At 40.8% G+C, this 72,089-nt stretch overlaps 2 protein-coding genes across 2 annotated transcripts in view; one reads left to right on the top strand and one right to left on the bottom strand.

Moving 5' to 3' along the window:
* Nucleotides 1-11,821: 11,821 nt before the first annotated feature.
* CYTH4 (cytohesin 4) lies at nucleotides 11,822-52,623 on the bottom strand. The gene is made up of 13 exons (XM_074271618.1): nucleotides 52,454-52,623; nucleotides 40,192-40,274; nucleotides 37,911-37,975; nucleotides 37,419-37,485; nucleotides 32,537-32,655; nucleotides 31,588-31,668; nucleotides 30,282-30,394; nucleotides 29,360-29,508; nucleotides 21,327-21,438; nucleotides 18,209-18,285; nucleotides 16,362-16,433; nucleotides 13,938-14,092; nucleotides 11,822-13,028 (listed from the first exon to the last, which is right to left on the bottom strand). The coding sequence occupies exons 1-13, from the start codon at nucleotides 52,470-52,472 to the stop codon at nucleotides 12,956-12,958; spliced, it is 1,185 nt and encodes a 394-aa protein (XP_074127719.1). The 5' UTR covers nucleotides 52,473-52,623; the 3' UTR covers nucleotides 11,822-12,955.
* Nucleotides 52,624-70,193: 17,570 nt separating this feature from the next.
* The window catches only part of RAC2 (Rac family small GTPase 2), a 35,891-nt gene continuing 33,995 nt past the window's right edge, over nucleotides 70,194-72,089 (top strand). The window contains exon 1 of the mRNA XM_074271617.1: nucleotides 70,194-70,359. Coding sequence (XP_074127718.1) covers nucleotides 70,325-70,359 — 35 coding nt within the window. The 5' untranslated portion in view covers nucleotides 70,194-70,324. The remainder of the gene's footprint in view (nucleotides 70,360-72,089) is intronic.

Below are 72,089 nucleotides of genomic sequence, written 5' to 3'. Positions count from 1 at the left end.
AGAACTCTTAGTGTCCCATTCTCTGGCCCATCCTTGTTCTGTCTCCTTTTGCATGTTATCTCTCCCTTTAAGTAGTAAGCCTTTAGAGGGCAGGGGCTGCCTTTCTTGCTATCTATCTATCTATCTATCTATCTATCTATCTATCTATCTATCTATCTATTCATTTATTCATTCATTTGTTTATTTATCTATCTATTCATTCATTTTATTTACTTATTTATTCATCTGTTTATTTAACTATCCATTCATTTATTCATTCATTTGTTTGTTTATTTATTTATTGTATCTCTAGTGCTTAACTTAGTGCCAGGCACTTAGTAGGTGCTTAATAAACATTTGTTGGTTTAGATTGGATTTCAAATAAAGGAGTTTTCATTTGATCTTAGAAGCATTGAAAAGTCTCTGGAGTATGGGAGGGTAGGGTGAGACAAGACATGATCAGATGTGTGCTTCAGGAAATTTGAAAATTCTGATTTAGGGAAATTCAGTTAAATTGGAGTTGGTGGTGCAGAATACAAAATGATCATTCCTGTGAAGCAGGTGAAGCAGACTGCTAATAGAGTGGAGGTGGGGGACTGAAAAGAAGAGGGCACGTATTTACGTGATGCAAAAGATTATGAGACAAGTACTGAACTGAAGAGAGGGACAGATAGAGACAGAGGCAGACACACAAAAACTGAGACAAGCAGAGAAACAGAAACAGACAGAAAGACACACACACACACACACACACACACACACACACACACACACACACACACACACACACACACCTGGAGATAGCAAAAGGATTTGGATAGCTTGTCCAAAATTCTACACATTGCTTTTAAAACTGTCTAGTTTGTCTAGGCTTCTTCTCAACATTTCTTCTGTTCTCTTATGCATTACAAAAAGGTTACAATTGACTAATCCTTTCTGGAAGAGTGATTTATCATGGAGATGGGGATGGGAGGTACAAGGACTTGAATATGTCTTTTAGTAGAGGGTTGAAATACCTTTCCCATCCACCATGGAATACAAGCACTTCCTCTAAAGGATCATCTTGATTGCACCTACTTCAGACTTAAAGAATATGTGATTTTGTTGGCCTGGAGTTTTTCCCTAATTTCCACAAATTGCAGTGCATTATCCATCCCTCTCTTCCCACCCTTATGAAGAAGTCTGAATGACTCATTGGGGTCCAAAAAATTTCAAACATGAAACTTTTCCATGACAAGACATGAAATCTATCAATGTAAGAAGAAGTCCACTAATTATTTATTAAGTGTCTCTCATATATAAGAGAACATCACTCATTAATGTTAATTGATTCCCCACCCCAAAGGTAACCATGCATTAAAAAATATTGCATTAGCAGTTACTGTGTTAGAAACAAAGTTTATGCTTTCTCAATAAGAGGCAGAGTGGTTTCAAAAAAAGAGCAAACCTTCATCCACAGTCTTCAGCACTTTGAGCAGAACTGAGCAATGATCCTGAGATAGCTCATTCCAGCCTAGGAGGCACCTCATGTGTTCAAAAGGTTCTGGATCCCTCAACTGGTGCCATATATGTCTTCCTGCTGCCTTTACAAGACTTTTTGGAGTTAATGACTACTGCTGAGAGGATGAGCTAGCACCATTCCTTGGCTTTCCAGGAGAGGGGGACTTTGAGGGAGCTGCTTGTACAGACCAGAGAGAAGATGAAGGTCAAATGGGGTGTTTCCTCTTTTGATGTTTTAAGTATCAACTTCTTAGAAGAGAATAATAGGTATTATGAATTATTGCTTCATGCTTAAATCTTGGTCAATGAGTCTTTTTGTGTTTTTTGTTTGTTTGTTTTTATTTTTTTTTATTTTTTTGTGTGTGTGAGGAGGAAATAAATAGCTGCCTTATGATCTGATTTATGTTGTGCAATGAACACCCTGGAAAAACAGCAATGAATTTGGGGTCCAAAGACCTGGTTTCTAATCATATCTCTGCCATACCTTTGTAATCAAGATAGTCATTTTATTCTGCAGGCTTCAATTTCCTCATTTGTAACAATAGAGATTATGGATCTCTAAAGTCTTTTCCCATTTGGAATCTACAATTTTGTGATGCCCAAAGATAAGAGATCTCATAGTGGGAACCATAGTTCCATGGACCAGGAGATTTTGTGTGTGTGTGTGTGTGTGTGTGTGTGTGTGTGTGTGTGTGTATGTGTGTGTGTGTGTGTGTTTGCTGAGGAAATTGGGATTAAGTGACTTGCCTAGGGTCATACAGCTAGGGAGTATTAAGTGTCTGAGATTACATTAGATTAGAGTAGTGAGTCCTCCAGACTTCAGTACTGGTGCTCTATCCACTGCACCACCTAGTTGTCCCAAGGAGCTCTTTTCCATAAATAATGTAGTAGCCTATAAATAATGATTTGGAGCTAGGGAGAATGGAAACAAGAAGCCTTTTAGGTAATTCTGGTAATTCTGAGGAATACTCTAGGAGGGTTTTTTAAAAATTCACTTTCCCAGTGGTGAGGGGGGATTTTCATGGTGGAATGATAGAATGGATAGAGTCATGGATTCAGAGTCAATATTTGGATTTGAACCTTGACTTTGTGATTTATAAACTGTATAATCCTTGGCAAGTCACTTCGTTTATTTGGGCATCAGTTTCTTCATTCATAAAAGAGAAGAGATCAAAGTCAATGATCTCTAAGGTTCCTTCCCATTTTCTGTAGGATAACTCTTGGTCATTGGAGGAGGGAGAAGAAAACATGATCTCTTGGTCCTCTCCCAAGTATGAAACTCATGTCCTATCCCATGTTCAGTTTCTTAGAAGTAAGTGGGCAAGAGTGAATGTTAAAAACTACCTTTGCATTTATTTTTGAAAATAAAAAGCTATTATTATGAAAAAGAGAGAAGTAAGTGGGAAGTTAAGGGGTCTCCATCATGGGCCTTTCTTCCATTTCTAGGAGAGAAATTTTCAGGCTCAATTTAGAAAACTGAGAGCAAAGTAGCCCATCCATTTTCCTCATGTAGATTTCCTTAGTCATCCCTGAGCCAAACCAGATGCATTTAGCTCCTTTACTTTCTCCTAATAAATCAATTTCTCTAAGCCCTTCCTCTTTCCTTTGATTTTTTCCCTACAGTGAATCATCAATCTTGGGGACAGTGGGCGTAGATCCTCCCTGTGACCTTAGGCTTGAGTCATGCAGGACTCAAGCCAGAGAGGTGAGAGATTCAGCCATTTCTGTTCTTCCAATCCTCTTGGCTGAGATCACCTAACTTCCCCCATTCTACCTTTTTCTACTCCCACATGTTTCGGAGAACTATGTTTCAAAATATTCCTAGCTGGACAACTTTGTGAAGTAATCTGTGATTACTCCCATCTCTTGATGCACTCAGGCTTTGTCAGGGTAGAATTTTTCTTCTGCTTCCAGTAACATTTACTGCCAAACTCATCCCTTCTTTTCCATGTCCTGTCTTCCAGTGATCCTGGAAAGGGTGATATCCACTCAAAGAAATGAACCTCTAATGATGGGTTTTTCAGATCAGAGCACGATTAGTGAGCTTTTCCATGACAAGACATGAAATCTATCAATGTAAGAAGAAGTCCACTAATTATTTATTAAGTGTCTCTCATATATAAGAGAACATCACTCATTAATGTTAATTGATTCCCCCCCAAAGGTAACCATGCACGAAAAAATATTACATTAGCAGTTACTGTGTTAGGAACAAAGTTTATGCTTTCTCAATAAGAGGCAGAGTGGTGTGGTAAGATTTCTCCGCATTTGAAATCATAGGACCTTATTGGCCCTTTGGAGGACCAGCCCTCTATAGTCTAACCTGAAGCAGAAATACCTCTACAATGTCACTTAGAAGGGGTTTTCCAGCTTTTGCTTTAAGACCTCCAAGGGGGAAGCTGCCACCTGCTGAGACAGCATACCCCACTTTGGTATAGCCCTTGTTCGCAGGAAATTTTTTTTCATATTGATTTAAACTAGGACTCCTTGCAATTCTTCCTCCCTACCCCCTCCTAATTCTTTCCTCTAGGCAAGCAGAATAAGTCTAATCCCTTTTCCACATGACAGATTGTAGTGGGCCATCTGATTTGCTTCTTTGGGAATTGGATGAATTATTTTATAGCTAGGTTGGTGCTGGATTTGGTTATAATGTATTAATGACCAGATTGCAAAACAGCAATGACCAAGGTCTGTGGGGATATGTAGTTCAGCACTAGAAAGTCAGAGAATCAAAAGAAATAGAACATGGGGGCCCAGCCTGGAGTAGAAAAGAAATTGGAAATGGAGATGGGACATCAAATATCTATGGCTTTAATATTTAGGAGAATTATAGTACTCTAGAGCCAGAATAAATAGTGTCAGATCGAAGAGTGAGAGATTTAGGGAAAGAAGTCTCTATATCTATTTCAAACTCTGTTTTACAAAGGAGTATTCGGTGTCTCAGAGATGGAGAATGCCATGGATGGAGATGACATCCTATAGATCACACAGCTAGTAAATGTCAAGTAGGATCTGAACCCAGGTCTCTAGGAAACCATGTCCAGCACTGTCCACTACATTAACTGGAAGGGATTTTAGAAGATAGACTATTTGAGCTGGAAGGGACAACAGAATGAACAGAGAATGTTAGAATTGGGCAAGACTTTAGAAATGCAATGTTAGAACTTATTGAAAACCTTAAAAATAATTTAGTCCAACTCCCTGATTTTACAGTTGGGAAGATTCAACCTCAAGAGGTTAAGTGACTTTCCTGAAGAGCTACTAAGTGTTGGAACTTTGACTCTCAGGTTTTCACTCTCTAGGAGCCATGCTCCTTCCATTATGCCAAACTGTCTCCCAAAACATTGTTTGCAGGGTATTGCAGCCCCAGGAGATCTCTGGGGAGATAGTAAAAGTCCAGCCAGCAATCAACAATAAGCAAAAACTTTAATTAAAAAAAAGAACTTGTTGGGATTGCTGAATTTCTATTAATCATCTTTGATAAATCCTAAAGAACAAAAGAAAATGAGCACAGGCAACAAAAAGCCAGTGAGTTTAATTTCCATCACTAGCCTTTGGATACTAAAAGAACTTGTTGGAGGATGATTTCAGAGAAGTCTGGAGAGACTTCTCTGAACTGAAGCTCAGTGAAATGAGCAGGACCAAGAGATCATTATACATGGCAGCAACAAGATTATCCAATGATCAAGTCTGATGGAAGTGGCTCTTCAACAATGAGATCATTCTAACCCAGTTTATGAAGAGAGCCATCTATACCCAGAAAGAGGACTAAGGGAACTGAGTGTGGTTCACAACATAACATTTTCCTCTTTTTGTTGTGTTTTTTTTCCTTGCATTTTATTTTGCTTCTCTCACTTTTTTTTCTTGTGAGGCACAATAAATGTATAAGGATGTATACATATATTGGATTGAACATATTTCTACCATGTTTAACATATATTGGACTACTTGCCATCTAGGGGAGGGCATGGGAGAAGTAAGAGGGAAATTGGAACACAGGGTTTTGCAGGGGTTAATGTTGAGGAATTGCCCACTATTTTGAAAAATAAAAAGCTTTAATTAAAAAAAAAACAAAAACTTGTTGGGATTGCTGAGTTTCTATTAGTAATCTTTGATAAATCCTAAAGAACAGGGCAGCTAGGTGGCGCAGTGTATAGAGCACCAGCCTTGAATTCAGGAGGACCCGAGTTCAAGTCTGGTTTCAGACACTTAACACTTCCTAGCTGTGTGACCCTGGGCAAGTCACTTAACCCAGCCTCAGGGGGGGGAAAATAAATCCTAAAGAACAAAAGAAGGAGAGCAAAGGCAACAAAAGGCCAGTGAGTTTAATTTCCCTCACTAGCAAATTTCTTGAATAGATTAGGAAAGTCTATGAGTACTTAGAAAAAGCAAATGGTTATTGGCAATTGTCAACATGAAGTCATTATGATGAGTTGCTAATCAAAAAAACTTTTATTAAATTCCTTTCAGGACAATTAGGTGGCACAGAGAGCTTCACCTAGATTCATCTTCCTGAGTTCAAATATGGCCTCAGACACCTACCAGCTCTGTGACCCTGGGTGAGTTACTTTAAAATCCTGTTTGCCTCAATTTCTTCAATCTGTAAAATGATTTGGAGAAGGAAATGGCAAATCACAGCAATACGTTTGGGGTTTCATGACCCCAAATGGAGTCATGAAAAGTCAGACATGAGTGAAATGATTACACAATAAGAGAAAGAGGGAGACAGTGAGTGTGAGAATAGACTGGTGCAAAGGCCTAGATAGACCACCCTTACTTAATATAGACACAGCATTGGATTTTGGGAAGAATTTGACAAAGTCTTCCATACTGTCCTCATGGCCAAGTTGGAAAGATGGGCATGTGATGAAACGACAGTTATGTTACAACTAGAATGATCTCACAGTCAAAACTTTATTGTTCAGATGAGGAAAATGAGGTTTATGAAATCAAGTTGGAAGACATTCTCTTAAAGATCATCTAATCCCACCCTTTCATTTTACAGATGAGAGAATTGAAACTTGAAGAGGTAAAGTGACTTTCTCAGGATCATATAAATAGTAAGTGATAAAGCCAATATTTGAATCAAAAATCTCTGATTTTAAATTTCAACCCTCTTTCTATATTATTACTACATCCATAGGAGACATAATAGTATGGCAGAAAGAGCACTGTTACTGTAAGGTAGTGGTCTTCAAACTTTTAAAATAGGGGGCCAGTTCACTGTCCCTCAGACTGTTGGAGCCAGACTATAGTAAAAACAAAAGCTCACACTCTGTCTCCGCCCCTTAGCCCATTTGCCATAACCGGGGCAGCCGCATAAATGTCCTCAGCAGGCGCATCTGGCCCTCGGGCTGTAGTTTGAGAACCCCTGAGTAGGGAATACCTACTATGTACTATGCTAAGTACTTTGCAATTATTATCTCATTTGAAATTTGCAATAATTCTGGAAGGTGTGTTATTATCCCCATTTTACAGATGAGGAAACTGGGAGATCCTCCATGTTCTGTTCTAGCTCCAGAGCTATAATTCCATGATCCTACATCATGTAACTTCTTGGGGATTAAATTTCCTCATTTGTAAAATAAGGGAATTGGACCAGATAACCTCTATGGTTCCTTTCCAGCTCTAACTGCATGATGCTATGATCTTAAATCACTCAATATCTCAGGGATAAATTATAAAGTGAGAGGATCTCACAGTCTCTTCTGGCTCAATTTCTATGATCCTAATAATAATAACAAGCTAAAAATGCATGTATTTCTTTAATGTTTGCAAAATATTTTGCCTATATTGTCTCATGTGACCTTCACAACAGCTCTCTTAGGTAGATGGTTGTTGTTATATTTATTATTATCCCACTTTACAGATTAAGAAACTGAGATTGAAAAGGGTTAAATGACTTGCCCAGAGATACCAACTAGTAAACGTCTGATCAGGTCTAGTGCCCTATGCATTGCCTGTCAGATGGAGGACCACTAGTAAATATTTAAAATTGGATTTGAATCCAGGTCTTCTTAATTCCCAACTTCCTTCCATTCTGCCTCTCAGGTCCTCAGTTTCCTCATCTGTAAAAAGAAGGCCTAGACTGAATGATTTTTGGGAGCATCTCTCCCAGTTCTAAATTTTGTGAAATTATACCTTGAAGTGAAAGTCTCTAATATGCAACCTCTCCCTGGACCTGTCCGTGGTCCTGATCTGTTCAATGTCTTTTTTAGACACTTGCATGCAGACCTAGTTATCAAATTTGCAGCTGACACAAAGCAGAGAGATGAGCTGACATGTTGGATGATAGGACCAGGATGCAGAAAGGTCTGGACAAGCTGTAAAGATGGGTCAAGTCTAACAAGATCTAATTCAATAGGGAGAAACATAAAATCCTGCACTTTTGTGACTCCATTAAACTACGATGGAATTGGGAAAGGGGAGTGGAAGTGGGCTGGGCATCCCTTTATGTGCCAAATAGCTGAGGGATTTAATGGACTTCAGGATCATTGCTAATGTGATCCCCAACTAAATGAAGAGAATAGGGAAGTCACACTCCTGCCATCTTCTGCCCAAGCTGACCATGGCTAGATGACTGTGGTACATTTTGGGAACTGCATTATAGCTAGAGCTTTGACAGAGTAGAAAGAGCTGAGAGGAGGGCAACAGGGGACCAAGGGATAAAGGCAAAGGGGCCAAGCCCTTTAAGAACCATTTGAAGGAACTGGGGATGTTTATGATCAAAAAAAGAAGACAGAGAACTATCTTCAAGAGCTATAAGGGCTGTTACATAGAAGGCTGGGAAGGGAATAAGCTTTTATATAGCATATACTATATGCCAGACACTTTACAACTATTTCATTTCATCCTCATGATAACTTTGTAAGGTGGATGCTGTTATTAATGTCATTTTCAGTTGAAGAACCTGAAATAAACCAGAAGGTAAGTGATTTTCTAGGAAGTGTCTGAGGCTAGTTTTGAACTCAGGTTTTCCTGACTTCAGGTCCAGCACTTGTGCCAGTTAGCTGCCTCTAGAAGAAGGATCAGGATTATTCAGCTGAGCCTTAGGAACAATAGGCAGGAGTTAGAATGAGGAAGGTTTCAGTTTGAGGATTATGAAACTGCCTTTGGGTTTTAGACTAGCCTGGGTTCAAAGTGTCTCTGCCTCTTTCTATGTGACTTTGGGAGGGCTAAGGAAAATAATCTCCCCTAATCTTAGAGCTGTCCCAGCAATAAATAAGATAGTGAGCTCCCTGGCACTAATAGAGTACAACTGAAGTCTGCATCCCTATCCCAAACCCCAACTCCCATAATAGCTTTTATAGAGCCTATTCCTCTTGGTGGATAGTTGGGCTAGATGGCCTCCAAGAGTTCCTCCAACTCCAAGATTTGTAACATTCTGAGTCTAGAGGTGGCGGGGACCTTCACAGACATTTTGGTTCAATGCCTCATTTCATCACTCCCCTGGAGACTGAAGGCCAGGATTTACCAAAAGTTCCACAGGACTAAATAACAGGACCAGGATTGGAATTTGGGTCTTCCCATCTCATAGCTAGGTCTTTCCACCATACTACCCTACCTTTCTGGCATCTGTGATGTGCTTATGTTTTTCTTAGGTATTTTTTGACTACTTTCCACATGGGCAGATTCTATCTCATCCATTATACCTGGACTTTCAACAGCAAAGACTTAGTTAGTGAGAGTCCCCCTCTGGTGCCTAGGATGCAGCAAGAATCTTCTGTGCTTGGGCAACTCAGATTCTTATATTTGCTTGTATTTGGAGCCCCCTGCAGGCCAGAGAGAGAAATGTAGAGAAACAGGCAAGAAGAGGTGGGGGGACGCTGTGAGAGAGAGAGGAAAGGTAGTAGTGGGAGGTCAGAGGGAGCCCTGAGTAAGAGAGGGAGGCACAGGAGCAGAGAGAATGAAGGGGAGGATGGAAGCTCCTAAGCTCCCTGGCTCTAGCTCCCCCCCTACTCTCAGCTTATCTCACCTCTCCCTGGAGCACCTGGGGCATTGGGACCACATCTCCCCTTTTCAGGGGAGCTAGGTCAGATGGGAGTGACTCCAGAGCTGCATCCTGTAGGCAAAGTCAGCTCTGAGTCTTCAGAAGACCACCCCCTCTAGGATCCCCTTTCCCCTCTGGACACCAGTTTCTTTTATGGAAAATCCATAAACAGGATGTCTCCTGGTTCATAGCCTATGGTGGGCACAGGAAGATAGAGCACAGACCTGGAAAGGCTTTCACTCTCCAGACAAATAGTAGCAGTGTCTTCACTTTTGCTTTGGCACAGACCACCCTCTGAAACTCTCTGAAGGGCTACTGCCCAGTAGATATCATGGACACGGGGCAGAGCCCCCAAAGGTCCATGTTAGCAGGTTGGAGGTTGGCTTTGCCCCAATAGAGAAGGGAAGAAGTGCACACTAACACAGGCAGGCTTAGAGTCAGGAAGTTCTGGGTTCAAATCTAGCCTCTGACATATATTGGCTCAGTGATTTTAGGCAAGTCACTTAAACCTCTTGAATTTGAATGAATTTGAATAGGAGGGGGCAGCTAGATGGCACAGTGGATAGAACACCAGCCTTGAATTCAGGAGGACCCGAGTTCAAATCTGGTCTCAGACACTTAAGTCCTAGCTGTGTGACCCTGGGCAAGTCACTTAACCCCAGCCTCAGGGGGAAAAAAAAGAATTTGAATAGGAGTCTGGGGGAAGGAGTTTCCTCACCTGGTGTTCACTGATCTAATTCATCTACTTGCCTTTCTCTGCACTCAGTGCATAAAACAGTTGCATGAGGACTTTTCCAATTTGGGAGCCCATGGAAGGGTTTTGGAGGAGATGACATTTGAGTTGGATTTTAGGAGTTAAAGCTATAATGAAGATACAGTGACTGGGGCGTTTTCTTAGGGTTTTAAATTTAGATGGTGTTGATGACACTTGCTGGAATGTATTCCTTCCATGACCCATTTTGATCCTCACAATTTCCTCTACTCCAGGAAATCATCACCAGTATCTCTACTTTCTCCCCATGGAATAGCATGCTAACTTTGCTCTTCAACCAGCCTTCATTCTACTGGGACAAAAATTCCAAACTACAGTTCTAAAATTCAAGAGGGAAGGTGTGCAAGAGAGGCTTCCCAGGGCTAGGGGACAGTCTTAGCAAAGGTATGATGGTGGGAAATAAATTATAGTAGGCATAGCAGGATTTTTTCCCTCGTTGACGGTGTGACCTTACTTGAGTCATTGCTCCAAAATGGATGTCAGGTTCATTATTTGTAAAATGGAAGAGAATATTTGCCCTGCTCACTTCACAGTAGATCAATAGAGATAATATATGAAAAAATAATTGATAAATAATACATATTCTTCCTTATATGATTACTATTATAAGTGACAATAATAATCCCTTTCTCCCCCTAAGTCTTCAATCTTCCAGAGAGTCCCTGCTGTCTTTCTCCTGCTTGCTTTACCCAGCCTGGCTGGCCTAGGGAGTCCTCTAATAGAAGGAGGTCCCAGTTTCCTTTCCTTGGAAGTCTCTCCCAGGAACTGACTCCTTAAGATCCCGGGGAAGGGAGTAAACATTTCTTTGATTAGCTTTTTAGGATCTTTATTCTCTCAATCTTTTTCTTATGCTTAGGAAGACTTCTCTAGTCCCTGTTCCTCTGTGGAATTCCCATTCTACCTTTCTGCCATCTCTTCTAGAAGCCTTCACCATCACCTTCCTGTCTTGACCTCCCCTCTCTCAGGTCCATAATGGTTTTTTCCACCTTGAACCTCACATAGCACCTCTTAAAGATATTTATAGGATATTTAAAGCTGAAAGGGACCAGAGACCATCTAGTATAACTCTTCAATTTACTTAGGGAGAAACTGAGGCTTGAAAATTTGAGAAAAATCACACTGGTAGTAAAGCATCAGTCTTCTATGTACTTATATAGGTGTCTGATACATGTACATATTATCTCTCTCATTAGAAGGTGAATTCTAGAATATGAGAGAAGGGAGGTTTTGTCTTTGTGTCCTGTGATTTATACAGTATTCCCTAATAATAAGAAAGCATCGTGAGGGAAAGAAGAGTTCCATTTCCATCTTTGCATTCACAGCCTCTAGAGTGGTATCTCGCACATAGTAGGTACTTACCAAAATGCTTGTTGATTGATTTGCACCTGAGGACTTTGACTAAATCCATTACTTCTCTCACTGGACAATGCTGCCTTTTAAACTTGTTGGATTATTGATATGACATCTCATGGAATACTTATTTCTCCTTCTGCACGTCTCCACCTCTTACTGGACTCTAGAACCTATGAGGATAAGCCCATGTCTTATCCAAGCTCAATATGTTCTCCCGACAACTAGTTCACAGCTTTACATAAGTTAGCTTTTTAATCTATGTTAGTTGAACTGAGATTTCTGTACCAATTTACAGTTTCCAGTTTCCAAAGTGCTTTCCTCATCTACCTCTGTGAGGCAGAGGGTCGAGTGTGATTTGTCCTTAAAAAAAAAATCCCCATTCTGCAAACTATGCTTTGTCTTCAGTTTTTGCTGGCTGTGTCCAGATGGAGGCTGGCAGTCCACTTCGAACGTCAACTTTTGGGGAGGGGATGTCCTATTCTTTTTCCTTTTCTTACATCTCAGATACACAGGATGGAACATCAGAATGTCTGTTCCCATTTCTTGACCTTGACTGCAAGGCCCCTCAAAGGCAGAGGAGCCGGATGTGTATCTCAAGTCTTTCTGTGGGCCCTTCAGATGGGGAGGGGAAAATCAGGGTGGAGCTGCTGATCATGGTGGGGGCTGAGCCCTGACTATATGCAGAAACGTGGTCATAGGCATATATAAGATTATAGTCCTTAAACTAAAAAGGGACCTCGGGAATTATTTGATCCATTTCCCTCATATATTCAGGGAGATCAATTAATTTGTCCAATATCACGTGGACAGAAAATATCAGAAATGGCATTAAAGGTGGAGCTCTTCCAAAAGGACTCCCTATCCAATGAAATGCACCTCTCTGATTGCTCTGTCCCAGTTGCTATATATTTTGTTCTCAAAACCTCATGGATATTCCTAAGTGCTCCTAAGAACCCGGTTTGGGGCTTACCCTGCTTACCCAGTTCTAGTCTGTTATTTGCCATAGATCCCCAAAGAGAAGATAGACTAGAGAAGGGGGATTGGGATACAGATTTATCAACCTCTTCAGGCCAATGAGTGTCCAGTAGATTCTATCATGGCCTTGTTGGTCCAAGAAGATCCAAGGCTAAGGAAGGGAAGACTGACTCCCACTACACTGTGGCTTTTTCCCCTTGATTTCCCACTTATCTTTCCATTTCTGCTTCTACTCTTTTCATCCTCAGTGGAGCCTATGGGAAGGTGGGATGGGCGAGGCTGAGGTAGGAGAGGGTCCTACACAGGATGAGGGTGAGGTTGTTATTTCTGTTGTAATCACAGGTCACTTCAACCCTCAAAGAACAAACTGGCAACCCAATGGTTGCTCATTGTTTGCTGGCGATTTTCTTCTTTTTAGCAGAGAGTAGGTCATAGAATGGAACACTGGTGATGCTGGCCCTGGAAAGTGAAAGAAAGACAAGAAAAGAGCCTTCAGAGCTGGGAGTGGAAGAAGATGTTTTATCAGAAAGACCCAAGATCAGCAAAGTCAGAACATCCCAGGTCTCAGGATGGAAGAGCCCTGAGGTGCCACTGGCCCAATAGCCTCCTTTTTATCAAGAATAAAATGAGGCACGGAGAATTTATGTGATTTGCCTAAGGTTACAAATGGCAGGATGGGCTTTAAAACCAGGTTGACTAATTCCAAATTCAGTGCTCCTTGCATTTTATATTGTTGTTGTCCACTTATAACAGTCATGTCCCAACTCTTCATGACCCCATTTGGGTTTTTTTTTTTTTTGGTAAAACATTGGAATAGTTTTGCCATTTCCTTCTCCACATCATTTTATAGATGAGTAAACTGAGGCAAACTTCCCCAGAGTCACACAGCTAGTAAGGGTCTGAGGCCAAATCTAAACTCAGGAAGATGGGTCTCCCTGGCTCCAGGCTTGGCCCTCTATCCACTGAGCCACATAGCTACCCATTATACCATACTGGGTTCTTAACTTAGGGATTTTTTTTCTGAGACAATTGGGGTTTAAGTGACTTGTCCAGGGTCACACAGGTAGGAAGTATTAAGTATCTGAGGCCGGATTTGAACTCAGGTTCTCCTGACTTCAGGGCCAGTGCTCTCTCTACTGTACCATCTAGCTGTCCCTAAATTGGGATTTTGAGAAAGAAGAAAAATTGTCATGTTTGATGGTAGGTGAGTGTCCAGAATTGCCCAGTCTGGTCTTCTCCTAACTCTGAGGAACCTCTATGAAGATTGGGCAAGTGGAGAGAGGTCAAACTCTGAAGAACCAAATAGGGAGAAACCTGCTCCAGCACCACTCCTCCCACAACCTCAACCCTTCTCTCCTCTGCCCTTACCGTATGGCCTTAATCCACTCATCCCTTTCTTCAGGGCTCGAGGCAGAGATCTTGTAGGACTGGTGCTTCCCTTCTACAACCTTCCCATCCCCGTCTGTCTTGCATGCTTTGATCTTCTGGCCTTTACAGTTGGGGTTATAGAGCTCCAGGCAAAACTGAAAGGAAGAGAGGGGAAAGGGTGAGTTCAAAAGGAGCTGGGTGGAGAGCTCCCTAACACTGGACATCTTTAAGAAGCTGGATGGTCAAATGATGGGACCAGTCCCAGATGAAGTCAATTCAACAAGCATTTATTAGCTTATTATTATTATTAGGTAGAATGACCTAGAGAGGCTTTTTTTTCCTATACCTCCCTTGGTTTACAAAGAAGGAAACAGAAATTCATCAACCTGAAGTAGCTGATTGAGGTTACATGGATAAATAAATACCAGAAGCAGAATTTGAATCCTGGCCCTCGGATGTCTAGAAGCAATCATTTCCCTACTTTTCCATGGTGTCTCCTTGGATTTACCATTTACCAGACTCTGGTAGAATAGATAGATAGAAGTCAAATATTTCCCGCTCTCAAAAAGTTAAATCTACTGGGAGGGGGGAAGGTTTAGGGGATAATATGCATATATGTATGTGCATATATATATATATATATATATTTTATATGTATATATATAATGTGTGTACATACATATATATGGTGGTTATATGCACAAATATATATAAATGTATATAGTAAATATGTATATAGTGTATATAATATATATACCTATATATATGTATATAGTATATAGTGAATATATTATATATTGTGTATATATAGTGATTATATATAGTGTGTTTATATATATAGTGAATATGAAAGAATATGTGGTGAATATATTATATATACTATGCATATATAGTGAAAATATAGAAATATATACTGAAAATATGGAAATATAGTGAATACATTATATATTATGTATATATAGTGAATACATAGGAATATACAATAAATACAAACATATAATGTATATATAATGAGTATAAATGAACATACAGTGAATATGTTCTATATGTATACATGATTAATATATCATATGTAATATGTATATATTGTGAATATAAGCAAATATAAATTATATATTCACTTCTCTATCGTTCTTGAACCTCCCCATCACCAGGATATTGTGTTCAAAAGTATACAAAGGGAGATACAAAGTAATTTCCCATAAAGAGGGAGAGCTGCAATGACTAGGGAGTAGGGATCAAGATAAGTCTCACAAAAGACGTGTCATCTGAGCTGTCCTTGAAGGGAGCCAGGGAGTCTCAGCTTTCCGAGCCAGAAGACGGGGTATACAAAGGCATGAAACATGGAGATGGAAGCAATAGTCTACTCTGACTACCACTGTTCTGGCTGTCCCCCTGGCATTGGGAGCCAGCATCTCACCATGATATTATCCAATCAGGTTGCTGAGAATGGTTCTGAATGCTGATGCCATTTTATCTGAGGCCGGGGGCTCTTAAGCTCTTCAGTGTCATATTCCCTGTGGGCAGTCAGTCTGATGAAGCCTATGCCCCCTTCTCAGAATCACATTTTTTAATGAATAAAATAAAATATAGATGACTATAAAGGAAACCAATTCTATTGAAATAAAATTATCTTTTTAAAAAAAAATTCATAGACTTCAGGTTAAGATCCTCTGGGCTATATGACCTTTAAGTTCAAGATATTCCAGCAAGATTCTAAGAGGAAGTGGAGGCTTTAGGTTTAAATAACTTTTTCAGAATATTTGGCAATAAAGCTTATTAGGGATGGAGGTAGGAAGAACCAGAAAGCTTTGTTTTAAATGTTTAATATTATAATGTTCATAGGTATGTGGTAAAGAATCATTGGGGAGGGGAAGGAGAAAGAAAAACAAAGAAAGAAACAGAGAGACAGACAGAAACAGAGACAAAGAGACAGAGAAAGATAGCGAGCGAGAGAGACAGACAGAGAGACAGAAACAGATAGAGACAGAGATAGAGAAAGATACACACAGAGACAGAGACAGAGAAACAGAAACAGATAGAGATAGAGAAAGATACAGAGACAAAGAGAGACAGAAACAAAGAGAGACATAGAGAAAGATACACACAGAGACAGAGACAGAGAGAGAAAGACACAGAGAGACAGAGAGGAAGGGAGGGAGGGAGAAGGAAGAAGGAAGGGAGAGGAAGGGAGAGAGGGAGGAAGGAAAGAGAGGGAATAATTACAGAGAAATGAGAAAGAGAGGGTAGCAAGGTCTTGGAGGAAGCTGGAGGCAAGATTTTGAAAATCAAATTAAAAAAACAGCCAAAAAATAAAGATGAAATGAAAAAATGAGTTTGGGAAAATTTTAGAAAACTAGAAAGGGATTTATTAAATAATTCTTCTAAAAAACTTGCTTCCTTTTTCAGCATCTCCAAACCTACCGGTTTTTTGGGGTCATCCACCTTTTGGACACAGAGATTCTCCAATGGGATGATGCCTCGGGGCTCCTTATCCTGGAAAAGAAAGCAAGAATATTCTTGCTCAGGCTGTTGGTACCACTAATACTAGTAGACAGGAAGTTTGATCTTGTCCTTGGTCATGGTGGAATCTTTTGCAAGAACAGAAGAAACTAGGTGAGAGAATTAGTGGGCTGAAAAGATAGGAAAGGTTCTTCCCCTCCCCCAACATTCCCTCCTTTTTCCTTTTGCCTTAGATGGACAGTTGGAGGATCATAAACTGAGAGATAGAAGTCTACTGTAGAGACCATCAAACCCAACCCCCTTATTTTATAAATGAATAAACTGAGGCAGACAGAAGTGAAGGGATTTGTCCAAATTCATTCCCACAGTTAGTAAGTATGAGAGGTAGGATTTGAATGCAGGTTTTCTGGATTCCAAATCCAGTTCCTTATTCATGCTACTTCTTGGATATGCAGTAATGTAATCAACTGTACTATGGTTATTGGAAAGGTGTGCCATTCAATTGCTTTATGGTTCCTATCCTTGGAACTCATCACACAAAAAATTCCCCTTCCTTGGTCATCACTCCCTATTATGTATCATTTTTCCCAATTAGAAAGTAAGCCTTTTGAGGAAAGAGAATGTTTAGCCTTTATTTTGATGTCCCCAGCACCTGGCAAATAAAAGGCACCTAATAAATGCTTTTATTGATTAACATGTAGAGATATTGTCCCATAATTGCATCAACATTCTGGAGGCAAGGGATTATCTAATTTTTTAAATTGCATCTTCTGGACCTGACGCAGTGTCTGGAATATGTAGCTGCTAATAAATATAGTTTTAAAATTAACTACTTGAATAATTAATTCCCTAAAGTTGTGCAGAAGAATATGAAAGGGATATTAGTTAAACTCTTTAGCCTTTCAGTTGAGAGGCACAGTGGAGGAGGGGATAGAATGCTGACTCTGAGACTGGCTAGTCTTACAGTCAGTCCCACCTCTGACATTTTACTGGCTGTGTGACCTTAAGCTAGTCACTTCTCTGATCCTCAGTTTGCTTATCTATAGAAGATGAATTAATGTTGTAAATACTGTAATACTAATGTAGCCAGCACCTACTTAGCAGAATTAAGAGATGATATAGTTAAGATTCTTTGGAAATCTAAAATTTCAGTTAATTTACATCCTCCCCAGCCACCCAACTGAGTTATTTCCTGGGTTCAATAGTGAGTCAGCTTAAAGACAGATAGAAACTCTAGTGCCCATCCCATTGCCTATCTCCTCCATCTCCTGGTGGCTCCTCCCATCCATCTGACTATGTCTCCATTTCCTTTGTGAGATTCTCATCTTTGTCGTGCTCATTCTCTATGGGTACCCTTCAAGGTTCTGCCTTCCCCCTTTTATTCTTTGTTATTCATTGATTTCATCTGCACCCAGGGATTCATTTATTATCATCTTATACAGATGAGTCCCTGATCTCTGTATCCGGCTCTCTTCTGAACCCCTAATTACTTTTCTTTCCATTTCAAACCATCCTCTACCCAGCTGCCAAGGTGATTTTTTAAAAAAAGAATTAAGCCTGACCTAATTTCCATGATTTCCTCCTTTCCCAATGAACTCTTCCAAGATCAAGTAGAATGTCCTTGATCTGGCGTTTAAAGTTTTTCACACCTATGCCCCTTCCTGCCTTTACTTCCCTCTGTGGATCCTGGGGATCAGCTATACATCTGCCTCTGACTGGCACCAGGATGAAATCGCCAGATGCCATCATGGTTGAGGGAAAAGGCTCTGGCTGAAAGCCTTGACTTAACCAATAGGTGAAGACCCTACCGTGGTGAACTCAAAGTAGTAGAGGCAGTTATCGGTCAGGATGAACCAACGGCGTTTCCAGGTCTTTACTCTGCCACCTGGAGAGAAGACAAAAGTCAGATGAGATGGTTGGCAGTCATAAAAGCTCCTGCTACTCCTGGGGGGAAAAAGGAACTGGCTTTGGAGAACCTTCTCCTCTGCCAAAAGGCCAAGCCCTAGACTTTTGGAACTTCTCTGGACTTCAGCCCCTAATGGCTTCCCACAACCTGCCAGCACTTCCCCAGAGTCCTTATTCAGCCCCACTCTGAGGGACCCAGGCTTCGGGCTGAATCTTACTGCACCCAGTTCTTCCCCAGGGAAGGGAGGTGAGAGAGCCTAGGGAGACAGAGGAGAGCAAAAAGGAGACTATGACCACCCCAGCCTGACACAGGATGCTTCTATAGGCTCTCTCTTCCTCCTGCTCATCCCCTTCCTTTTCTTCTCAGAGAGTTCCTCTCTCCCCTTTTCTTCTCTTTCTCCTCTCCATTCATTTGTTCTTTTCTATCACCTCCTCCTTTCTGATCTGTCTAACCTTTCCTTTTATTCTTGGATTGTCCTCTCCCTAAATTTCCTCTCCTCAGCTTTCCTTCTTCCCTCCCCACTTTCTCTTTTCACTTTCACTTTCTCTCTCTCTCTCTCTCTCTCTCTCTCTCTCTCTCTCTCTCTCTCATCCCTTTTCTTCCCTTTAACTCATTTCTTCCTCTCCTCTTTCTTCTCCCCTTTTTTCTTCTACTTACTCTCCCTCTTTTGTATCTTTATCTTTTTCTTTTCTATTCCTCCTTCTCCTTCCTTTTCCTCTCTTCCCCTCATCTTTTTTCTCTATTCTCTCTTTCTTCTCCTCCCCTTTCCCCTTTAATCTTTCTTTTCTCTGTCTTTCTTGCTGTTTCTCTTCTCTTTCTTTGTCTCTTTCTTTTCTCTCTCCTCTCTTCCCTCTCATTCTGCCCCTCTCTGTGTATCTCTCTCTCCCCTGTCTTCTTCCCCTCTCTGTTTTTTATCTCTTCCTTTCCCTCCCTTTTCATTACTTTCTCCCTTTCCTTTTCTTTCTTCTCCCCTTTTTTCCTTATACTTACCCTCCTTCTCTTGCATCTTTTTCTTTTCTATTTCTCCTCCTTCCTTTTTATCTCTTCTCATCTTTTTCTCTCTTCTCTGTTTTCTATTCCTTCTTCTTCCCTTTCCCCTTTATTCTTTCTTTTCTCTGCCTCTCCCTTTTCTCTTCTTTCTCCTTTTCTCCTCTCTTCTTCTCTCCTTTCTCCATTACCTTTTCTTCTTTGCTTCTCTCTCTATTTTTTCTTCTTTTTCTTCTTCTTCTACTTTGTCTCATTTCCTGTTTTCCTTCTCCTCTTTCCTGACACTATTCTTTCTTACTTCCCTCTTTCTCCTTTCTTCCACTTTTCCTTCTTCCTCTATTTCCCTCATCTTTTCCACTTCTTCTCTCTCTTCTTCTCACTATTTTCCTCTTTCTTACATTTCTTTTCCCTTTACCCCCACGCCTACCTACAGAACCAGCAAAAACAAAACCACATCACACCTACACAAATACACAGACTAATACACACTGTGTGCTCGGCGGCTCCACTGTAGATTAATTTGAAGTTGAGCTCCAATTATTTCTCACTCCCCCTACTACTTTTTTCTTATCTTTCTCAGACCCCAGGCTTCTGCTCTAGCCAGCCGTCCCCACTTTCCTCTGAACCCAAAGTGTTACTCAGAAGCTGCTAAGGAATGATGCATGGAAGTCAGCCTACACTGAGCTTCCTATGGCTGTGGTTACCTCTCTGGTCACTGAGGCTAAGCCGGAAAGCCCCTTACCAGCCCATGGTATGATGACATTTATTTGCTACAAAGAGCAGCTTTGGTTTCATAAACAAGTCAACTTTTAAAGACAAATTCAGATGAAAGAGGGACACCTTCCCCATGCACCCAGTATATTTCAGCTGTAGACCCTAATATATCATGAAACTGCTGCTAGGACTTTGAAGTCAGGAGCAGAATGGAGAATGCTGGAGAGAACCTCATTGGGAGGCAGTGGTTTCTAAATTTCAGTGCCCTAGATCAAAGCTCCAATAACCTCTCCTTAGTTGTGGCTCTGCTATAGACTCTTAAAGAAACTTTGCTTCTTAATCTTTTGTTCTTTAGGAAAACTCTTTCAACCAGTCATTTACACTTTAGTAAGAATTTAATAGGACAGCTAGTTGGTGCCAGGGCTGGAATCAGAAAGACCAAATTTGGCTTTAGATACTTACTAGTCTCTTAACCCTATTCATCTCACTTCCTCATTAGTAAAATGAGTGGAGAAGGAAATGGCAAACTACTCTAGTGTCTCTGCCAACCTGAAAACTCTGACTCCACAAGAATTGAATATTCTATCCTTATCTCATCCTTCAGGAAACATTCATTGATTTCTCAGGACAACAGTGATGACTTCCTTCAGACCTTACAGAATATTCCATTCCATGATTCAATGGACCAATTAGGTAGTAACAGTTATTTTCATTGGTATCTTATCCCTTTCTGGTTCTTAAACTCTGAGACTATCTATAGTACCACAGGTTTATGAACCTTGGAGATCATTTAGTCCAATCATCTCATTTTAGAGATAGTAAAGATTTTAGAAATCAGAGAAGTAAGTGACTTGCCCAGATCATACGGAGGACAGGCAGGATGGGAACTCAATTCAGAGCAAGTGTTCTTTCTGTTTTTATCCCAATCCTCTAGGGGATATGTCATGTTTCAAACTTATGCCTTCCTGGCATAGAACATAGCACTCTATGAGGAAGATTTAAATCAAATGTGATTGGAAAATTCCCTCGGACTCTCCCTAGACCAGAGCTCTACAGCAGGTGGAGACCTCAGAAGTCATCTAGTCACCCCATCATCTTACAGGGGAACAAACTAGTCCCAGAAAACTAATGTGAAGTGCTTAAGGTCACACAGGAGTAGGATTTGAACCCAGGTCCTCAGACACCAGAGCCTTTTTCTATTGTACCACACTGCCTTGAGCCAAGCTTGGGGGGGACGGTACTTGCAGGTGTTTGATTGGATGTGGAAGGGGCATTGGAGATCCAAAATAGGAGGAGTAAGGGGAGGGCATTGCTCTCACCCAGTTTGAGGAGCCAGCCTTCCCGGTCTGGATTGAAGAAGGTGTGAGTAAGGTCATTCCCATCGTCCTCTGGGATGGAGAAGGGCTCACTCTTAATGCTGTCAAAGAGATTCTGCTCCGGGGGAGAGAAGAGAGAGAGGAGCATGACAGTGTTTCAGTTCTAACTGGAGAAGGCCTAGAAGCAGGACTTGGGCTGCCTTGGGGGATTTAAGGGCTCCTCAGGAACTTTTGGTTGGCCTATAAGATGATAAGGATCATGAAATGTCAGATCTGGGAGGGGGCTTAGAACAGGGGACGTCAGAGCTGGGAGGAAGCTTAGAACAGAAGATGTCAGAGCTGAGAGGGATCTTAGAACAGGGGATGTAAGAACAGGGGATGTCAGGGCTGGGAGGGAGCTTAGGACAGGGGATGTCAGAGCTGGGAGGGAGCTTAGAACAGGGGATGTCAGAGCTGGGAGGGATCTTAGAACAGGGGACGTCAGAGCTGGGAGGAAGCTTAGAACAGAAGATGTCAGAGCTGGGAGGGATCTTAGAACAGGGGATGTCAGAACAGGGGATGTCAGGGCTGGGAGGGAGCTTAGAACAGGGGATGTCAGGGCTGGGAGGAAGCTTAGAACAGAAGATGTCAGAGCTGGGAGGGATCTTAGAACAGGGGATGTCAGAGCTGGGAGGAAGCTTAGAACAGAAGATGTCAGAGCTGGGAGGGATCTTAGAACAGGGGATGTCAGAACAGGGGATGTCAGGGCTGGGAGGGAGCTTAGAACAGGGGATGTCAGGGCTGGGAGGGAGCTTAGGACAGGGGATGTCAGGGCTGGGAGGAAGCTTAGAACAGGAGATGTAAGGGCTGGGAGGAAGCTTAGAGCAGGAGATGTCAGAGCTGGGAGGGATCTTAGAACAGGGGACGTCAGAGCTGGGAGGAAGCTTAGAACAGAAGATGTCAGAGCTGGGAGGGATCTTAGAACAGGGGATGTCAGAACAGGGGATGTCAGGGCTGGGAGGGAGCTTAGAACAGGGGATGTCAGGGCTGGGAGGGAGCTTAGGACAGGGGATGTCAGGGCTGGGAGGGAGCTTAGAACAGGAGATGTAAGGGCTGGGAGGAAGCTTAGAGCAGGAGATGTCAGAGCTGGGAGGGATCTTAGAACAGGGGATGTCAGAGCTGGGAGGTAGCTTAGAACAGGGGATGTCAGAGCTGGGCAGGAGCTTAGAACAAGGGATGTCAGGGCTGGGAGGGAGCTTAGAACAGGGAAAATCAAAGCTGGGAGGGGGCTTAGAACATGGAATGACAGAGCTGGGAGGGATCTGAGTAATCATGCAGCCTATCTTCCCATCATTTCACACATGATGAAACAGCCCCAGAGACAAACTTTACACAAGTGCTTAGTGGAAGAACTGGCCCTAGATCCCATTCCTCCACTTTCTATCCCTCTGCTTCCAAGCCCTCATCAGCCAGGGTTTGTGTGAAGTTCAAGGTACAGAACAATAAATGAATGCTGTTATTATGCTGATCCTTAAAGAGATAAAGGTTTGCTGGCTTAGGTGGGTTTCAGGGGCAGATGGGGCTCAGCAGAGGCTTAGGAAGGCTGAGGCTTTCAAAGACTGCCAGATCCCTGAATTCAGTCCTAGAGGCCAGAAAATGAAATCCGGCTTCTGTTTACAGGGGTTTCAGCCCTGCTGTCACCCACACAGGCCGAGCAGCTGGAAGCTGCCCTCCCAGAACCGAGCTGCTGACATTCCCACGTGGCCAGCTGCCTGTTTGTCCAGGGCTCTGCCTCAGGAAAGCAATCTCAGCACCTCTAATGCTAGATAAATATTTGGAAGAGACCTGGGGCATGCAGGTTTGGAGGGTTTTTCCCAGAAAGCCACGGGAAAACACAGATGTTTCTGTGGTCAGTTTATCATGATTCTCCTCCTACTCTGGGGAACCATTTCCTGCATTCTATAAGCATGCCCCACATCCCGCCTCACTGCTCCCCTGCCCCAGCTGCCCACCTCCAGGGTTCTGTTTTGAGCTTGTCAGATGGATCTATGCTGGAGAGGTGGGGGTGGGGCTTGATCCTAACTGGTAGAGTGGGTCCTGGGCACCAGCTTGGGCGTACCTTCAAATCTGCTGGATCACTAAATCTGCCCTCTCTTTGACTCTCGATTCCTAAGCTATACCATGAAGGGATTAGACCCTCCAGCTCTGACACAGTCCTAGCATTCCCTATTTTAAGGGCCCATCCAGCTCTGACATTTCCTGTTCTGGGGTCCCTTCCAGATCCATTTTCTAGGCTCCTTTGTATACTAGGTTTAAAATTCAGTGATATTATCATAAGGGACAAACCAGGGTCTATATGGAGGCAGACACTTATATATTCCTCTCCCCTACCCTCTTCTCTGACTCACCTCTCCGCCTTCTCCCCCGTCTCCCTTTCTACCTAAGACACAAGGTAGCAGTCTAAAAGCTGTTGTTTATTGAGAACTAGATGCGAATTCTTTCGTTGCCTTCCCTGCAAGGTGGAAGGGCCATGAGGAGGAGGAGGGGAGGGTAAAGAGTCACAAATAGCTTCATGGCACCAGCTTACTTTCATTTCCTCATGGAGATGGAAAGATGGAAGTAGCTGGGGCGTCAGCAAGGCAGGGGGCAGAAGAATTCGTAGAATGGAAATTCACCAGTGAAGACGTCAGGGAGGGTGGAAAAGAACTGGGTGTGCAGGGTTACTTATGGTGGCTCTGGGGCCTGGAGACCTGGGGTCTAGGTTTCCTGCTTCTACTAACTGCCCCTATAACTTTAGAAAAATCCCTTCCCCTCTAAGGGGTCTCCATTGCTCCAAGTATAAAATTGAGAGAAATAATCTGGATGGTTTCTAGAGATCTTCTTCCCAGCTCTGACATCTGCTATTCTAAGCTCCCTCCCAGCACTGACATTCCCTGTTCTAAGCCCCCTCCCAGCTCTGACAGCCCCTGTTCTAAGCTTCCTCCCAGCTCTGACATCCCCCATTCTAAGCTCCCTCCCAGCTCTGACATCCCCTGTTCTAAGCTCCCTCCTGGCTCTGACAGCCCCTGTTCTAAGCTCCCTCCCTGCTCTGACATCCCCCATTCTAAGCTCCCTCCCAGCTCTGACACCCTCTGTTCTAAGCTCCCTCCCAGCTCTGACATCCTCTTTTCTAGGCTCCCTCCCAGCTCTGACATCCTCTGTTCTAGCCTCCCTCCCAGCTCTGACATCCCCTGTTCTAAGCTCCCTCCCAGCTCTGACACCCTCTGTTCTAAGCTCCTCCCAGCCCTGACATCCCCTGTTCTAAGCTCCCTCCCAGCCCTGACATCCCCTGTTCTAAGCTCCCTCCCAGCCCTGACATCCCCTGTTCTAAGCTCCCTTCCAGCTCTGATGTCCCCTGTTCTAAGCTTCCTTCTAACAAAAAATCCCAGGATTCTTTGAGGCAGGTCCCTGCTGGGGTTCTTTGCTACCACAAGGGAGGGAGATGGTCACAATGGCAAAGACAATGGGTTCATTTCCCTTTCCCTTTACTAACAATTCCTTCTGCACCATCTTGTTGGCTCCTCACCATAACCCCATGACTCAGACAATGCCCAGAAAAGGCCAAGAACACACAGCTAACATATGACTGTGGGCAGGAGTCCGGCTAATATCCATATTTCCTGTTCCAAGGCCTGGAACTTTTCCCCAGAGGGATCCTGAAAATCAGAACATTATTTAATCCTCCATGGGGCATTGTGTATCGAGGACAGGGACAACAGGAGCGATATTTATTGCAATTACTCAAAATAATTAAGCCTGTTGGAAGCAAAATGCAGGAGAGCCCTGCTTCTTAACTCTCTCTGCCCTTGACTATTGGTGGTCATACACAGCTCTTACTGCTGCCCCCGAATTATAAAATCTAGTATGCAGAGAGAAATCGGAAGCTATCTGGTCTTCATCTTTTCTGAAACATTAGTCCTCTTCTCCCACAAGCAGAGATCCAGTCCCTGTTCTTTTACCCCCCCCCCCCAATGGCAGCCCTTCCACCTGTGCATGCTTCAGGCTGTAGGCTAGGAGTTTGAGTCCATAATTCTGCAATGTTCCCTGTCTCTCCCAAAGCTCTCACTTCTGGCTTCTGGAACTGTGCAGAATGGGCCCAACCCCTCTTCTGTGGCATGGGACACCTTTTGGATAATTGAAGACACTTATTCTTCCCAAATTTTCTGTTCTCAAGCTAAATACCCCCAGTTATTCTAACTGAATTTCATGGAGTCTCTTTTCCCCTTCCTTTACCGTCTTGGACATCATTCTATATGCCTGGGGTTTTAGAACTTTTTTTGAGTTGAGGAACCCTTTAGTGGTCTGGTAAATCATATTGGTCTTAGAATCATATTTCTAAAGGCATAAAATAAAACACACATGAATACAAGGGAAGCCATTTCTATTGAAATAGATTAATCAAAATATTTTAAAAAGAAATTCACAGACCCTCTAAATCATTTCTGGTGAGTGATGCTGGACTTCCTTAGTATTTTAGTGATGGGAAAGTATCTGGTTAAGGATAGGGTAGAAGAAGGTTGGAAAAGTAGGTTTCTGACCGTGAGAATGGTATAGTGGTAAACGTAGTGTTAAATTTGGAGTCACAGATCATTTTATTTTCCCTGGTCTCAATTTCCTCATCTGTAAAAGCAGGGAACTAAATTGGCTATCCTCTCTTCCAGCTCCAAGGCGATAGCTTTTTTTTTTCTTTTAGCATAGTTTATTTTTTACCCAGTTACATGTTAAAACAATTAAAAATTATTTTTTAAGTTTTGAGTCCCATATTCTATGTTTTCCTCTCTTCCTGAGATGGGTTATTCATATTTAGTGATAAACTTTATATTGGGTTATTTGAATGTGAAGTCACCCATAGAACATCTATGTTTCACTTTTGGGGGATCCTGGGAAAATCAACTCAAACCAGACTAAATGCTATCTGGAATTTCAGTTACAGGGACTTCACAGCGTATTGAATCTAACTGATATCTAAATAAGAATCCTATCTCTGTTGTCCCTGAAAAAAAAATGGCCATCCAGCTTTTGTGTAGAGACCTTTAGTGAAGATCTTTCTGCTTTTCCAGGCAGCTCATTCTACTGCTACATTGCTCTGAGTTAAAAAGCTATTTCTTTCCCTGGATTGAAATTTGCCTCCTGGAAACCTCCATCCATTTTTCTTCTAAGTCAACCCTCTGGCGCCAAGCTGAAATTAATGGGAAGGGGGTCTAAGGAACACAGTCCTGAACCAAGCTTAAAGAATACATACAAATACTACAGTCTTTCCCAAACCTGTCCCCTGCTGTCCCTCAGTCCCTTTCACCCTCCAAATACGCAGACATCCCCCTCCTTTGGAGGTTGGAGTTGAATTCAAGTTGAATTGAGCAAAAACTCTACATTCCCCACATACATTTTCCCCCTAAGATACATTAGATACAGACTCAGATTTAATCAAGTGAAGACTAGATATTTCTGGCAGTAAAGATGGCGAAATCCCACCTTTGGAGACATCCAGAGAGAAATCATGAACTGGAATTAGAAAAAACAGCAAGAGGCTAGTACCGGAAGAGGGAACGGGTCTGGTCCAGAGTGGTGCAGAAACCAGGAGGTACAAGCCATGACTTCAACTGGGTACCTGTCTGATACTGGTGCATCACTGTTCATTCATCTGAGCTTTACTTTGCTCATCTGTACAATGGGCGGAGAGGGAGTTGCAGAACGTCTCTGAAGGTTTTTTTGTAAGCACCAGGTGAGCTCACATTCTTTGCAGATTTTTTCAGGCTGTACCAGCAGCTGGGACTGTTACTCCATGTCAAGGGGCTGAAAGGCCGAGGATTCATACTCTAGCCCTGTCTTAGGGAACCAGCATGACCCTCCATGAGTTATTTGAATGTCTGCACATCCCTAAGTAATTCCCTAGTATTGGAGGGAATAGCACCACCCTGGAGACAGATGTCTTGAGTTCTACCATTTCCTATTCTGTGTGACTTTAAAAAAAAAATCACATTCCTTTTTTGGGTCTCCGTTTTCTCACCTAACAAAATGGTGGGAGGGGGTGGGTGAAGAGGGTAGATAATTTTAAAATTCCTTCCTGATTCTCTTAGAAAGTATCTTCTTGATGGAAGCAGATGTTTCATTCTTTGTTTCCACAGTGCCTGGTGTAGTGGCTGGTACACAGTAGGTGCTTTATAAGTGCTTATTGATGGACTGATTGATTGCCTCATCCATAAAATGGGAATGTTAATAATCCCTGTCCTGTTTAACTCCAGGGACTGTTTGGAATCTCAATGAAGACAATGGACTTAAAATCCACTAAAAGTTCTCTAATAATGCAGCAAGTTATTTATTATTTACAGAAGGAATGATTCTGGGGAAAGCCAATAAGCAGAGGCTGAGTAAGGTCTTTGGGGGAACGGCTGCTGCTGTAATCAGAAATAGGCTCAGAATTTCATCTTTTGGGGACCCTCCAGATGACAAAGCAGTTTCCTTTAAGTGACTCCTCCAGGCAAATGGGGTAGGAATTAACATCCCTAGGTGTAGAGACTCAGGATTGATGAATTCATGGAGAGGAAGGGCTATTGTTTAGAAGTATTGGGATCTGACTACATGACACCATTTGGAGTTTTCTTGGCAGAGATACGGGAGTGATTGGAAACTGAGGCCCAAAGAGTCTCACCCCAAATCCCACAGTAATAAATAGGGGATGTAATTAAGCTTACGCCTGCTGACTACAAATCTAATCACATCTCTGGTACCGAGCCGCCTCTCCTAGAATGTTAGAGCCAAATATTCCCTGCTTGAAGACTTCTCTCAGCTCTGACATTCCTTGTTCTAAGACTCTTCTTAGCTCTGACATTCCTTGTTCTAAGACTCTTCTTAGCTCTGACATTCCTTGTTCTAAGACTCTTCTTAGCTCTGACATTCCTTGTTCTAAGACTCTTCTTAGCTCTGACATTCCTTGTTCTAAGACTCTTCTTAGCTCTGACATTCCTTGTTCTAAGACTCTTCTTAGCTCTGACATTCCTTGTTCTAAGACTCTTCTTAGCTCTGACATTCCTTGTTCTAAGACTCTTCTTAGCTCTGACATTCCTTGTTCTAAGACTCTTCTTAGCTCTGACATTCCTTGTTCTAAGACTCTTCTTAGCTCTGACATTCCTTGTTCTAAGACTCTTCTTAGCTCTGACATTCCTTGTTCTAAGACTCTTCTTAGCTCTGACATTCCTTGTTCTAAGACTCTTCTTAGCTCTGACATTCCTTGTTCTAAGACTCTTCTTAGCTCTGACATTCCTTGTTCTAAGACTCTTCTTAGCTCTGACATTCCTTGTTCTAAGACTCTTCTTAGCTCTGACATTCCTTGTTCTAAGACTCTTCTTAGCTCTGACATTCCTTGTTCTAAGACTCTTCTTAGTTCTGACATTTCTTGTTCTAAGACTCTTCTTAGCTCTGACATTCCTTGTTCTAAGACTCTTCTTAGTTCTGACATTCCTTGTTCTAAGACTCTTCTTAGTTCTGACATTCCCTGTTCTAAGAATCCTTCATTTCTAATATTCCATGCTCTTAGAATCCTCCCAGCTCTGACATTTCATGTTCTAAGGTTCCTCCTAGCTGCAACAAAGCAAAATGAGCAAACTTTAAAGCATTATATAAATCTGAATTGTTATTACTGAACTAAATAAAAGGAAGGGTACATATCGGTTTGCCTTTAGAGCATGGATCAATGATGCTTTTCCCTGAAGACAAGCTTCAAGGTCACACATATTGTCAGTGTTATTAGAGTAAGGATCTGCAAGCCAGCCTTCAGACTCCCATTCTCCTAGGACAGAGGTAGGTCACAGTGTTCCCCAGTGCAGGAAAAACCAGATTAAAATGTAATCAGGAAATATTTAGCAAAATAAATGCAACACAGCTAATGTTTACGTATGCTTTTCTAAGTCAAGGAGTGAGTTTGACAGCACTGTCTTAGGAGGTCAGGAGAGAATGGAGGTTTTCAGTGGCCCCAGGAATGATAAGGCTAGGGAAGGGAGGACAGGGTGGGCAGCCGGTACCTTCAAGAGCTCCTCAGGGAGGTCTTTGCCATTATTGATTCCTCGGTTCATGGACACAAATCGTTCGAAGGGGGGTTTGTCCCGGACATTGGGGTTGTGCAAACTGGTGTTGAGCATGATGATGGAGAAGGACAAGACGTAGCAAGTATCTGAACAGGTGGGATGGGAGAAGAGAATGGTCAGAATCCTTGGGTGTAGGGCTTCACATCTACCCTTTAGGACATCAAAGAAGCCTTGTCTACAGCTACACAAGGTCTTCCTGGGGGCCAAGGCTAGAAACGCTCATTATTCCTCTTCTTTCCCAATATATAATTTATAAACAACCTGCCGAGATAGCTGTGTGATTCTGGGCATGTCATTTCTGGTCCCTTATCAGAAATAAGTGTCTGTACTCCCTGTTTTAAAGGGCTGCTTGGGAGAAAATGCTTTGAAAAATTAGAGCATTGTAAAAATGATAGCTTATATCACTTAGGTTGACAAGGCATTTTATGTGAATGATCTCCTTTGAATATCACAATAAATGGAGGACACTTCCACATTGAGAAGCCCACACACTGAAGAGTAATAACATAAAGAAATTTAATAAAGAATTACATTTCTATAGTACTTTAAGGTTTACAAAGCTCTTTATAAATAATAGCTCATTTAAAAATGTTTTAAAATGCCAGATTCTGTGCTACAAGCTTTATAATAATTATCTTATTTGATCCTTGCAAAAACTATGCTGTGATTATTGTTCCTATTTTACAGATGAGAAAACTGAGGTAGACAACTTAAGTACTTGCCCAGGGTCACACAGCTAGTATCTGAGGCTTTTCTGACTCCAGGTCCCATGCCCTGCCTGTTGTATCACTTCACATCGCTGCTGGCTGCTTCTATCCCTTTTCTTCCCTGGACCCAATAAAGGATAAAATCCTCTTACCTGTGGACTGAAAGACACCAGGATTGCAGAGACAGTATCGTGCTGCAAAGGTCTCCATCATCCGATCAATTTTCTGGGCCTCCCCAGGAAGTCTGAAGCTCCATAAAAACTGTCTGGTAGGAGTAGAAGGGGTTAGGACTGGAAGCTCCCAGAGAAGGATCTTTCTCACCCACAGGAGCTGAGCATGGGGCTGTTGGAACCTCAGCCCCCCTACCCAGCCCTGCTTCCCTCTTCCACTTGACCTTAAAGTCAATCTCAAAATCCATTCCTTCCTAAGGTCATTTGGGCTCAGTTTCCTTTTCTGTGAAATGGGGAAACTTAACTTATGGGTTTCTAAAGTTCCTTCCATCTCTGATATTCTGACTTTCCCTGTTCTAACTCCCAGCTCTGGCACTCTGTTCTAAAGGTTCCCCCAGCTCAGCAATTCTTCCTTTCTCCAGAATTCCCTTATAGTGTATCACTCACCTAGCTAAGTAGTGCCAGAATACACAGAGCACTGGATCTGAACTCAGGAGAGACCCGAGTTCAAATCCAGCCTCAAATACTTACAAGTTGTGAGACTCTGAGCAGGTCACTTAATTTTTGTTCATCTAGGTTTTCTCATCTATAAAATGTGGATATAAATATAAGCAGCAAACCATAGCATCTACATCCAAAGGTTGTTTAGGTTTATATGAGATATTTGTAAAGTGTTTAGCCCAGTGCCTGAATAAAGGCTCTTTGGAGCAGGGAAGCCATGGAAAAGCTCTCTGGATTCAGAGGCTCCAGGTTCAAATCCTGCTTCTCACATTGCCTGTATAACATTTGTAAGTCACTTGATCTTTCTTAACCTCAGTTTCTTCCTCTGTGAAGTCAAGGTAGATGAACTAGGTGGCTTGTAAGGTCCCTTCAATTGATGAAGTGTTATTCCTTCTTCCTTGATTCTTCCTCTAAGCCCTTCCATGCAATGCAGGATACCTCATCAACTTGCCCTCTTTGCCAGTGATGGTTGGATCCATGATATTCCTTCTTTGTGATTCCGGGCCATCTGCTGCCCTCTGGATCCTACAGGGAACTCTAGCTTCTCTAAATTGTCCCATAGCATCAACAATTCTCTTCCACTTTCTTGTGCAAAACATAAAGCTCTGACCACCACTACCCTCCATGTGCTGTCTTGCCCTATTAGAATGCAGTCCCTTTGACGGGATGGATTGCTGCTTACATTCACATCCCCAGCTCTTAATGTAGTTCTTGGCCAGAGTGAGCAAGGAGTCAATATTTCTCATTTCTTCAACAATTCCTTACTTCTCCCCATGATAGTACTCACCTCAGCGCCTGCACTAGGTGGAGGTTGGCGAACTCATGCAAGTCCACAAAGGCCTGAAGGATCTTGAGGTTGAATGGATCCCTAGGGAAGGAAAAGAGAGGAGGGATCAGACTCTGCTCTCATTGTTCACGGACATATCGATTTATCTTGTGTCTTCAACTTGGTATTTTCCTGAATTTCCTGCAGATAGTAGGTCCTTAAGGAATAAATGTTTGGCCAATTAAATTGAATTGAATCACTATCCAGAGTAGTGGTTAGGGATACTGGATTTGGAGTCAGAAAGACCTAAATTCAAACTACCTGTTTCCTCCATCTGTAAAGCAAGAAGTTTGAAACTGGTGTCCTCCCTTCTGGCTCCAAATCTATAAATCCATCAAAATAACCTATAATATAAATTTTTCAAGGTCATGGACTATTCTGTTTTGTCTTACCATCCTTAGCCACTAGTATAGTGATTAATAAATAGTAAGTGCTTAATAAATGATTGTTGAGTGGATATGTGAATCATGGAGTCATTTACTTTTCTGGAAGAACTACAGTGATGGGGAAATTACCACTTCCAGAGGAAGCTCATTACACCTTGAGATAGTTCTAAATATTTGGAAGTTTCTTTCTCATTCTTTTTTTTAAAAGGGAACTCATTCTATCTTGTATCTTTATCTTAAAGAAGGTTATAATTCTTGGGGGCCTAGAGACCCTGATATAAATTCTTTTTTAAAAAAAAACTTTATGTGTGTGTTGATATCACTATTGACTTGCCCTGTGATCTTGGCCAAGTTATGCTGTTCTATTCTCAGTCTCCCTGTTTACAAAATGAATCCCTTCCCTGTGATCACCAAAAAAAGTTCTCCAATGATTTAAAGGGTTATACAAATGCTGAAAGTTCCATGGAAGTGTGGCTGCTGCTTTTCCCACTAAGCCTAGGGATGACCAATGGAGACATGCTCACCTTTCCCCCAGGTAGTCCCCTATGGCTGTCTTGTTGAGCCCCTCTCCTTTATATAGAAACTGGGCGATTTCTTCTGTATTGGAGGAGAGAAGCTTGTGTTCGATAAGATACTGGATCCCCTATGAACAACAAAGAGAAAAGAAACAGTCAGGAGGAGGATAGTGACCATCCATCTGTCCAACAGCCCTGATAAGGACCAGGAACCTGCCAGAGAGCTGCTGGGATATATATTGAAGTCATCTCCACTCTTTCAAAGCTCCCAATCTAAAGAGCAAGGTACCACTTTTTACTAGAGTGCAAGTTTCCAGAAGGAAACTTGGCCATTTTCATCTTTGCTATCCTAGCACCTAGCAAAGAAATGCTTGTTGAATGAATGATGCATGTGGTCCTTGCCTTTGAAGGAAGATTTCCAGTGATGGGGAGCTCACTGCTTCCAGGGGAAGTTTATTACACCTTGGGGACAGCTCTGAGTTTTTGGAAATTTCTTTCTTGTACTTTTGACCTTGGGACAACAAAGTTGGTTTAGTTTCAGAGAGAACAGAAGTTAGGAAACCTGGGCTTAAGAATCAGCTGTGATGCTTAGTAGCCGTCGGGCAGTTGAACAAATCAATTCGCTTTTTTATGACTCAATTTTTTCCTTTGTAAAACAGGATTAATGATCATTGTCCTATATACTTTATCTCTCAGGATTGTTCAGACAATATTTGGTAAGAAATGAGACTATTATTTATTAATAATTAGTGAAATCATCAGCAGAGTTACCTACCTATTACTCAGCAATAATATGTCAAGTGCCTATTATATGTCAGGCACTGTACTAGTTATTGGGAATTCAAGTGCAAAAGATAAAATGATCCCTCCTAAAAAGGAGTTTCCATGCTAATTAGGGAGTAGAGTATATGTAAAATTCTAAACACTCTAAAGATAATAGATTAAATTATAAACAGTATACATCTAAAGTCAAGAGGATCTGAGTTCAAATCTGACCTAAGATACTTAGTATTTCCTGATTGTATGACCCTGCGCAAGTCACTTAACCCCTATTACCTCAGGGGGGAAAAATCTAAAGGTAATAAATATTTACATATATTGGGTATGGACAATATAAAAGCATGGAGATGGGAGACTGAGTATCATGAGTGAGAGAGAGAGAGAGGAAGCCAGTTTGGCTGGATCACAGCATACAGAAGGTTGGGAATGTCCACTAAGGCTGGAGAATTGGCTGAGGAAAGATTATTTAGACCCTTAAAAGCTCATCAGAAGAGTGTTTGTTTTAGCTTAGACTCATTAGGTCAGCATAGGAGTGGTTCAGTAGGGAAATGATTAAAGGAAACCACAAAGTGGAGGATGAACTGAAATAGAAAGAAAGTTGAGGAAGGGAGACCAATCAGGATGCTATCCCATCAATCTATCAAGAAGTGGATCTTCAATTCTGATGGACATGACTCTTTCCAACAATGAGATGATGCAGGCCAGTTCCAATGATCTTGTGATGAAGAGAACCATCTGCACCCAAAGAAAGGACTGTGAGACCTGAACGTGGATCGCAACACAACATTCTCACTCTTTTTGTTGCTGTTCACTTGCATTTTGTTTTCTTACTCATTTTTTTCCTTTTTGATCTGATTTTTCTTGTGCAGCAAGAGAATTGTACAAATATATTTACATATATTGGATTTAACATATATTTTAACATGTGTAACATATATTGGATTACTTGCCATCTAGGAGAGGGGGTAGGGGGAAGGAAGGGGAAAATTGGAACACAAGGCTATGCAAGGGTCAATGTTGAAAAATTATTGGTGCATATGTGTTGAAAATAAAAAACCTTAATAAAAAAAAAAAAAGGAAATGGATCTTTGAATTTGGGCAAGACAATTTCTTAGATCCTAGGTAATTCTCTAAGAGTATAGATAATCAGAAAAGTGAAAACCTGCCCTTCCCTCCTTGCATGATGAAATTGCAAGCCTACATCGCCGATTTAAAAAACAAACAAGTAATAATAAAATTAATGTTATTTCATAGTCTTTGAGGATTGCCCTGGCTGAAAAAAAAAATTGTCACTCTGTAGTCCAGCCAAGTGTCTCCCAACTTTTGGTTCTTAGAAAACATTTCATACTGAAAAAAGACCACTTGGGGATAGGGGACCGTTAGATGGCACAGGAGATAGAGTACTGCTCCCAGGAGGACCTGAGTTCAAATCCATCCTCAAACAAACACATTTGGGTACCTATATGAGTATATTAACACTATGCAGGTACATGTGTGTGTGTGTGTATATATATATATATATATATATATATATATGTATATATGTATATATATATGTAAAATGCACACCTATATTTGAGTATCTATAAGTGTATATATGTAATATATGTGTGTACACATGTGTTTAGATACCCATACAAAAATATACAGATGCACAGATACATGTGTGCATGTATATATATATATACACACATATATATATGCATACCCATGTTTAGGTATCTATATCAATATGCACACTATATAGGTTTATATATAAACATTATATAGGTGTGTGTATTTTAAATAATATATATTTAAGTATTTACATAAATATATATGTAGTATATAGGTATGTGCATATGTATGTAAACACATATGTTTAGGTACTTATATATATGCACTAATATTATATAAGTACATATCTGTACACAATATATAAGTACATATATTTAGGCACCTGTGTATATATGCACATACAACATACATACATACACATCACAAGCCTATACACGACACAATAAACCACATGAGCATGCAACACAGTGCACATGTGTGTACATGATACATGCACGCATGGATGGGCATGGTGTGTCCATAACTACATATGCACAGAGTGTGCACAGGTTCCTATAATGCATGTATGATTATGTATATGTGCACATGCAAGTACATGTGAGTATACATATAAGTGCATATACATACACACATCTATCTCCCTCCAAGTCATCAGAAAGCATTGACACAAGATTAATATTTAAATTCCCATCTAAGCTGAGGGAAAATTAAGGCAGGGAGGCCTCTAAGTGGGAATAAAGAGTTAGTGGTTGGGAAATGGGAGGAGCAGAGTAATTGGGGTTTCCCCAAACCAGACACCTCCATCTGATGGCTCTCTCATCCCCAACTAGTAAATGTCTGAGGCAGGATTTGGACTCAGGTGTCACTAAGACATCCTGTTGCCAGAGTATTTGAACCCTGTCCTCCCAGCACTGCCTCAGCTGCCATTTTCCAAGCTGCCTTAGAGGAGCTCATCTAGTAGCATCCTTACATTTTACAGATGAGGAAATGGGACCAAAGAGATAATATGATGTGATCAAAGCCACGCCGGTAGAGCAGGGACATGGACGCAGCTGGGGCCCAAGGACAGTCCCAGAGCAGCCCAGAGACACACCTGCTCTGGGCTGCTCTGAGCTAAGGCGGGCTGAAGTGTCTCCTGACATCGGATCTCGCCCTCTTTTCCAGGTGTAGAAGACTAGCTTCATTTTGAGGGCCTGTCCAGCCTTCTCAAAGTAGGCTGCCCTACTCCTCCCTAAGCATCCAAAAACCTGGAATTTCCTCCTTCTCCTTAATTTTTCTTGGGAAGCTTTCACATCCTGAAGCCTTAGTTTTTCCATCTGTCAAGTGGGAAGATTAGGCTAAATAGCCCCTAAGGTTCCTTCCAGCCTGGAATTTAGGATTCATAATGTGAGATTCACTACCTGTAAATTTCACTTAGTTAAGTCACCTCTCTGAGCTTCAGTTTCCCCATCTGTCAAAAGGGGATATTAAAATAGATAGTCCTGTTCAAAATCTGTATTTATGATCTGTAAAATGAAGATTTCCTGCCTCATAGGGCTATTCTGAAGAAAGCCCACTATAGGCTTTAGAAAGTTCCAGAGGAATGGTGATTGTCTTTCTTTTTGGGGGAATCTGAGACTTCATCAACAGGGCACAGATTACAACCCTCCAGGGTTGGCTTCAGGGAGTTATCCCCCTGTTCCCAAGGTTGGGGATGAGTTGTACTGCTCTTGACCTTGATACTAAACATGGCAGTCATCACCTGGATCTCCTTGAAGTCCTACCTCTCAGGAGTTCAGGGGCCATCTTAACACCATGATGAGCCCATCGAAGGAGTTCAGGGCCATCTTAACACCATGATGAGCCCATCGAAGGAGGACTTTGGTGGAGGACCAAAGTCCTCCTTCGATGGGCTCATCATGGTATTGGAATAGAAAAATTATTATTGTTATTGTTATTTTGAGGAACTGAAGCACTGTAGATAGGAGGCTAGTCCCGGATGCCTCAGGAAATTCTCCATGGCTAGAAATTGCAAATGATTTATATAGATTTACTAGGTGTCAGGCACTGTGCTAAGCACTTTACAACCACTCTGGCAAATTGATGCTATTATTATCACAATTTTACAGATGAGAAATTAGGAGGCAGTAAGTACCTTACCCAGGGTCACATAGTTACTTGGTGCCTGAGAATAGATTTGAACTCAGGACCCTTACTCCAGATCCACTAGGCACTCTATCCACTTCCAGAACTGACCACCCTCAGATCTACATCAGTGGAGGGAGTTTCCCAATTTGTTCCCCAAACAGATGAAATCAAGGGCTTAACCTCCATTCTAACCAAACACACACAACCAAAAAAAATTTATCGCTCTTGGTCTAGCCTGAGAATTTACTTATTCTGTTGTGGGATGCTTTCTCCAATTTCTACATTTGCTCAATAGGGAAACTGATCCTGGGCCTTTGGATGGTAGAGTCTGAATTTTCCCATGCTCCCTGTGGAGCTCGGCTGGACACCACCCAGAGATGGAGCCATCCTTCTCGGTAGCCCCTGATTCATTCCCTTTAACGTTTACCTTGCTGGGATCCATGTTGAATTTCTTCCTGCCGATGCATAGTTCTTTGCCCTTCTGGATCTGGCGACTGTAAGCAGAACAAGGAATTATCAGACTCTCAGTCTCCCCTTCTCTTACAGAATTCCCCTCTGCTTTTAGGGATGTCCCTCTCTGGCTCCATCTGATCCCTGTGGTTGTCAGTTTCCTCATTCCTTCCTCCCTCATTCCCTTCTGGAAGGACTGTTGAACATTTTCCCTTCTTGGGTACCCTTCCTTCTTGGTTCTGTTGTCAAAGTTCTCAGCCTGTACTGGGGTGATCCCTTTTGACCCTCATGGGTAGATGAGGCTATATCTTTTCCTCTTTGCTTTCTGCACTGCCATCAATCTCAAATTATTTCCCCCAGGGGAAATAAAAACAAATCTGTTTCTAATCTATATATGAGTTATTATTTTAATGCCCAAACCTCAAAGTTCTGCACTCCCCGCCCCATTCCCCTCCTTGCCCCTCCTTACTTCTCTTCTGCATTTTCAAAGCAGTCAATCTGGGCAAACACTTCTGCAATTTCCTCCTTTAGCTTCTGCAGGGACACCCAGGAGAGACAAGGGCAAAGAGAAAAAAATGGAGTTAGTGGTCAGGAAGGAAGCTTTGCTCTGACTGGGAGGATCAAGGGCTCAGTTTGGCATTGAAATCATCCCTCCCAGAGTCCCCAAAGGTTCCTAATAGACTTTTGCCCTTTCTGGTTCTTTATTATTCCCCTCCACACATACTTAGACTCAGTCATACTGATCTACTTTGAACACGATGCCCAGTTTCCCAACTCCAAGCCATTGTATGGTTGTCCCTCCTGCCTGGCTCACCTTCCCTTTTCACCTCTGCTTTTTAGAATGTTTCCTTTAAAATTCAGTTCCACTATGCCCAAAGGGCTATCAAACTGTGCATACCCTTTGATCCAGCAGTGTCTCTATTGGGTCTGTATCCCAAAGAGGAATAAAAGAGGGAAAAAAACCCCACATGTGCAAAAATGTTTGTGGGAGCCCTTTTTTTGTGGTGGTATCAAGAAACCAGAAGCTGAGGGGATGCCCATCAATGGGAGAATGGCTGAATAAGTTATGGGATATGAATGTGATGGAATATTATTGTTCTATAAGAAATGATCAGCAGGATGATTTCGGAAAGACCTGGAGAGACTTAGATGAGCCGATGCTGAGTGAAGTGAGTAGAACCAAGAGAACAACTAAATTATGTGATGATCAACTGTGATGGATGTGGCTCTTTTCAACATTGAGGTGATTCAGGTCAATTTTAAAAGACTTGTGATGGAGAAAACCATCTGCATCCAGAGAGAGAGGACTATGGGAACTGAATGTGGATCACAACAGTATTTTCACCTTTTGTTGTTGTTATTGTTGTTTGCCTGCTTGTTTTTTTTTCTTTCTCATTTTTTCCCTTTTTGATCTGATGTTTTTGTGTAGCATGATAAATGTGGAAATATGTTTAGAAGAACTGTATATGTTTAATCTATATTGGATTGCTTGCTGTCTAGGAGATGGGGAAGAGAGAGAAAGGAAGAAAAAATTAGAAAACAAAGTTTTGCAGAAGTGAATGTTGAAAACTATCTTTGCATGTATTTTGAAAAATAAAAGGCTATTATTATTAGAAAAGAATAAAAACAAAAAAAACAGGAAAAAATAAAACTCAGTTCCAGCACCACCTTCTGGTAAAGCAACAGTAAATCTATGATAAATTCTCTAGCTGCTCCTGTCCTCTCTTATGCTACATTATTTTCATTTGTATGTATTCTGCATTTACTTCTACATGCTGAAAGTCTTTACCTTCCCCATCTCCTTCCCTTAAAACATAAAATCTTTGAGGGAAAGGATCAATTTACTTTTATCTCTGAATCCTCAGCTTCTAATACAGTGCCTGGTAGACAGTAGATATTTAATAAATGTTAGCTTTTAGGCTTGATCCAATCTCATTCAAGACTAAGACTGAAGAGGAAAGTCTGAGGGATATTAATATACCGGGTTATAAGGATCTTCTAGGTTATTTTAGTTTCCATCTCCATTGCATCTTTGTGTGCATTGCAGGCTTTATAACAACAGCTTAGGCAAAGGGTTGGAGTTAGAAAAGTAAATCAGAATGATTGAACCAAAAATGTGTGATGACACATCATCAAGTAAGATCCTTCTGTCATCAGTCCATCAAAAATATGAGTCCTGTACCTTCAGGAAAAAGCTAGCAGCAAAAAGGATTCTTTCCCATTGGATAGAGACTTGAATTAGGGACCCAAGAGAGGTAATCTGCCCCAGGTTGTTTGCAGAAGCACTGGAGAAGAAGGCAAGCAGCCTTTCTCCTAATGAATTTCCAGAGGGGGACCAGGAGTGTTCCTGACTCATTCAGAAATAGTTTCTACATGAGAAACAGGTTTCTTCCACAAGGTGCTAAGTCTATTCCATCTTGGAAATGTTGTTGGAAAAGTTGGAAAAAGTTGGAAGTTGGAAAAGACTTCAGAGATTATATAGCCCAAACCCTCTCTGAATTGGAATGCCCACTGCAATATCCCTATCTTGAAAACCTCCAGTGATGGGGAACTCACTACCAACTGAGGTAATTCATTACATGTTGGGACAGCTTGAATTAGTAGTTTTTACTGACAATGAGCTGAAATTTGCCTCTAAGATGTGATCAGCATCTTCTCTCTTGAAGTAGGAAGATTTGGCTAAAGCCTCTGCCTGAAGCAACAAGACATCAATCAGAAGCTAAACCTTGGGTAAGGGCAAAGGCACATACCTGAATATCCTCCAGGAGCTGTTTCCGATGCCACTGGATTGTCTGGAGCTCCTCGGTTTCAATCTGATTCAGCTCTGGTGGGTCTGAAAATGAAGGTATAGATGGGGTATAGGTACAGGGAAGCTAGAGAGGGCACGTGCCATGGAGAGCTGGTTGTTAAATTTTGTTATGAGCATTTACCTCAGAAATTGGCAAATGCTACAAATCAGGGCTTGATTTATTGTTTGGTTGAGAAAGTGATGGAGAGAAAATGATACAAAGATAATAATGTAGATTAAGCCTAAGTATGATTTACAAGGGAGAGCTGGTTGTTAAACATTTACTTGTATGACTCTGGGTGTATGGATCACAGAATCATAGATTTAGACCTAGAACATCTACTTTATCAAACTGTGAGTACCCTTTGGTCTAGCAGTGTCTCTATTGGGTCTGTATCCCAAAAAGATCTTAAAAGAGGGAAAAAAAACCCACATGTGCAAAAATGTTTATGGCAGCCCTTTTTGTGGTGGTATCAAGGAATCAGAAGCTGAGGGGATGCCCATCAGTTGGAGAATGGCTGAATAAGTTATGGGATATGAATGCCTATCTACTTTAATCTTCACTTTGCAAATGAAGAAACTGAGGCCCAGGGAAGGAAAGTGTCATGCCCACAGTAACACAGATGGTAAGAATCTGAATTTGGGTTTGAACCTATGGGCTGTTAATTCAGAAAGATTCCTAAACTTGGAGTTGGGAAGCTCCAGTTAAAATCCCAGTTCAGACATCTGCTGATGGTAGTGGCTGGTGGTTGTTGTCCTCCATTTTCAAAGAGCACCAAAATGATACCAATAAAAAGTAGAGTTCCAGTGTGTCCTCCAGTATCTGACCAGACCAATACAAGCTTGGAATGCTCTGCCACAGGTCGGATATAAATTACTAACTGGATAACATGGGCAAGTCACTCTATTTATCTTAGTTTTCTCATTTGTATAATGGGAATAATAATAGCAGCTACCTCATAGGGCATCTCACTGAATAAGCTGATGTCCACAAATTACTTTAAACTTAATTTTTAATTTAATTTTAATTAAATTTAATTAATTAATTTAAATTTAAATTTAAAGAGCTAGAAAAGTGCCTGATACTAGAGATCATTTGATCCCCCAAGGACCAACCTCAGCTATTGTAGTAAATGTGGATAAACTGAGATCCAGAGGGAAATGAATTTTCTGAAATCCCAGAGAGTTGGATATTGCCCTTAGCTCTTTGCCTAGGATTCTTTCTGCTCCTACTCCTAGTTCAGGCTTTAGTCTCCCTCCTGTTCCTTATCAGTAGCCCCATAGGGAGATATACCCTTGGTGTAGAGTAGATTAGATCCCGTGACCATGACTAAAAGTCCTCTCAAATATCTCATCTTGTTTAGGAGGTCCCTTAAGATCCGCAAAATATATTCTTAAAGCCTCTTCTGACAGATTCCACTAATGGATCAAAGTCTGAGTGTGAGCATTGAGTATGGATTCAATGAGTTGTGTTTTAATCTTTCAAAGATCCTCCCAAGGAGGTTCATTCACTGGAAAGCAAGTCTCTGGCAGAAAAGTAACTTTGGCCTTAAGAATTAACGAATTCAGATCATTCCTGGATGGGCAATTTGATGGCAATTAGAGGGAAAACCCACATCAATGAAATCATGCAGTCTTTGAAATATTGAAGAAAAGATCATGAATCTCGGATAAGAATGTTCATTAATAATGCTAGAAAGGCAGTGAATAAAAAGCTAACCTTAAAATTAGAAACACCTGAGTTCACATCTCATCACTGACTCAGAATTGGGTTGTGTGTTCCTGGGTAAGTCAACTTTACCTCTCAGTATCACAGGCAACTCTCAAAGGCAATGGTTTTTAAAGGAAGTGCCCACTTGTGTAGGGAGAGGGAGTTTTCTCATCAGGAAATTTGCAATATGATTGAAATCACAGATATAGTCCTTATCCTAATCTAATAAAGAGAATAATTATCATGATGATGACAAATTTCCATACATTCCTCAGAACAGCTTGGAGAACTCAACTGCTGAACGGTTGAACTGAATTAAAATTCAACTCAATTAAGATCATTATTATAAATTGAACCATTGCCTACAAGACCTCCCCCAAAAATGATATCGATGATTAAAATTTAAGCATAGATATTACTTTGCATCATCTCCAAGGCACTTGAAACAACAACAAAATTCAAAATAGAGGACCTGGAGCAGGAGATTGAGATTACAAAGGAATATAATGAAATGCATAATAGCTCTAATGCCCAATATAGTAATGGAGTTGTCCAGAGGATGCTTTGAGTAAATCTACCTCCCCAAGATCAGCTGACAGCCCAATGCCTACTTTCAACTACAAAATGAAGTTTTTATCCACTTGCACATTAATCTACAGGATATTAAAAATAAAGGAATAATAATGGTAGTAATTTGTCCCCGAATTACTTCCATTTGATTTGTATTTTTAAAAAAGGAAAAAAAAAAAAAAAAAGGATTATAGGATCACAGTTTATAAGCTGAAAATGTCCTCAAAGGACATCTAGTCCAGTCCCCTCATTTTATAAATGATTGAACTGAGACTGGTGGTTAAGTGACATGTCCAAGATTTTTCAGGTGGTAAGTTTGAACCTAGACTTTCTGACCCCAAAGCCTGTGATTTTTTCCATTACAACAAGTAAATAATAATGACAACAACTAAAACAACAAGGTGACATTTATATAGTACTTTAAGGTTGTCAAATGCTTCATGTATTTTATTTCATTTAAACCTCACAACATCCCTATGTGGTAGAAGTTATTATTTTTCCCATCTTACAGATGAAGAAATTGACTCAGGGAAAATAGCTGACTTGTTCTGGATCGTACAATTACAAGCAAATTTCTGAGGGTTTAATCTTCCCCATTTGTACACACTGACTGATATAAATAGAGGAAAGAATCATAGTAAGGAATTAAGACACTAACCACTAGTGCTTCCCAGAAGAGGAAAATACTTGTTTTCTTGCTGGTGACAATGAATAACCCTTCTGAACAAAATAAACTGGTGTCAAGTCCCATCTCTGACCTAGTTTGACTATGTGACCCTGGGCAAGTCACCTAAGCCATCACTGCCTAAGGCAATTCTTTAAGACAGTAAGTTTCTGAGAAGGCATCCACTTGCATTGGTAGAGGGAGTTTTCTCATAAAAGAATGACTTTATATCAAAAGGCTTTAAGGCTAATTATCACCAAGACTTAGTGGAACATGGCTCATAAGTGCCAAGAGAAAGTGGTCTCTTATACAAAAGGGGTTAGATCAGATAAAAGAAGGGGTATATCAAGAACATATAATCATATAGGGAAATTTATTAGTGAGGGATGGAAATCCTGGAATCACAGGGCCTGAATTCAAGATTTGGAGGTGGACAATCCTGACTTTGCTGCTTTTTATCTGAGGGATTTTGAAAAAAAATCATTTCTCTAGGCCTCAGTTTCCCCATCTGTAAAATGAGGTGGTTAGATCATATAGTCTCTGAAGTCCTCTCCAGCTCTGGATCTAGGGTCTAATGATTGATCCCATGGCATGGAGGTGAAGCTCCTAAAGGAATGATCCTAACCCACATTGTGATCTGGGAGTGCTACAGACCACCTGATTAAAGGGAGGAAATGAATGATGAGACTGAGCAGTATGTCAGTTTGGCATGGTCGGATTGATGAGGGACTTCAGCTATCCAGGAATTTGCTGGATCTCCCTTACAACGAACATTAAAGTTGCCTGGTTGGCCTTGATTGGTAATTCATTTTTTCAGAAGGTAAAGGAAGTAACCAGTTGAATTACTTTTATGGGCCTTATTCTAACCACAAAGTAGGAACTGGTTGCCAGGGTAGCAATAACAGGAAGCCTGCAAAAGAGTGACTTCTCTCTTTTCGAGCCTGGGTAGATAACAAAGGGGAATCCGTGTAGAGAGTGACACTCGATTTTGGGAAAATAGATTTCTGAGAGCTCAGAGAATGCCCTGGTCCAAAATGTGATGGGGGAAGTTGACTCAGGAGGCATAGGATGGTCTCAAAAAACAAAATCCTGATTGCATGAACAGAAATGATCCCAAGGAAGGGGGAGCTGTCCAATGAAATATATATGGCTGCAAAGGGAACTCATTGATCTACAGACACACACCACACACTTAGAGTAAATAATACTAGAGTAGGAGAAAGAATAAAAAAGTCATTTTACTATGGAAAAATAGTATCTGGAGTGCTAACACTCAGCACAACCTGAGTGGAACACCTTTAGTGAGATGTAAGCCTCTTGAACGAAGACATGGAAGCATTTTATATCCCGTGAGTGATCGGTGAATTGAATAGAATTGATGACTGGTAAGGCAAGAAAAAGGGCAATTTTTAAAATCTCTATTGACGTAAGTGTAAGATCAAAGAAGAAATAGGACTGCTGTTTGTGGTATACAAGATAATGAAAATGTACAGTGATGGGAAGAAGATAGAGCTATTCAACTCTCAATTTGCTTCTGTTTTCTCTACCAAGGGGAACAATCTTCAAACTGGTAAAGACAGAACAAAAATAGTTAATGAGGAATTGAAACTCAAATGAGGAAGCAGTAAGAGATCCCTTATCTATGCTTAAGGAGTTTAGATGGACAGATTTCAAGAACCATAAATTGCAATTATCTATGTTGTCTTGCATCTTTATGCAATTAAAGAGCCGCTTTGGGGCTCTTTATACTTGATTGGCAAGCTGCTGTTGGTGACCTTAAAAGGTGACCTAATGTGCTCCCACTTATAGACAACCCAGCATGGCGTACCCTCATCGGAGAAGGTGCTGTACTCTATGAGAGAAACAGAATTGGATGAACTCAGAAGAAACATGAGACATGCAAAGTTAGAGAAGCATCCCAAATGTTCCTAGGGAGCATTTGTGCCTGACCTGTTGCAGCCCGTTCCGAGCTCTTCTTGTTACAGTCGAATATACAACCCTAACATAGTGAAGTCATTTTGGTTCTCTTCAAGAATAAAGGACAACAATTAACACATTTAGCAATTATTAGACTACCTGGCATCTAGGGAAGGGGGTAGAGGGAAGGAGAGGAAAAGTTGAAACAGAAGTTTTTGCAAGAGTCAATGTTGAAAAATTACCCATGCATAGGTTTTGTATATAAAAAACTATAATAATAAATGGAAAAAAAAATTAATGGAAAAAAAGAATAAAGGGCAACAACCAACCAATGTCTAACCTTACTGACAGACATATAGTAGAGTTCTTATCTTAAAGCATTCACTATGATAAAAGCAAGTGAGCTTGATTCTAATTCCAAAAAACAGATTTAGGCAAATAATGATATAATGACAAGTCTGATGGTGGTGGTGGTCACTGAGACCTAGCACGGGTTCATGATGACAGGTCATGGCAGACTAACCTCATTTCCTTTGGGGATAGAGTTACTTGACTAGGTAAGGCAAATGGTCCACCTGGATACCAACATGACAGTTAAGAAGGCCTCTGATACACAATCCTCATGGACAAGATAGAGTTGTGGCCTAGCTGCAGCTGCAGGAGATATGCTAATCCTTGAGTCATAGGATCCAGATTCAAATCCCCATTACAAAGTCTCCTAGCTATGTAACCATGTTTGAGAACCTCTTTTCTTATACATTATCCCAGTGGATGTTCTTAACTTGAGGTAGGTAATATTATCATCCCCGTTTTGTCCTTTTGTCCAGGAGCTCCTGGTTGGGAACTTTCTCTATCAACAATTTAGATTAGTACCTCCACTGAAATTTAGAATCTTAAACAAACAAACAAACAAAAAAACCAACCAAACAACAACAACAACAACAACAACAACAACAACAAAAACCGGGCACAAGCAAAAAACTTCTTAAACCCCAGACTTCTTGTTTGGGGTTTGAGGAAGTTGAGGAATATGCCCAGGGTCACACAGAGAGCATAAACCTCTTCTGCAGAGGCATCAAAATGGTCCCTGCAAAGGGAGCCATATGTGCAAAAATGTTTGTGGCAGCCCTTTTTGCGGTAGCAAGGAACTGGAAACGGAGGGGGTGCCCATCCGTTGGGGGAATGGCTGTAGTATATGAATGTAATGGAATATTATTGTCCTATAAGAAATGAACAGCAGGATGATTTCAGAAAGACTTGCATGAATTGATGTTAAGTGAAGTGAGTAGAACCAAGAGAACATTGTACACAGCAACAACAAGATTATGTGATGATTAACTATGATACAGCCCTAAATATGCTCCTTAACCTCAGTTTTCGTCTTTGTAAAATGGGGATAATAATTCTTGCTCGACATGTTTCATGAGGTTCAAGTGAGGAGATGATGTCTAGGAAGTGCTTTGTATAGTCTGCAGGTCTCTATAAATGTCAGCTGTTGTGATTCCATGCAATTTTTTCACTTTTTTCGTGGTTGTTTGCTTGCTTTTTGTTTTTGTTTTCTTTTTTAATCTGATTTTTCTCGTGCAGCATGGTAAATGTGGAAATATGTATAGAAGAATTGTACATGTTTAACATATATTGGATTACTTGCCATATAGGGGTAAGGAGTGTAGGGGCAAGGAGCGAGAAAAATTTGGAGCATGAGGTTTTGTAAGGGTGAATTTCGTTGAAAACTATCTTTGAATGTATTTTGAAAATATAAAGTTATGATTTAAAAAAAATAAAAACCAAATATAATATCCCCTGCAAAATGGCTTGAAGCAGATTAAAATGAGATCGGCAAACATTTAACTAAATAAAGTATGTAAACAAATAAATAAATAAATAAATAAAACATAAATAGGTGAATAAAATATACAAATAAATAATGGACAAATAAAATATAAACAAAATATATAAATAGTGAACAAATAAATAAAGCATAAATAGATAAAATGAATGAATGAATTAAAAATTTAATAGAAAACCATAAATTAACATTATCTGTGTTGTAAGTCAATATATCCTTTAGAGATTTATTTCTAGTTGATTTTCTATAATCCAATATCAGTTGTATGTCTACTACATGCTTTTCTCTAGCTTGAATGAGGAAACTGAGGTTTAGTGGTTCAATGACCTATCCAGGGACACACAGCTTGGGATTTAAGCCCAATTCTTTTTGACTCCCCTGTCATCTTTAACAATTAAGGGCCGTACAACTTTGGAGTTATTTGTAGCTTTATCTTATCCCTCAGTGAGTTAGCTCAGCATACTGGAAAGAACACTGAGCTTGTTGTGGCACAGGAAGTGGGTTTTAATTCTGCCTATGACATTTCATAAAGATGCAGCTCTAAATAGGCTCCTTAACCTCAGTTTTCTTCTCTGTAAAATGGGGATAATAATTCTTGCTGGACATGTTTCATGAGGTTCAAATGAGGAAATGATGCCTAGGAAGTGCTTTGTATACCCTGCAGGTCTCTATAAATGTCAGCTGTTGTTATTCCATGCAAGAAACCTACATTCACCAAAAAACAAACAAACAAACAAAAAACCAAACAAACAACAACAACAACAACAACAAAACGGGTACAAGCAAAAAACTTCTTAAACCCCAGACTTCACTTAGCACTGAGAAAAGGGGAAAGGGGACAAATCATCAGACAGAGAGGGCAATACCAAAATCACTCAAATTTATTTTTTGCTTTACCCAATCCTTGCCTCCAGACACACTGAGGAGGTATAGGATTCTTTTTTAAATTTTTTTTTTGGTGAGGCAGTTGCCCTTAAGTGTCTTACTTAGAGTCATCTAGCTAGTAAGTATTAAATGTCTGAGGCTGGATTTGAACTCAGGTCCTCCTGACTTCAGGACCAATGCTCTGTCCACTGTGCCATTTTGCTGCTCCAATGTCATGATTCTTACCCTTATTTAATAGATAGGAATCTTATTTTTTTTCCTCCATAGATAACAATCTGAAGCTCAGGAAAAAAGTACCCAGCTCAAAAACATCAGAGGATCTTTTCTTACCAGATAGGTGAACTCCTTGGGCTTGACTCAGTGTCCATCACATAGGAGGAGCTTAAAGAAATGCTTGTCGATTGAACATAACTCAGTATTAGTGAGCTTCTGAGACTTATCATCTGAGCAATTCTCAGTAATTTCTCCTTTCTAAACCTCAATTTCCTCATCTGGAAAATGGGGATGATTAGTATAGTACTTAACTTATTTGCATATGTTGAGGTCTATATCAGGTTTAATCATTCAGATTTCCCAATTGTCAAAGTCATCTATCTTCAGTGTCAACCCTGCCCTAGAGATCCTGGCGCTCCAGGAGTCCTGTCCCTGAACTGCTTCTGTTTTTTTCCTTCCTCTTTCCCATCAGTATTTTTAGCAATCTTTTGGTGTGTAAGACCAGCTTTCAGGACAGCTGGAGTTACTTCCTCTTTCCCCTGAGAGGGGGCAGATGCTTCCAGAGAGGTTGAAGGAGCAGGACCCTCTTGGGGGGGAGACTGGAAAGCGAAACAGCTTCTCAGCAAACAGAGCTCACTGAGCAGGCCTGCCTGGGTTTGTGGGTATCACCACTGGTTCGTACCAACAAGCAGCTTCCTCTGCTCCCCGGGTCTGGGCTGCTCAGTAAGGCTGTCTGTTTTAACCACAGCACTAGCCTCTTCCCGTCCAGTCAGGCTTCTTTTAGGTCATTTCTAAATAATTTACTGTGGTTGGTCTGTATCTCTCCCAGTGAGTCCCCTTACTTTCTTGTTAGTGGGGGGGGAGGGAAGATGAGCCCTGCAATTTTTTGAGAGAAGATAAGACAGTCAGCTGAGAAGAATGAAAACAATGATGATCTGGAATCTAGACACTCTGGTAGGAGGCCTTATCTGGGGCTCTCTAGCTGGACCTCAGTTTCCTTGCTATAAAATGAAGAACTCAGTGTCTGCTGAACACAGGGGAATGACGTGCATCTTGAAGACATCATCGGGTCACAAAGGATTATTGTAGGGTCAAATTTGATTTCTTTGGTTGATTTTTTTTTTTTTTTTGAAATGGAGTTACGTGACTTGCCCAGGATCACATAGCTAGTAAGTGTCTGAGGCTGGATTTGCACTCATATCCTCTTGGTTTCAGGATTAGTGCTCTACCCACTGTACCACCTGGCTTCCCTTGGAAGTGGGATTTGTAAAAGCAAAAGTGAGATTTGGGGTCAGATTTTAATTCAAATTTTAATTCTACTATGTACTAGTTGTGTGACTCCAGGAAGGTCCTCATGCAAATCATAATGACCATTTCTCCTTCATCATGGAGGTATTATAATGAAAACACCTTTGAAACCTTGAAATCCTGGGGGGGGGGGGAGGCAAATAGGAACTCTTAATTATAATGTAGAAATCCTATTTCTTCCCTGAAATCTTCTTCCATTTGATGTGTCAATGTGTGTTCTCTTAGTGGACTCCTCCCTCTTCTGACTTAGCTTTGTGGCCCAGTTTTAAGTTCTAGACCCTGAAGTGAAGACCCCAGGGCTCAAGAAAGCCATGAGCTGGTCCTGAGAGAGAGACTCCAGACTGAACTTCCTCTGTATTCTAGGGATTTCAGGGACAATCTACTCCCCTCCCCAAGTTGAGCTATTTGTTTATATAAGACATGCCTTTGCGATGGTCCAACTACTGTCACAAGATTTAGAGCTGAGATGGTCCCGAAGAAAAAGCTGATCCTATTCTTTGTGAAATTCATGAGAAAACTGAGGTCCAGAAACAGAGGGACTGTTCTAAAATAGCCACACTGTGAATCAAACCCAAAGGATTTAGACATGAAAGAGAGCTATAAAGCCAAAAAAGAATGTATCAACAAACACCTACTAATGGATTATTATGAACTTGCCACTAAACTAGTTGTTGGGGATCCTAAGACAAAAACAAAATGGTCCCTGCCCTCAAGCAGCTTATATTCAAATAGGGAGAACAATATGTTAATGCGGAAATCTATATATAAATAAAGATAATTTGGGGAAAGAAGACATTATTACTTTAGCCAACCTCTTCTTTTCACAGATGAGAATGGGCCTCTATAAAATGAGGTCCAAGTTGCAAGTGAAATTCAGCAGAGAGAAGGGAACAAGTGGCAGGTTTAGCTTTTCTAATATTTTATCCAACTCTTTACACTGAGCCAGACTTCCTCTTTTCATCCCCAGTGGAGTATAAGGCTCATCCTACCAGAGGAAGAGGAGCACAGTGATTTGTATTCTGCATTAATGAAGCAATAGTAGAGAATTTGCAAAAAGGCAGGTAATAAGAGTGGGTCAAAGTAGGAAGTGCAGTAGGAAGACATATCAGTGGATAGAGTGTCAAAGTCAGGAAAATCTCAGTTCAAATCCAGCCTCGGATGCTTCCAAGCTGGTTGACCCTGTATAAGATAATTAATCCTGTTTGCTTCAGTTTCCTCATTAAATGAATTGGAGAAGGAAATATCAAACGCCTCCAGTATTTTTGCCAAGAAACCCTCATAATGGAATAATGAAGACTAAGACATGACCGAACCACTGAACAACAATACTCATGTCTTCATGTGTATAGATGTCTATGTGTGTATAAATACATATACAAACACACACATACCTACAAATAAACATTGTGTCTTCTGAGAGAATATAAACTTCTTGAGAGCAGGGACTATTCCACGTTTATCATTGTAGTCCTAAAACAAGGCCTAGTACGCATTAGGCAATTAATAAATGCTTATTGGTTGGCTGATTTGTGGGCCAACAAGCATTTATTAATCACTTACTTTATACCAGACTCTAGGCTAAGTTCTGGGGATAACAAGAAAGACAAAAATATAGTCTTGCCCCAAAGGAGCTCCCCTTTCTAATGGGAGAGATGAAAACAAGTAGGTACATTCAAAACACACACACACCCATTTTCACAGACCATACAAAGTGCATTTCTTCCTATGTTCAAAAACTCAGAAAAGCCATATAAGTTCTCTGGAGGAGGATGAGATTGGCTAACCTGGCATTTTTTCCATTCCACTGCGTTAGGGTAGGGAATGTGTCTTAAGCCCGGCTGAAGCATTATTTTGTTAAGATTTAGAGGGTCCCAGGACAATTGCTGAATCCTACAAATCCAATTCATAACTTGCCTCTGAAAGGGAGAAGAGAATTTCCAGACTCAACCCCCATCACCTATCTCCATAAGACAAGGAAATTCTGAGAAATCCTCAAGAAGGGAAAAAAACAAAAGGACTTTTATAATCTGAACCACTCATCGACTTCTTCTTCTGCATCTGGATTCAATGATATCTCCCGGCTCTGATACTCCCTGTATCCCTCGGATCTGTGACATTCCCTGTCCTGAAGTCTTTCCCAGCTCTGACATTTCCTATTCCAAGGCCCTCCCAGCGCGAACTTTTCGGTTCTAACACTCTTCCCCATTTCTGATATTCCAAGTTCTGCGGTCCCTGCTAGTTCTGCCATTCCCTGTGCTAAGGTTCCTCCTATTCCACATATCAAACCTATATCAGATTACTTAATGTCTTGGGGAGGGGGGAGCTAAGGGAGGGAGGAAGAAAAATTTGGACCACAGTCTTACAAAAATGAATATTAAAAATTATCTTTACATGTATTGGGGGAAAAAGTACTATTAAAAAAAAAGGTTTCTCCTCTCAGTCCTATATTATTATGCTCAAAATGAACTGTGACAGGTATCTTGCACGAATTATGGGTTTAATAAATATTTTAAGACTATATAAATGAAACAACGAATTCATGGTCTCCTTCTCCCCTTTCCTGCCCTCAGTGATGACTCCCAATCACAGAGACTCGGAGGTAGAATGAATCTCTTTGGAGAGATCTGCTCCAATCTGGAGTTAACCAGAAATCCCTTCTACGATATTCCTCACAACATTCCTTCTTCCTCCCCTTGAAGACTCCCTAGTGATGGACAGCTTACTCTATTCCCTTTAGCATGGCTCTGAATTTTAGGAAGTTTTTTTCTTACATCAGGATGCAATCTGCCTCTTTCCTCGTTGTTCCCTATCCTTCCTCCTGGGCTAAGTGGTTGTGAAGTGCCCTTAGAGAGAGAGAATGAAATGCTCCCCCTGTCCATCCAGCTCAAGGTTGGAGTGGGCCATTCCTGTCTTTTTTAGAATCACAGGATGAAGACATTTGAGTGATGAGGAAACCGAGTCTCAGAGAAAAGTGATTTATTTGCCCCAGACCACAGCGCCCAACTCTCTCTTACTTTCTGCCCTCCCCTCAGTTTTTCTGTCCAGTTTTCCTTTCTAGGATGACAGTGATGTCTCTCCAGAACCTGCCCCACCCCAGGAAGACTTACCTGAATGACACAAATTCATGCTGAGGTGCCAGAGAGGAGGGCGAATCCCCCTCCTGGACTCTTCTGCCTTCTCCTGTGCCTCTGTTTGACGAGGCCGTCCCTGTCCCCTGAGATGGTAGCCTCTATACCTTCTGACACAGGGGATGTGTCACTCTGGGTGGAACATGTTAGACTTCTTGGGGCCCCTCCCCTCCCCCTAGAGAGGAAGTCCTCAGACTGGGGTTTTGCTGTATGGAGTTTCTAACTCTGCCACTTCCTAAAAACTACCCCCAAGAAGCCCCCAAGAGCCTCAGGGACTTTGTATTTTTGGTCAGTACACAGTAGAAAGAAAAAAAGATAGGAAGGGTGTGAAACACACCCAGGAGGAGAAAACCAGTGTGGACCAAGTTACCCAGAGGTAGCTGAGCTCCCTGTGAAAGATGAGAGCAAAGAATCCTGAGCTTAAGAACGACTCTAAAGTCTCTCAGTTCTGATGTTCTGCATTTTAAGCTCTCTCCCAGCTCTGATATTCCCTGTTCAGAGGCCCCACCCAGTTCCTACATTCCACTTTCTAAGCTCGGTCTTTCTAAACTCCAACATTCTATGTCACAAGTCCCCACTCCCCTCCCCCCCCCAGTCATGTTTTAGCATTTTATTGTGTTATAAACTGAATTCTGGGACTTTTCTTAAGGACAGAAAGGAAGATAAATTGGAAGACAATTTGGGGGAAAGTAAAGATGGGGGGAAGTGAGCAGAAGACAGGGAACCAAGGAAGTACAGATTAGAGGGGAACATAGTATTGAAGACTGGTTGGGGAGAAAGTGGAGAATAGAAGATAATAGGGGAACAGATGAAGGGGGGGGCTAGTGCTTATGATGAACATGAAGTAAAAATTCCACTGATGGGAGGTTGGGGGAGTGGCAGGACAACATGTAGTTAGAAGCAAAAAGGGGCTCCTAGTTCTCTAGCTGCCAAGAAAACCTTTTTAAACACATATCTGACCATGCCCCTGTATTCTCTCCCCCAGTTTGAATTTTCACTTACTGTTTGGTTCCCTGGGCAGTGGCTGCAACATTCAGGGCTCTAGATTTCTCTGAATTTTTTTTTCTTTTAATTTTTCTAAAAATGTATTTATTTTGCATACACATTGCTTTGTGAACCATTTTGGGAGAGAAAAATCAGAGCATAAGGGAAAAATCATGGAAGAGATAAAAAAGCAGAAAAAAGAAGTGAACCTAGCATGTGTTGATTTACATTCAGTCTCCATAGTTCTTTTTCTGGATGCAGATGGTGTTTTCTGTCCAAAGTCTATTGGGGCTGCTTTGAATTACTGAACTACTGAAAAGGACCGAGTCTTTCACAGTTGATCAAACATTTTTGCTGTTATTGTGTACAATGTATTCCTGGTTCTACTTGTTTTGCTCAGCCGCAGTTCATGTTAAGTCTTTCCAGGCCTTTTAAAAATTAACTTGTTCATCATTTTTTATAGAACAATAATATTCCATTACTTCATGTACCACAACTTGTTCAGCCATTCCCCGATTGATGGGCATCTACTCATTTTCCAATTCTTGGCTACCATAAAATGAGCTGCTACAAACATTTTTGCACATGTGGGTCCTTTTTCCTCCTTTACAATTTCCGTGGGATACAGCCCCACTAATGGCACCGCTGGGTCAAAGGGTATACACAGTTTTATAGCTCAGGACTCTAGATTTGCCCTGAATGGGTGGGGATTTTTAGTTCTAAAACTCACAAGCCCTCACTGGTGTATCTATCATTAATAATCAACCAGTAGATACCATTAGTTCCGAGAACAAAAGCATTGACTAAATAATGTAAAAATGGTAGCTGCAAAACTCTCCATAAATTCGGGATACACTCTTCGATAAATATATTCACTTTTCAAAGAGGATTCAAACTTTGAGTGCAAAGATATATAGGATATGTGTGTGACAAAAGTAACTCAAAACCTTTGGTGTTGTCAGGTCTGGAGGTTCTCTCTTTTATTACATTTATACAGCTCCATTTGGGTACAGTGTCTCTTCTAGATTCCTTGCTGATCAGAGAGAATCACATCCTTAAAGTTTCTTCTTCCACAATTTCTTATGGTTCTCAATTTCTTTTCAGAACTAATGGTTTATGTTCTTTGATCACTTATCTACCAGGGAATAACTTTTATTTTTATGTATTTATGAGAGTTATACATCTTGGAAACCAAACTCTTACCTAAGAAATTTGGTACATAAACTTGAATCCAGGTTTTCTGATTTCAAATACAAATTTTACAACTTGGCCTCCAGCCTATGGATTTCTCCTCATTACTACCTCATCACCACCTGGTTCAATGCTGACCAGTTCCCCTTTGTGTTCTGAAGTTCCTCTTTTGCCCCCAAATCTCAATATGCTTGTTCTCAGAAAGACAGTTGTCAGGGATGGGGCATACACATACCCCTGCTCTTTCAGGGGTGCAGAAGGAAAAAGAGCTCTTTGGTGAAACTACTGTGTTTTCAGTCAGAAAGGGAAGACCTTTTAGCCTTTTAGTCTGGGCAGAGGCGAGAGGAGAAGAGGAAATCAGAGAGAGAAAGGGAGGGAAGACATTCAGCATCCAGGGGAAATGGAGAAAAGAGTGAGTTGAATATACTTCATTCCAATTAGCATCATTACACACCTAATAGGAGCAGGATACTATGGTAGATACTGAGAGTACAAAGACAAAAGAAAAAAAGTTCCTGCCTCAAGAAGCTCAAGTTTTTTGCTGAATAATTCATTGAAAGCACATTAAGTGCCTGTTACCTGTCAGGCTTTGGGCTTGTTGAGAAATATTAAGGAGAAAAATTATATAGTTTATAGCTTCCCGAAATATATAATTTGGTAACGGGGACTATGAGATGGAGACAAATAGCATGGAGACAAATATGTATAATGTGAGGTCACAAGAAGTGCTTCCATTTTTAAAAAAATTTCTGTAAGCTTAAATAGGTTGCCTTTTCGAATGAGATAATCTTCTATCCAAATCTTCGGGGGTCCAGCTTATATCCAGTGTGAAGTCTCTTATGTATACAAATAGTGGTATTTAGTCAGATGCTTCAATCAAAAATAGACTAAGATCACAGAATCTGAGAACTGGAAGGGACTTCAGATCTGCTATGTTCCCAACTGGAAGTGAAATAAAATCCCCTCTGCAACATTCAGGAGAAATAGAGGAAGTCAGACTTGATGACGTCTAAGCTTCATTTCAACTCTCAATCTATGATGCAACAATTACAGAGATCCACAGATATTCCTATTAAAAATTACCTAGCATACACGATTATTGCTAAGATAATACAGTGAAAACAGTAGCTATAAAGCACTCCTCCCCATAAATCTGGGACACACAAATACAATATCTGTGTGTGGAAAAAAAAATACATTGCCACATTTTGTTTAGTTATTTCCAATCGATGATAATCTACTTTGTTTCCAGGCTTTTGCTATCACAAAAAAGTACTGCTGTAAATATTTTGGAATATAGATTTTCTTTTTTATCAGTGATTTCCTTGGGGAATATGCTTTGCAATAGAATCTTGAAGTTAAAATACGAGGATCTTTTAATGACTTTAATTTATAATAACCATATTTAAAATGTTTTCCAGAATGGTCTAACAACATTGCATTAGTGGGCTTATATTCCTATAATCTCTTCAACATTAAATCTTTGGTCATCTTTACCAATTTTCTGGGCAGCAGGTAGAACCTCAGGATTGTGTTGATTTGCCTCTTTATTATCATCTGTGATTACAGGCTTTCATATAGTTGCTAGTAGTTGGCAATTTCTTTTTATGTCCAATTGTTTATGGCCTTTGATCACTTATCTACTGGGGAATAGCTTTTATTTTTATGTGTTTATGAGAGTTATATATCTTGGCAACCAAACTCTTACCCGAGAAATTTGATACATAAATTTTCCCCCATTGAACACTTTCCTTTTTAATCTAGATGTATTAATTTTATTTGTGTAGAACCTTTTCAACTGAGTATAATCAGAATAATCCATTTTATCTTTTGCAATTGTCTCGAGACCATGTTTGATTAGGAATACATCTACCCAGCGATGTAAGAGATACAAAATCTGTTTCTTTTCTAATTTTTTTTCAATATAAGAATCTTTTATATTCAGGTCATATATCCAGCTTGAATTTATTGTGGAATATGGTGTAAGATGTTGGTCTAAGGCTGATTTTTGCCAGGCTGCTTTTCATTTTCTCTAGCAGCACTTATCAAATAGGGAGAGTTTTTCCTAAATAATTTATGTTTTGGGGTTTATCAAACATGGGGTTATTGAGTTCCATTATTTCAGTTTCTCTCTTGTCTACTCTTTTCAATTGATTTATTTCTCTAATTTTTCACCAGTACCAAGAGGTTTCGATGACTACTACTTTATAATACATTTTGAAGTCTGGAAGTACTGTTCTCCTTCATTATAACACTTTTTTTATTTCCCTCGGCATTCTAGATTTTTTTTTGTTTCTCCAGATGAATTTTGTTTTTATTTTATTGAGTTCTATAAAAGATTCCTCCAATAATTTGATTGGTATAACACTACATCTGAAAATTAACTTTGGTAGCATTGTCATTTTGTTATATTGACAAGGCCAAATCTAGCATTCTATGATCAAATACAATAAACTTCCATTCAGCTTGGAAGTTCAAATAGGAAGAATTTTCCTTTTTCAATAACTCATATTTGTAACCTGAAGCACTGAGTTCCTGAATATTCATCTTCACATATGTAGTATACATATATATATAATGTATCATGTACATATTTATAATGTATATATTTACATCCACCCATCCATCTTTTTATCCATCTATTTACTTATCATGTATCTAAAATTGTATTTTTTTCTTTCCTCTGGCTCTCATCTTCATCCTTTCATCATCTTCCTTCTTAGAAGCAGGTTTTCTGAAGAAATATTAGTCTGCAGTTGAGCTCTACTCTTGTCTTTTCTTGGGAATGGAGGTAAGGGAAGAGAGATTATCTCTTAACTCATTCCTTGCATGACCCCATCCAATACAACAGGATTCTTGGTATCCTTCTCTCCTATCAAGAGATGCAAAAAGCTTTCCCATCAAACCTATCAGCTCTAATCAGTGGTCACAGTCCTTACCACAACCATGTTGCAGAGGGGGAAAACAGTGTTTTTTGCCTTTCTTTGTATTCCTAGCAGAGGACTTTTCATTCCCCAATGGGATGAAAAACAGACTTTTCAATGGCTAGATAAAGGAAAGATTTTTGAGGAGGTGCCTAAGGACCAGGTAGGTGTGTATGGGGGAGGAAGAGGTATCTCCATATAATATTCAAAGCATAATAAATATTGTACTGGGTTTAGAATAAGAGAGACCTTAGCATAAATGTCACTTGGAGACTTGTTTAGCCTAACTCCGCTATTACTTTGTATACTGTACAATTCACTTTGCTTAGTTCATGGAGGACTTTCCACGGTTTTTTTATTCCTGAGAGCATCCTGCTCATCATTTCCCATAGAGCAATAATATTCCACCATGAATACATATCATTATATATTCAGGCATTCCCTAATTGATGGGCATCCCCTCAATTTTCAATTTTTTTCCCTGAGAAGAAAGCTGCTATAAATATTTTTTTCTTTGCTGAGGCAATTGGGGTTAAGTGACTTGCCCAAGGTCACACAACTAGGTAGTATTAGGTAAGTGAAGTCAAATCTGAACTTGGGTCCTGCTGACTTCAGGGCTGGTACTCTATCCACTGCACCAACTAGCTGCTCTGCTATAAATATTTTTGGTACATATAGGTCTCTCTCTTTAAATCTCTTTTGGTATTGATGCCCAGTGGTGGTATATCAAAGGATATGCATGAACTTATAGACCTTTGGGCATAGATCATATCTTTTGATCTTGGCTATATAACTCTGGACAGATCTTTAACCTTTTTGAAACTGTTTCCTTATCTGTAAAACTAAAAGGGATGAAGACCGCATGATTTCTATGATCCCTTCTGAGTCTAAAGCTATTATAGTCTGATATTGTTGGTCTATATTGTATATAGCATCCTATATGTGGGGGACAGCCCTCACTACAATTAGTAGAAGGGGATGGATGCTCACCAATGATCTTACTAGTCCAGTATTTTTTTAAAAATGGAGGCCGAATGGAATCATTGTATAAAGGAAACACAAATAACTGGATCTTTTTTAGGCAAGACACTGAACACACCATTTTCAAGGAGAAAGAAATGACTGTTTATGTCTGGCCTCCTGAAGTCAAAGCTCAATGAAAAGAAGCAATTCAGAGCAATAAAATCTTTGAAACATCTGTCTTAAATTATATTTTTGGAATATAAAAGTGGATGACAATGGATTTAGGAAGTATCTAAATAAAAACACATATAATATTGAGAAAACACAGGCTCTACCGCTAAGGCAGGTATAGGAAGATGAATATTTCCTTATTGAAAGGAGGAAGAGAACCAATTAGTATCCTCAGGCTTCATGATAGGCAGGTAAAAAATGTTTACAAAACTATGTCCTGTCCAGATACTGCTTCACAGAATAGTAGTAAAGATTAATAATAGGTAGATGCTATTAACTTTTTTAAAATAACTGGTACAGCTTTCGTTTACCATCAGAGAGAGCCTAGGAAATGGCTAAGACCGTAAAGTGAAACTAAAATGCTTTCCACTCTAATTCAATGAAAAATTGAGACCTAGTCCATAAATCAGGGTCCAACTCATGGTACATTTGCAGTATCTGTATCAGGTACTGAGGGGTGATCTGCATAGGCTGAGGCCATCTTATCCTGTTATAGTTCTAACCACTCCAACATAATACAAGTATTTATGTGTGCAAAGAATAGTACTCTGCACTGAGGCTTATATAGCAGCTGTCAAAGATAATTCATTCCCCTAATATAAAAGAATATACATTTAAAGTCCAGTAGGTGGCAATGAAACCAGCAGAAAGAGCTACTTCCCTCTTTCTAATCGTATACCAGCTGCCATACCCTGCCAGCCCACAACTTCACAATTTCTAGGCTTTATTTGTAAGGGAAATGAGAATATTCAAATTCACAAAGAAGAGCATGAAGTCATTAGAAATGAAACTAAAAAAAAAAAAAATTGCCCTATTTCAGACAAGGCAGATCCTAAGTTCTCTGATCTCTTCTCTAAAGTTCCCAGCTTGATACATCACAATTCCCAAAGGGATCAGTAGCCTTCAAGTACATGAAATAGGCAATCGAGCCTTCCCTATTTCTTTCCCCAAAATTTAACATATAGTCTTTTCTATTGATTCTCACATGGACTCAAGGTCCTGCGCCACACTGGCCACCCTCTCTGGAGGATATAGCTTACCAATATCCTTTTTGAAAGTTGTTTCCCTGAAATGTTCAAAGCACCCCAAATAAGGGGTTCTTGGATTCTGTAAACTGAAAAAAAATTTCTAACTATTTCAACTGAATTGTTTTTATCTGTAGGGAAATAGGTACTATATTAAGTGCTTTACAATTATTATCTCATTTGATTCTGACAACAATCCTGAGAGGTAAGTGCTGCTTTTATTGAAAAAATGGAGGCACATAGAGGTTAGTGATTTGCTCAAAATCCTGAGGCCAGATTCTGTGATTCTCTGTTCTTTATTTTTTGCTTTGAAAAAAACAGGATTTTGAAAAAGGTTCAGAGATTTCACCAAATTGGCTGCTAAAGGGACCCTTGCCACATAAAAGGCTGGGAACCCTTCTGCTAGATGGAGTCTTACCCAGGTAGGACTTAATCATGGACACTGTCTTTCTGATGGGATCTCCTTTGTTTTATGGGTAAGAGGGGAGGCTGGTGTTCTGCCTATATTCCCACTTTATCTATCAACAGGCTTTTAGTAATCGCTCACTGTTAGACACTATGTAGGGCAATAGAAATATAAAGGAAAAAAAATTTAAAATGATTCTTGTCTTAAAGGAGTTTATAATCTAATAAAGAAGAAAAGAGGTAGATTTACACAGATTTGTTCTTCTAGTTCTCAGAACAAAGATCAAGGAGGAGATGCTAAAACAGCAAGTGAATTGGATTTAAGTGAGAGAGGATGTGCAAGGTCAGCTGCCTCACTTTCTCTTCCAGAGTCATCTGGATCCGATGGCCAGATACAGATCAGGTCAACTGGAGGTGGGCCCGGATACAGTGGGAGACATTGGTCTTTTTAAGCTATGGTCTTAGTTTGATTGAGTCCGTGATTAATCGGTGATTAAGGAGGCAGAGAAAGAAAAGAGGCAGAGAGGAACCTATTTTTACCTAGTTTTAAAAAAAGGAGTCAATCTGAGAGGGGAAGACTCTCTCGATTTCTGGCCAAAACAGTAATAATTGCTATTCACTCTGAGGCAACCTGGGCCCCAAAACCAGTGGTCTTGGCCTGGGACCTTTTATTGGTTAATCAAAGAGAGCCAGAGTGATTGGGGCTCAATCTTGATTGATAGATATGTAGGAAGATGTAGAATACATAGAAGGTAACGTTAGAGCAGGAAGCCTTAGTCGGGATCAGGACTGTCTTTTGTGGATGCTGGTACTTCAGTCTTGAAGGCAGTCAAGGGTTAGCATTCGAGGCATGGGGGACAATCAGTGCCAAAGCATTGCAATGGCAGATAGGAGGGTAAAGGGCATGGAACAGAGTTAGTAAAGGATCAGGCTGGAAAGGTTTTAGATGCTAAACAGCTGGTGTTTATAACTGATGCTCAAGGTCATAGGAACCAATGGAATTTATTGAGAAGGGGTAGTGGCCACATGGTCAGAATTGTGCTTTAGGAAAATCACTTTGATGAGTAAAGAATGGATTAGAGAAAGAAGACTTGAGGCAGGAAGAGCAATTAGACTAAGGTGATGGTGGAAGCAAGAGGACATGAGGGGCCCTTTCCGGGCTGGTGCTACTCTACTTGTCCTGTCCATGTTCTATCCTCTGAACTAAACTGGGTGATTCTCTATACCTTCCCCTCCCCATGCCTCTGTTTCCCTCTGTTTTCTTCTGTTTCTTGATTAAATGCAGGTGGTGAGATGGTTACACAGCTGGCCATAAGGAGAGAGACTGTATTGAGATAAAAATAGCAATCTGAGACAGTAGTTTAAAGATGTGGATTCACAACATAGAATTTTCACTCTTTTTGTTGTTTGCTTGCATTTTCTTTTCTTTCTCATTTTTTCTTTTTTGATCTGATTTTTTTGTGTACAGCAAGCTAACTGTATAAATATGTTTACATATATTGGATGTAACATATATTTTAAGATGTATAGCATATATTGGATTACTTGACATTTAGAGAAGGAGGTGGGGGAAGGAGAGGAAAATTTGGAGCACAAGGTATTGCAAGTTAATGGTGATGTATGGGACTCCCTGCCATCTAGGGGAGAGGGTGGGGGGAAGGAGGGGAAAAGTTGGAATAGAAGATTTTGCAAGGATCAATGTTGAAAAATTACCCATGCATATGTTTTGTTTATAAAAAGCTATAATAAAAAATAAAATAAAAAAAGTTAACGTTGAAAAATTATCCATGCAAGTTTTGAAAATAAAAGAAAACTTTAATTAAAAAAAAAAAAGACGTGGGGTGAGTTGAGTAGGGAGCGGAGGATGACGTCTAGGTTGTGAGCCTGGAAATTGGGGAAATGGCGGTACTTTTGAGAGGGATTTTGGAAGACTAGTTGGTTTGGGGGGAAATATAAGTTCTGTTTTGGGCATATAGAGAATGAGATGCCAAGGGGACATTCAGATCAAAATGTCCAATATGTCATTAATCATTGGGGCTGCAAAAAGTTATCAAACTGTGCATACCCTTTGATCCAGCAGCGCTACTACTGGGCTTATATCCCAAGGAAATAAATACTAAAGAAGGGAAAGGGACCTGTATGTGCCAAAATGTTTGTGGCAGCTCTTTTTGTAGTGGCTAGAAACTGGAAGATGAATGGATGTCCATCAATTGGAGAATGGTTGGGCAAATTATGGTATATGAATGTTATGGAATATTATTGTTCTGTAAGAAATGACCAACAGGAGGAATACAGAGAGGCTTGGAGAGACTTACATCAACTGATGCTGAGTGAAATGAGCAGAACTAGGAGATCATTATACACTTCAACAATGATACTGTATGAGGATGTATTCTGATGGAAGTGGAAATCTTCAACATAGAGAAGAGCTAATCCAATTCCAATTGATCAATGATGGACAGAATCAGCTACACCCAGAGAAGGAACACTGGGAAATGAGTGTAAACTGTGAGCATTTTTTTGTCTTTCTCTCCAGGTTATTTTTTACCTTCTGAATCCAATTCTTCCTTTGCAACAACAACAACAACAAAATTCGGTTCTGCACATATATATATATATATATATATATATTGTACCTAGGATATACTATAAGATATTTAATCTGTATGGGAATGCCTGCCATCTAGGGGAGGGGATGGAGGGAAGGAGGGGAAAATTTGGAACAGAAGGGAGTACAAGGGATAATGCTGTAAAAAATTACCTATGCATATGTACTGTCAAAAAAGTTATAATTATAAAATTAATACAAAAAGAGTAAAAAAAATCATTGGGGCTGGAGCTCAGGGGGAGAGATGGGCTGAAACTAGAAACTGGAGAGTCACTGGCACAGAGAAAATGAATGTAATCATGGGAGCTGATGGGATCATCAAATGAGAGAGGATAGAAAGGAGAAAGGACCTAGGACAGAGCTTTGGGGACATGGAATAAAACAGAGGTGGAAGCTGTAAAGGAGTAGTCAGACAAGAAAGAGGAAATACAAAGTGGTGGGGAGAGAGAGGAAGGAGATGAGACAGAGACAAAGAGAGACAGAGATGGGGGGAGAAAATAAAAAGGAGGGTAGTTTTGGTTTTCTTTTCCTGACCTGTGATCCAGTGAATGAGATTTGGGACCCCATCCATTAGAATCTTCTAGCCAACCATACATGTCAGCAGACAACCAACCAATGAAGTCAAAGCTGCAGATAGGTCCAGAAGAATGAGGACTGAGAAAAGAAAAGGAAAAAAGGATTTGTTTTTCATTGAAGTAGAGTGAAAAGACATGGGATTTGAAAGTCTGGGTTCAGACCCCAATCCCTGTATTTGTTGTTCAGTCATTCAGTTGTGTCCCACTCTTTGTGACAAGTCCATGTGCTGTTTGGGGCAATAATACTGGAATGGGTGGCCATTTTTTTTTCCCAGGGCATCCCTAGTTTACAGTTGAAAAATTGAGGCAAACAGGGAAAGTGACTTGTCCAGGCTCACTAAGCCAGTAAGTGTCAGACTTGCTGACTCCATGCTCTAGCCCCTGAATCACCTAGATGCCCCATGATCCTAGCTAAATGACTTCTCCTTTCTGAGCCTTATCTGTAAATGAAGGAGTTGGAAGTGATGACCTCAGATGTTCCTTCGAGCTCAAATCCAGGATCCCCTACCTCTTAACTGAAGGTCTTAACAGACAAAGAGCATACCTCATCATCTCCCCAAATCGGGATGTTGTTGTTGTTGTTGCTCAGTCATTTTTCCTCCTCTGGGACCCCATTTGGAGTTTCTTGGCAAGGATACAGGAACCGTTTGTCTTTTCCTTCTCCAGCTCATTTTATAAATGAGGAACCTGGGGCAAATAAGGTGACATTACCTGCCCAGGCTCACTCAGCTAGTCAGTATCTGAGGTTGGATTTGAACTCAGGTCTTCTTGACTCCAGAGCCAAAGCCCTATATCTCACTACCCCTAAGAGGGGGGGATCAGGATGATTCACCAAGAAATCCCACTTCAGGGTCTCAAATGACAATTCCTTTTTTTTTTTTTTTTTTTTTTGCTGAGGCATTTAGGGTTAAGTGACTTGCCCAGGGTCACACAGCTAGGAAGTGTGAAGTGTCTGAGACCAGATTTGAACTCGGGTCCTCCTGAATTCAGGGCTGGTGCTCTATCCACTGCATCATCCAGCTGCCCCGACAATTTCTTTCAAAGCTCAGCTCAGGTGCCCTCCCCTCCCAGGTCCTCCCAGGCCTCCTTCAGTCATCTCCAATTGTGTATTTTCTTATCAGCATTCACACTGTACCTAGTCAGGCATTTCTTCATTGTAGCTCCCAGTACCTAGCACCACAATGAGCCTGAAGTAAATGTTTATCAATGTGAAAGGAATTCACCAAGGAATGTGAACAATAAGCAAATAGAGGAAGTGAGGAAGCAGTGGGAACTGGCCTCTCCGGGTGGAGTTCTCAAGTGGTCATGGGAGAAAGAATAGCTGGACCCCAGCCAGGACCAGGGAGAAGCAGGAGCCCCGCCTCCTCCCAGAGCAGAGGTAGGGGAGAATTCAGACACTCTGAAAAATGGCTCTAAAATATCTCCATCATCTGGCTTAGTTTTAGACTTGATCTATAATCAGGTCTTGGGGATTATTTAGAACTAAAAGGAGACAGCTAAGTGGCAGCGTAAATAGAGCAGCAGCCCTGAAGTTAGGAAGGGTTCAAATCTGATCTCAGACACTTAACACTTCCTGGCTGTGAGATCCTGAGCAAGTCATTTAACCCAACTGCCTCAGCAAATTAAAAAAAAAAAAAAAAAAAAACTAAAAAAAACTAAACTAAACTAAAGGGAATGTGGATCTTGTCTAGTGACTAGATTCTAGGCTATTTCATTTGCAGATGGGAAAACTGGTGAAGTACACAGAATCGAGAAAGAGCTATCAATCTGTCAATCCTTTCCGTGTCCGGGCCAGGTGAAGTTTCCCATGTCGTTTAATGCTTCCAATTACTTCTCAGATCTCAGTTTCTTCACCAGCTAAAGGGGCGGGTGAAATTAGGGGGTGATATTAGAATATCTAATTAGAATTATTAGAATATCTAATTAGAATTAGATATTCCCTCCCCATGCCCTAATCCTTCTACTCAAATCAGGGGTACACTCTCCCCCAAAACACCAAGAATCCGTGAGAAGTAGTCTTAGGATTAAAAAGAGTCCTTTTCCCCCCTTTCTGGGGTTCCCTGAAGCGTGTCTGTTCCGACCTGAGCTTTGGATGCAGGCTTTGTATTCTTTTCCAGCATTTGAACTGTGATCCTGTGAATGAGTGGGATTTGAGACTCCATCTATTAGAATCTCCTAGTCAGCAATACATGTCAACCAATCAACCGAGCAATTATAAGCATTTATTAAGCTCCTGCCAAGAGCCAGATACCCTACCAGGTTCTAGAGATAGAAAGATAAAAATCAAATAGCCCTCTCCTCAAGGAACTTATTATTAGTAGTAGTATTAATATTATTAGTATTAGTACTAATTATTACTATTATACTATTATATAGTACTAATTATTAATACTATTACTAGTATTAGTAATAATATTATATTAGATACAATATATATAGATATATTATATAGATAGATATTATATATAGATATATAGTTCATTATACACCTATAAGCCCACATACATGTAATATCATGCACATTTGACATATACATAATGTAGTATGTATGCATGTTTATGTGAAGCACATGCTCTGACTCTACTCCCATGTTAGATGGGATTCTCAGAGAACAATTGTTGCTTTTTTCCTTAGGATTTTAGAAAATCCTGAGAAACTTGAGGAGAGGAAAAGGGGGAGCAGTGTCTAATGCTATTGCTCATGAGCCCCCACCAACAGTATATTTTCCCCACTGATAATCAGTTTAAATCAGTTAGCCGATGAGACCCAATTATCTTTTAGAAAAGGCATTTGTTAAGATGACATACACAGTAAGAACAGTTGGTATAAATATTTTAGCAAAATATTCCCTCCCCATGCCCTTTCCTTCTGCTCAAATCAGGGGCATACTCTTCCCCAAGAGCACTAAGAATCCATGAGTAGTCTTAGGACAAAAAGGAGCCCCTTTTTCCCCTTTGCGGGGTCCCCTGAAGTGTGTCTGTTCTGACCTGAGTTCTGGATGCAGATGTCAGACGCTGTTGCTCTAGAAATAATGCTATAAAGAAAGTCCAGCCTTTAGTTTGTTCACTTTGGCTTGGGGGAGTTGGGGGGCACTCCTCCCTTCTTCCATTCTTGTTCCTCCAAATGATTTCCATCCTTCCTCTAAGTTGGATTTGTTATTTTTTACAAAAACTCACAGGTTATGATTGAACCCCTTCAATCACTCGCCAGGCCCAATGGATTTCATCCAGTAGTTTTCATTTCTCCAAATTGACTAAGAACTTTTTACACTGACTTTAATGCCTTATTGATTAATTGAATAATCATGTTCTCTTCCAAATAAGGCACTTTAAGTGGCGTGGGATGATTAATTGATTCAATAGCCTCTCATCCTCACAGAAATCTATACACAAAGGATACCAGAGGATTTGGAGGTAAGTACTATAGGAAAGGGTGGACCAGTCCCTGTCCATCAGTTGTGAGTCATGTGTACATCTTTCCTTTATTATTATTATTATTATTATTATTATTATTATTATTATTATAGATTTTTATTTATTTACAATATATATGCATAGGTAATTTTTCAGCTTTGACAATTGCAATACCTTTTGTTCCAATTTTTCCCCTCCTTCCCCCCACCCCTTACCCCAGATGGCAGGTTGACCAATACATGTTACATATGTTAAAGTATAAGTTAAATACAACATAGTATATATCTTTCCTTAAGCACTTTATGGACTGTTTAAAAACTAGCAAAGTTCGGCCCTCTCTGTCCCTTCTCAGTCAACCCAGCAGAGGCACAAAGGGACCAAATAAGATTGAGGACAAATGGGCCTTTTCCTTGTCTCCTAGGTTCCCATGGCTAATGCATCCAACACCAAGTAGACATCTACCCACCTTTAGCCTGGCTGGGCTTTGGAAAGCAAAAATTATCTCTGCACAGATTGACTTGAATCCTTTCTGACTTGGTGTGACCCTCCAGAAAGTGAGCTCTTGTAGACATGGCTTGTGAGAGCTCAGAACCACATCCGTGTCACAAGGAGCTCAGAGAAAGATCTGGGGAGGAAGTTTACAGTTTAAAAAAAATCCCAGTGGGAATGATCAGGCTCTGATCACCTCTCAGCTGGAATATTGTTTTTTTTTTTCTTTTTTTTTTCAGCTGGAATATTGTAATAAACTCTTAATTGATTTCCTTCCTTCCAGCCTCTCCTCCAATTCATGTTTCCTTGCTCTGCCCAAGTTTTTCCCTAAACCACATATCTGACCCATCACTCTCCTGCTCAATACCCCAGTGGCTCCCTATTACATCCCAGACTGAAACTACATCTCCTCATTTTGTATTTTAAATGCCATAGAACCAACTCCCATCCTGCCTAACTTGAGTTATTACATTCTTTCCATGTTATTCCCCTCAATGATTAACCTAAATTGGTTTCATCTCTGAGTTCCTCCCCAGTTTCATTTAGGTCTAAATTCCGGTTCTGCTTCTCACTCTCTATGTGATCTTAAACAAGTCATTGAACTTCTAAAGGAAATGCTTCAAATCTGAAATGGGAACACGCTAATCTATTCCCTTGATTTTTAAAAGGAGAGAAGTGAGAGCAGAGAGAGAGTAACTTGGCTAAGATTACACAACCGATAAGTAGTAATGCAGGATCTAGGGATGGGTAGAGAGCTAGTTTGCCTGGGGATCCCCAGGAGAAATATGAGCTAGACACAAAAGTTCCTCTGTTTCAACTGATTCTCGTACCGGGAAGGCCATCAAACCTCCTCTCTACCCTTGAGGTCCATGACTGTTATTCAGTCAAAAACCAGAAAAACAAAAAACAGGGCCTTGGCTACAGGATTCTCTAGGAACCCAAAGAAAAAAACAACAGATTAGAGCTAGGGAATCTAGTCCAACTCCTTCATTCTCCAAATAAGGGCCTCCTCCAGGAAGACTGTCCTGATTCCCTTTAGCAATAATGGCCTTGGCCCTCAGACCGCACAAGGTTGATTGTTGCTGTTCCTCTCAAATGTACTTCTATAATATCACTTATATGTGTTAGTGAGTTGCCTGGGGAATGATGACAATGTTCCTTTGCTTTTGCTGGTGCCTTTACCTGGAATGTCTACCTTCTTTATCTGGAAACCATATCCCCATGAAAACACCCCAAGGTGAGGGGCGAGCAGAGTAGTTGCCATGAGCAGGAAACTTACCCCAACTGGATGTCAGCACCCTGGGACACAGCTCCATTGGCCTTGTACTGGTTATGACTCCACTGGGTTTCTTCGTTTGCTTTGAGGAGGTTGTCCTGGTGTACTGAAAGAAAGCCTGTAGTTCAAGGCTCTGTGAGTATTGATTTATCCCTTGCTCTCTCTGGGCTTCAGTTCTGCTTCTATAATACAAAGTTGGACAAGCTCTGAACTCTATGACACTGTTTCTCCTCTTTGCCTTATGATGGAAAGGGAAGCTCTGAAAGCTAGGAAACATTGGTCATGGTACCATAATGAAAGGGAGCTTGGTCTTACCTTTTCCTAATGAGGAAAAAAAAATCCAAGAAAAAAGAAACTTCTGATATTTCATAAAATACTAGAATCTCCAAATCATAAGAACCCTTAGAAGGCGTCCATTCTAAACTATTACTGAACAGGCATCCTTTCAATCAAACCAGCAATCTATAAACATTTATGAAATACAAAAGGCTCTGCTTGGTGCAGGGGGTTCAAGGACAAAGAATGAAACATCTCTCCCTGTGAGGGAGATGATATACAAATACAGTCCTTATAACCAGAGTGTGTCTGGGTATCTATTCAACAATCAACTCTCTGGTTCAAACCAGTTCCAATTGTTCAGTGATGGAGAGAGCCATCTACACCCAGAAAGAGAACCATGGAAACAGAGTGGAACACAACATAGCATTCTCACTTTTTTTGTTGTTGTCTATTTGCATTTTATTTTGCTTCTCTTTTTTTCTTGTGCAGCACAATAATATGTATGCATATATTGGATTTAACATATTTCTACCATGTTTAACATATATTGGACTACTTGCTATCCAGGGGAGGCCATGGGAGAAGGGAGGGAAAATTGGAACACAGAGTTTTGCAAGGGCTAATGTTGAAGAACTGTCCTTGCATGTGTTTTGAAAAATAAAAAGCTTTAACAAATTAAAAAACAAAAAAAACAATCAACTCTCTAGGAGTTGTGGAAATGCAGGTCAGGCTTTGACTTTTAATCTTCCCTAACTTTTTTCTCCATTCCTTTCTTAAGCCTAGTCAATCAGCAAAATGATAAATGGAGATCTGATGTTGTAGCATTGGGGGATTTCCCAGGTGTAGATACTCACACTCAGAATTTAACAATCGACTTTCTGTTTGAGTTGGCTCCAGCACAACTCTTAGGAGAATAAATACGAGGTCACTGAGTAACTTTGTCATTTGGGGAGATCAGGAGAAGTTTTCTACAGAAAATAATGCTGAAACTGTGTCTAAAGAAGAAGGAGACAGGTTCTGTCCAGTAGAGGTAAGGAGGGGCTACCTTTCATGCATAACAGGCACTAAATTAAAATAAAAAAACAAAACAAAACAGGAGTCATAAAATCGGCTGCCCCACAGGATCAGCAGCCGCCCCACCATTTACTTTGCCAAGGTGACCTTCTTTTAAGGTGCTCTGGAGCGCTGGGGCTCTCAGCCACCCAAAGGGGCCCAAACTTCTCTTTCAAACCACACGCCCCGCCTCCTACAAACGGTGGCTGGCGCTGGGGGGCGGGGGAGGCAGCAGATTGAGTAAGTCAGTTCCCCTTCCGCTTCCCCCCACTGCTCTCCAACGACCTGCCAAACTACCAACCTGTTAATTATTATTTTTGCTCCTTCTCTCTGTCTCTCTCCTTGGGAGGTTGCTTCCCTCCTTCCTTGGCTGTCAGAGAGGAGTCAGGCTTCTCCTTTCTCCTCACCTCAACACCTCCAGGAGCCCAGAGGACATGCAGGCTATCAAATGTGTGGTGGTGGGAGATGGGTAGGTATCTTGCTTTGCTTCTGGACCAGGAGCTGGGGCATCTTCCCTGGGGCCTGAGGTTGGGGCAGGTTACCAATGTTAAATTTTCTCACTAGTCTGTGTTTCTCTTGCCAGCTTCTTCCCCAATCCCTTTCCCTTTACCCTAAGAGCATTCTGTGCCTTCTAGAACTTAGAAGCTGATGGGGAACAGCTATAAAAACTCATGTCTCTTCTCTCTGTGACAGAAATCTTCTGGGGGGGGGATAATGATGGTTTGGGCTATTATAACTCGCTTTCCTCAGCCAGCCCCCACCCTAAATCTGTTGAAAATGGGGCCGGAGGGTAGGGTGGGGCTAAGATTCTGTACCTACACTGAGCTCAGCATCGTGGGCGTTGGTGCATCCTTGAAGCAACCCAGGCCATTGGTAGGGCCGGAAGATGGTTTCCTTTCTCCCATCTCTGGGGAAATCATGGCCAGAGCCATGGCTAGACCTCTATTTGTTCCCACCGCCATATTGGGATCTTGTTGGTCTTTAGAGGTAATATGAAAGTTGGTTGGGGTGAGAGAACCTTGATGGATATGAACATTAATGTGAGAAGAAATTGGAAGTCGTGTAGACCGAGTCCTGAAATATAAATTTGGCTCAAATCTCACCGAGTACTGGACCTGGAATCAGTTATTAACTGTGTGACATTGGGCAAGTCCCTCTGAGCTGCTTCTGCAAAATAAAGGGGATGGTCTTTGGACCTTTGGGGATCCTTCCAGCTGCTCAGTTTCCTTATCTATTATAAAGAAAAAAGTCTTAGGCTAGATGATTTCCATGATCCCTGGCAGTTCTGAATCTAAAAGCTTTTTGCCTGTGAGATTTGCTACTTGCAACCTTTTCAACCTTGGACAAATTATTGGAATTATCTGATTGTTTTTTTTTTTTTTCTTTCTTTGTGAGATAAAGATGGGGTGGAGGGAAAGACTCCATGTTTTCTTCAGATATTAAATCTTCTGATTTTCTGTCACCCTCTACTGGGATTCGGGCTCTAACTCTTCCTGGTATGACCTCAAATAAATCACCTCCTCATAGTCTCCACTTTCTTTTCTGCAAAGGGATGACCTTGTTATTTCCAAGCTTTGTTTGTTTGAAGACTAGGATGTGACATTTTGTATAGGGAAGAGATGGGGAGAACCAGGAACCAGAAAGACTCCATGTAGGACAGGAACATAAAGCTGAGAGAGAGCCTTGAAATGTGGGATGTCAGAGCTGAGAAGGCCCTCAAGAACATAAGTCAGAGATAGAATGGAAGGGTGGAAGAAAGGTCGAGAACTTAGAGCATAGAATGCTAGAGTTAGGAGGGATGGATCCTAGAACCCTAAATAATATTAGAGCTGGGAAATGGCCTTAGCCTATAGAATGGCAGAGCTGGGAGAAGGCCTTGGAATGTGGAATGGCAGAGCTGGGAAGGCCTTGGAATGTGGAATGGCAGAGCTGGGAAGGCCTTGGAATGTGGAATGGCAGAGCTGGGAAGGCCTTGGAATGTGGAATGGCAGAGCTGGGAAGGCTCTCAGAACACAGAAGGTCAGAGTAGGGTGGAGGGATGGAACTGAGAAGAAGAATTGGGAACTTGGAGCATAGAATGCTAGGGTTAGAGGGATCTTAGAACCTTGAATGTCTGAGCTAGGAGAGAACTTAGAAAATGAAATGTCAGAGCAGAGATTATTTGAAATGTTAGAGCTGAGAAGAAATCTAACTCTTTGG

This window comes from Sminthopsis crassicaudata, chromosome 5 (genome assembly GCF_048593235.1).
Source record: "Sminthopsis crassicaudata isolate SCR6 chromosome 5, ASM4859323v1, whole genome shotgun sequence".
NCBI classification, from domain to species: domain Eukaryota; kingdom Metazoa; phylum Chordata; class Mammalia; order Dasyuromorphia; family Dasyuridae; genus Sminthopsis; species Sminthopsis crassicaudata.
The sequence above is the reverse complement of the archived record's forward strand: the minus strand, read 5'-3'. Positions and strand labels throughout refer to the sequence as shown.

Coding starts and splice junctions, on each gene's coding strand:
- CYTH4 (XM_074271618.1), bottom strand. Junction 18,286..21,326: donor AGGCTGGCTCCTCAAACTGG/GTGAGAGCAATG, acceptor TCTTCTCTCCAG/GTGGCAGAGTAAAGACCTGG. Junction 13,029..13,937: donor GAGTGGATTAAGGCCATACG/GTAAGGGCAGAG, acceptor TTCACTTTCCAG/GGCCAGCATCACCAGTGTTC.